At 36.2% G+C, this 72,089-nt stretch overlaps 3 protein-coding genes, 1 long non-coding RNA gene and 1 pseudogene across 16 annotated transcripts; 3 read left to right on the top strand and 2 right to left on the bottom strand.

Annotated features, from left to right (window-relative positions):
• The first annotated feature begins 19,325 nt into the window (after positions 1-19,325).
• LOC110012162 (uncharacterized) lies at positions 19,326-22,075 on the top strand. The gene is made up of 4 exons (XM_088881397.1): positions 19,326-19,364; positions 20,969-21,173; positions 21,293-21,488; positions 21,961-22,075. The coding sequence occupies exons 1-4, from the start codon at positions 19,326-19,328 to the stop codon at positions 22,073-22,075; spliced, it is 555 nt and encodes a 184-aa protein (XP_088737523.1).
• A 2,062-nt stretch (positions 22,076-24,137) lies between these two features.
• On the top strand, positions 24,138-32,300 carry LOC105164473 (uncharacterized). Of its 5 annotated transcripts, XR_016065846.1 has the most exons (7): positions 24,138-24,550; positions 25,526-25,668; positions 25,769-25,971; positions 26,452-26,640; positions 27,830-27,945; positions 30,433-30,516; positions 30,656-32,300. XR_016065846.1 is itself a non-coding variant. In XM_088881307.1 (5 exons), exons 2-5 carry the CDS (start codon positions 25,651-25,653, stop codon positions 27,840-27,842), a joined length of 423 nt encoding a protein of 140 aa, XP_088737433.1. In that variant the 5' UTR covers positions 24,139-24,550; positions 25,526-25,650; the 3' UTR covers positions 27,843-32,300. The 5 variants fall into 5 exon arrangements, 1 of the variants encoding a protein (XP_088737433.1); XR_016065847.1 differs by lacking the exon at positions 30,433-30,516; XR_016065845.1 differs by having other exon boundaries at positions 24,139-24,550; positions 27,830-30,516.
• Positions 32,301-35,340: 3,040 nt separating this feature from the next.
• LOC105164472 (uncharacterized) lies at positions 35,341-44,624 on the bottom strand. Of its 9 annotated transcripts, none has more exons than XR_016065854.1 (6): positions 44,183-44,619; positions 43,070-43,212; positions 42,158-42,375; positions 39,436-42,067; positions 39,115-39,295; positions 35,341-35,568 (listed from the first exon to the last, which is right to left on the bottom strand). It is a non-coding gene; the product is annotated as an uncharacterized LOC105164472 (long non-coding RNA). The 9 variants fall into 9 exon arrangements; XR_002287188.2 differs by lacking the exon at positions 35,341-35,568 and having other exon boundaries at positions 35,706-39,295; positions 39,436-39,519; positions 41,894-42,067; positions 44,183-44,624; XR_848029.3 differs by lacking the exon at positions 35,341-35,568 and having other exon boundaries at positions 35,706-39,295; positions 39,436-39,519; positions 41,952-42,067; positions 44,183-44,620.
• Positions 44,625-46,684: 2,060 nt separating this feature from the next.
• LOC105164485 (major allergen Pru ar 1 pseudogene) lies at positions 46,685-47,150 on the top strand (annotated as a pseudogene).
• A 10,462-nt stretch (positions 47,151-57,612) lies between these two features.
• Positions 57,613-58,133, bottom strand: LOC148787832 (uncharacterized). The gene is made up of 2 exons (XM_088881395.1): positions 57,927-58,133; positions 57,613-57,870 (listed from the first exon to the last, which is right to left on the bottom strand). The coding sequence occupies exons 1-2, from the start codon at positions 58,131-58,133 to the stop codon at positions 57,613-57,615; spliced, it is 465 nt and encodes a 154-aa protein (XP_088737521.1).
• Between the last annotated feature and the right edge of the window lie 13,956 nt (positions 58,134-72,089).

The raw sequence follows: 72,089 nt of genomic DNA, 5'->3' as shown, positions 1-72,089 counted from the left end.
TAATTATTTAAAATTATTCATAATTAACTAAAATATATATTTAAATTAATTTAAATACAATAATTATTATAATTATTTAAAATTATTCTTAATCAACTAAAATATATATTTAATTAATTGAAGTCGGCGAGTTCAGTTGTCGTCAATATACTTTCTTTATCATTTCCCCATTTTGGGGACGACGAGGGCAGGGGGTGGAGGGAGGGGCCAAGCGACGGGGTTGGGCTGGTGGTGGTTGTGGAGGGGGTGGGGGGGGGGGTGGGGTTTTTTTCTTTTACTTTTTTTAATATATAATTATATTTTTAATTATTTGTATAATTTAGATTTTTTATTTTTAAAATCTAACGATTGAAATCAATTGATCAGATCTGCCAATCATTATTTAATAAATTCAACGGTCATTAAGATAAGAAATAATACATAATAAAAAAGCATCGCAGTCATATAAAAAGAAAAAATTAACGTCGTTGAGTCAATTTAACTGAAAAGACCAAGTAAGCTACATTAATAAAATATAAGAAAATTTTTCGCCTATTTTTAAAGCAAAGAAGAGTTTGTAACGGATTTTTAAAACATTAAGAAATTTTATGCATTTAAACCAATAATTCAGCCCTTCTTTAGAAGAAAGTATAGCAAGAATAGATTTTACATAACTTAAAATATCAGCAATCTATTTTTTTAGTGCCTTTTATAGTTTTCCTGAATAAATATATTTATATAAGGAATAATTTTTATTTAATTCTTTAAGTTAAGACATTTAATTCTCATATCTGAACCTCTTTTGGTCTCAAAACATTCTTGAAATCAATCATCTCCATTAGGGAGGGAGGGAAAAAAACATAATTAATCAAATAAAAGTCTAAAATTGACAATTTCGATCGATTTTTTGTTTTTTTGTGTATTTATTTATCACTTTTCTATTTATATCTATTACAAAAAATTTTGAGATTAAATTGATGAGGGTCGAACATGAGACCAAAAGTGCTTAATTTATTAAACCAAAACCAAAACTAAATAATATACTCATTTACTTTTGTATTATACATTTAATTTAAAGAAAAATATATTTCTTGGCATATTTATTTATTTTTTACAATAAAAAACCCGTTTCTATTTAATCATAATTTAAATTCTAATGCAAGAGAAATTGGGCTTGGTCCCCTACCTTTTTATAAAGGAATTATTTCAATTTGGCCAATGTGTCATTTGTTCCCATGTTTGGACCTCACCAATATATTATAAATTTATTTTGTGTTTTTAACTAAAATTTTCATAACTTATTATTTTATAATTTTAGTATTAAGGAAAATATATATATTTTTTGCATATTTATGTATTAATTTTCTATTTGAAATTTTAACAAAAAATCTCATTTCTATTTAATGTTATTTGCATAATTTAATTTATTATTAAGTAAATGCAAAGAATTACGGGATTATTTGCACCTTGCCATCAATATTTTTATAAGGAGATAATTTTAATTTGGCTCGTTAAATCACTATTTACTTTAGAGATAATTTATATTTTGATTTAAGGACTTTTGGTTCTCATGTTTAGACCTTTTATCAATTTTTTATTTATATTTTTAACAAAAAAAAGGTCATTTCTACTTAGCGTTTTTTTCATAATTTAATTTTTTTTATTATTAATTAAATACATCAGATGTATTGGATCGTTTGCATTTTGTCCCCAACCTTTTTAATAAGTTAAGCACTTTTGCAATTTTATAAAGAAATAAATTAATATTAAAAATATTTAATATTTCAGTTAATATTCTATACATATAAAAATAAAAAGATAATTTTAATTTCGATTTAATAAAGTTAGCCTCATCAATTTTCTTCTCCAAATATTATTTGATAATTTAATTAACCTTACGAAACCAAAACATAAATAATCTCTTTATAAAAACATAAAATAAATATGTAACACATGACAATAAAAGTTCTAATGGGCCAAATTGAAAATATTCTATTATAAAAAGCAAATGTCCATACATCTCTTGCATTAATTGATGATAAATTAAAATTTATATAATGAAAATAATATTAAATATAAATAGAACATTGATAAATAAATACACAAAAATATATTTTTTTATGATATAAAAGAATAAATTAAGGTCAACAAAAATAAATAAGTATAGAAATCTCTTAAGTTACACTTTTGGTCCCCATATTCAGCTCTCATCAATTTTAGTCACCAATTTTTTTTTGTACCAAAAGTCCTAACTTATTAAACCAAAACATAAATTATCAATTTATAAAAACATAAAATAAATATATGATACATTGATGAGGCCAAAATAAAAGTGAGTTAGTTTGGAAATAAGTAAATACCGATCTCATAAAATAGAGTTGCTCTTTAGACTAATTCTTAATAAACATAACTTTTAAGGTAAATTACATTTTGCCATTCGAATTATATTGTTTTTACACTTTGCCCGTTGAATTTTTTTTTTTTTTTTTTGTGTATCAACTTATTGTTGGGAATGACTAATCTCTTGCTCTTTTTAGCCAAAATTTGTGCAAATTTTAACAAACATATCCGTTGGCAATTTTTTGTGATTGGTAGAGTCCAACTTTCTCAAGCAACCGAGCTACATATCTATAAATAGCCTCAGCCCTATGCATTTCATACATACCAAAATCGAGAGCCTCTTCTCTTCTAGCTCCTTCCTCTTCTTTCACTTCAGAGTGTTATTTTTTGTTCGTTGTTTCAAACTTTCTTCTATGAGTGCGCGTGTAAGAAAGTAATAGCTGTGTTAACCTTGGGGAGCGATCGATTTATATTATCTGCACTATGGTAGTACCGAAATTTCACTTTCAAAGCAATGGTTTTCCACGGCACAGTCTTTCATTTTCTAACAGTTGAAAGCGAAATTATACTATAATGGCTGTTCCAATTGCTAAAATACTGTATGACCTCTCCAAGCTTGAACCACTTAACGGGACCAACTATAAATGATGGTCACAAAAGTTGCTCATATTTTTTGAACAACTAGACGTGGATTATGTGTTGTTCCAGAATCCACCGGAAACTCCTGCAGAAATTTAGTAGCGATCCCCGTAGAAGGGATGACCACAAAATCTGAGGATGAAGCAAAATCGAAATACGATAGAGACAATAAAACGGTGAGAAGGCACCTGCTTAATCATATGAATAATTCTCTGTTTGATTTATTTGTCAACTATAGGAGTGCCATAGAAGTCTAGTCTACAATGGAGGCAAGATACGGAGGTAATGACACTGGAAGAAAAAGTACGTTATCGGTAAATGGCTTCAATTTTAAATGGTCGATGAGAAGCCTACAATGGACCAAATCCATGAGTACGAGAACCTAGTGATTGAAGTACTGAGCGAGGGCATGAAAATGTGTGAGATTTTACAAGCCAATGTACTATTGAAAAAATTTCCTACTACTTGGAGTGAATATCGAAACCACTTGAAGCACAAGAAAAGGGATCTAACCTTCCAAGATTAATCAGCCATATGAGAACGGAAGAAGCAAATCGCCTAAAAGACAAGAAAACTTCTGTCTCTTCTCTTTTAGTTAAAGCTAACCTTGTTGAGTCTGCTGGATCTAAAACATGTTTCACCAGAATAAAGGAAAACCTTTTCAAAAGAACTATCAAGGCAAGACGTTCAAAGGACCTAATGGCAAGATCCGAAAGAACAAAATATCATGCTATTGTTGTGGAAAATTAGGACACAAAGCGTACCAGTGCTACCAAAGAAAGGATCAGTTGAAGTCAAGCCAAAAACCAACCACAAAATCTACTCCACAAGTCAACCTAGCTAAAAATGACGAGATCATCGCTACGGTAGTTGTAGAAGCCTGCCTGATAGAGAACAAAGAAGACTGGATACTAGACACTGGCGCATCCAGGCATTTTTGCTCCAACAAAGCCCTATTCCATTAACGTAGTGACGCAACAGACGACGAGTATGTCTTCATGGGGAATTCTACAACCGCCGGAGTCTTGGGTAAAGGAAAGGTCTTCCTTAAACTTACTTCTGGCAAAACACTTGCTTTGAATGACGTTTTATATGTGCCTTCTTTACGTAGAAATCTAGTTTCTGGTAGTTTATTGATTAAAGCTGACTGGAAATGGAATCCATTGATATTTGGCATGGTAGATTAGGACATGTGAACTATTCCTCTATTAAAAGTTTCAAAACTATTAATCTCATAAATATTTCTGACACAAATGGATACTCTAAATGTGGAATCTGTGTAGAGGCAAAATACGTAAAGAAACCTTTTAAACCCATCACATCTAGAACTACTGAATTTCTAGAATTAAATTCAGTTGGATCTAGTTGATTTGAAAAACACATTAAGCAAGGGTGGTAAAAAATATTATATTTCCGGGTGGTAAAAAATATTATATCTCCTTCGTTGATGATTTTTCTAGATATGCTAGGATTTATCTATTAAAATCAAAAGCTGGTGGATATGAAAGTATATGATGAGATCTTGGTTGCTTGGGCTAAGTGTATTAGCCAGATCAGATATCCTGGGGCTTTGTGGAAGGTTTCGATACAAGCCTTATCAGCATTACTAAGGATGAGAACTTGACGTACTTGCTAACATGGAAGTCCTCGATGTTTGATGAGTTTTACTCTCCGTTACCTCGTAACTTTCTTGATGCCTTGTATGACGAAGCATGGGAGCGTTTGACTGCTAAAGCGGCTAAGGAAGAAGGGATCAACATTGAAGTTGTTGCTCCTGAAGGTGCACTAATTGTGCCTTATTCTGTGGAGTCTATGATTACCGAGGATTATGACCCAACACTCCCTGCTGAAGTTCCAGTTCTAAATACCTAGGTGAGTGCCGGTCTAAGCCCTGATCCTTCCTATCCAAATGCTGCGACTACTAAACCTGCTTCTGAAGATGCTATGATGCTGAGGAGCCTGCTTGAAACATTTGTGTTGTTTGGTATCGAGCGAATTATGCCCTTAGATGTTTGGATGTTTTGGTTGGTTGTTGGACATTTTCTGGAGGTGCTGGATACTTTCTGAGCTATGTAATGCCCATGTTTGTTAAATGGCTTTGGATGTTATGGATTCCTTTTGCGTATGACGTTTTATATGTAAAAATGCATGTAGTAGATGACTGATTACTCAATATAAGTTGCATAGTAAATGGGGTTACCTTGTTGCTTTGAGCTTCATGATTTACATGTTCCTGGTGTCATTTCAATTGTCTGAATGGTAAAGTCTCCCTAGGGCTTTGCCTGAACATTGTTGTTCAATATAGTCTTAGACTTAGTAAGTAGGGGTCTTTCTGGACTTATGCTTTTCAGCTTTGGAGTTAATATTCCTCTAGGCTTGAGCCTTTTCAAACTTTGAAATAGAAGGTCTATACCCAAGCCTTTTCAGATTTAGTAATAAAGTGTCTATGCAAACCTAAGCTTTCTCAGACTTAGTAATGAAGGTCCTTTTTGGACATAAGCCCTTTCGGACTTAGTAGCAAATTGTCTATTTAGATGTAAGCCCTTTCAAACTTAGAATAAAATTGTCTATACTGACCTAAGACCTTTTCGGACTTAGAAATAAAGGTCCTTTTCGAACATGATTAGCCTTTAAGACTCTAAGGTAGAATTTCATGCAACATGATCAAAGTCTCTTTATTTAGACTAAGCGTGGTCGTGGGACCAGGAAAAGACTACACGTTGAACTTTATGAGATTTTGTGCATTTCATGGTCGTGGGAGATATTTTCCTGACAATTCTTGGAGGCAGTGCGCTCCATTCTTGGCTAATTTTATGATTTTGAAAGGACCTTTCCAGTTCGGGTCCAGTTTTCCAACATGTTTGGAGGTTTTGCGCTTCTTGAAGACCAAGTTCCCCACTTGGTAGGTTCTTGGCTTCATCCTCTTGTTATACATCTTCTCTACTTGCCTTTTGTACTTTTATATCTTCGCATATGCCAACTCTCTTTTCTCTGGTAGGAGTATCAAATCCATCCACGTAGTTCGGCGTTTTTCACCTGATCATTCATCTTTACTCGGCGGATTTTGCTCCAATTTCTACTGGGATCACTGCTTATCAGCCATATACCAAGTAGAAAGGACTTTCTCCTGTGGCGTTTCTAACAATAGTGCGATACCTTATTAGTATCGAAACATATAGAAAACAAAGACCTCCCTAATGGCATATTTACCTAACACCAAGAAGATTAATGTTTCCTATTGATCAATGTTCAAGCTCCTAATTATGACTGGAAAGGTTTGGTATTAAGATTTCTCCAAAGGGAAAGATCCGCAAATGAAGCCCAGAACCGTTGAATGAGAATTCAATCGACTAGATTCATATTGCATGAAAGAGAGCTGTACAAAAGAAAAACACAAGGGTACTGTTGAAATGTGTGGATAAAAAACGAGACTGATTACATACTTAGAGAAGTTACCTTTTAAAGGTATCTGATCATGCTTGTTTCCTTAGTTTCATAAGTCTTCCCAAACTATTGTGCGACTAGCTGATAGTCCGTGTAGACGATTACCTTCATAGCTCCCAGTTGCAATGCCAATTTCATCCCTACTATTAGTGCCTCATACTCGGCCTCGTTATTTGTTACAGCAAAACTTAGCTTTATTGCCACGTCGAACTCAATACCGTCAGGATCTCTGAGGACTATCCCTGTTCCCTTCTGATTTGAGTTTGAGGATCCATCTACCTGAAGTAGCCATTTCCCTTTATCTTTCCCTCCTCCAAGCTATTCATTTCGACTAGGAAGTCTGCTAACACTTGGGCCTTTTATAGTTGTTTGCGAGTGGAACTCAATGTGAAATTCTCCAAATTCAAGTGCCCATTTAACTAATCACACTGAGGCATCAGGTTTTGTTAACACTTGTTTAAGGGGATGATCTATTAACACAATTATAGGATGGGACTGGAAGTAAGTTCTCAATTTTCTGGCAATAACTATTAGTACAATGCATATTTTTCAATCAATAAGTAATTTTTCTCTGCTCTTTAGAGCGTGCAACTCATGTAATAAACTAGTCATTGATCATGATTCAGGAGTTTTATCGAAACAGAGTTTACAGCATGTACAGTCACGTTCAAGTACAAGTATAATGAATCTACTTCTATAGGTTTTGCTAATAGGGAAGGGGAAGACAGATACTCTTTCAAATCATTAAAAGCTTATCACACTGGGGTCCTCTCAAAGTTTTTCACATTTCAAAAAATTTTAAAGAATGGTAAACGTTTGTCTGCAGCTTCCGAAATGAATCTGCAGAGGGATGCCATTCCGCCAGCTAGCTTCTGGATATCTTTCACAAATTTGGGGGTTGGCATCTAGAAAATTATTTTTATATTTTCTAGATTGGCGTCTATTCCTCTCTCTGTGACCATGTATCCTAGAAATTTTCCTCCTCTGACCCCGAAGTTGCACTTTGCTTGATTCAGTTTCATTCCATACTTTCTCATAATTGCAAAGGATTCGTCCAAATGCTTTAAGTGTCTTATTTGTTCCATGCTCTTGACCAACATGTCATCAACATAAGCCTCCATGGTTTTTTGATTTAATTCTTTGAACATCCGATTTACCAACCTTTGATCAGTTGCTCCAGTATTCTTTAGACCGAAGGGCATAACCTTGTAGTATATGCCATTCTCTGTAACGAATGACCTGGTCTTGTTTTGCAAAAAGTATCTGATGGTATTCCTAAAGAGCATCCCTCATGCTTAAGAGTGCATAGCCTGTAGTCGAATCCACTAGTTGGTCAATGCAAGGCAGTGGATAGGGATCCCTTGGGCAAGCTTTGTTAAGGTCTGTAAAATCGATACACATTCTCCATTTTCCCCAGGCTTGGGGACGATCACCACATTTGCCAACCATTCGGTGTATTAAACCTCCTGAATATATCTTGTTGCTAGCAATTTATTTACTTCATTTTTAATAATCAGGTTCCTTTCTAGCCTAAAATTTATTCTTTTGGGCTAAAATCAGGTTCCAAATTCAAACGATGTTCAATGACTTTTGGGCTGATATCTTGAAAGTCGGAAGCTGACCAAGCAAACATGTCTACATCCTTTCTCAAGAACTCAATTAGGAGCAATTCCATGTCGTAAGGAAGTTTGTTTCCTATCTGAGTTGTTCGCTCTTTGTCACCTGGGACTAGATCAATTATCTTGTGCTCAGCAGGTTCAATTCTTTCCACCTTTTTTTTCTTGGTTTCAAGTTCAATGTCAAGGTCCGAGACCTTCTTTTTCTGTTTGGCTCCAAAATTTTTTGGTGGGCTAGAGCTCCCTTTTGTTGCTATGATATAGCATTTTCGTGCTTGTTCTTGGTTCCCCTTCACCAGTCAATTTTCATTGCTCATCAGCAATTTAATCTTTAGGTGGTAAGTTGATACCACCACCTAAAACTGATCCAAGGAAGGTCTTTCCAATATAATATTATATGCAAAAGGTATGTCAACAACTAAATACCTGCCCGTCATGGTCTTTTAACATGGATCTATCCCGAGGGATGTTGGCAAGCTTACGATTTCGGCAGGGACTATGCTCCCTCCTCCGAACCCCATGAGCGGGGTATTAACAGGTTTTAAATCCGTCATTGGTAAGCCTATTCTATCTACCACATTTTTGAAAATGATATCAGTCGAACTGCCACTATCCTTTAATACCTTCTGCACAACAAAGTTGATCATAGTTATGGTGATAACCATAGGATCATTATGCGAGAAGAGTATGTCTGCAAGGTCTCGATTATCAAAGGTTATGCCATTGGCATCTATAGCAATTGATAACACTGAGGGCTTTGAACGCCCTTTTTGACTTTTTCATGATCTCGCATACCTTCTCCTATGGCTCGAGGAGTCTCCACAGGAGGGTCCTCCTGAAATTGTATAGATTACCCCGTTGCGGACTGGTTATCATCACTAAGGTCATCCTTTCTCCTTGAACTATCATGTCTATGTTCACGTCTTCGAGACTACTCCTCCTTTACAGAGGACTACGTTTTTCATGCTTTTTGCCCTCTTGTTTTGCTATGAACTCCTTAAGGTACCTTGCCTAATCAATCTCTCGATTTCGTCTTTCTACTGAAATTAGTCTTCAGTATCATGACACTTGTCTTTGTGAGATTTGCAGTATTGCTTGGAATTCTTTTTGCCTGGATTTGGCCTGGTTTTATGGGGCCATTGCAGTAATTTCCCCTCCAAGGAGATATCTTCAGGAAAACTTTATCACCTGCTTCATACTCCATCTCCCTTCGGTGTTTATCAATGCTTTTCTATCGATCTTGTGCTACCTTCAAACACTTCTTAACCACTTGTATGTTCTCCATTGTTTCCTGCACCAATTCGGGACCTTCCAGTTGTTTAATCCCTTTATATCCCAATAGATTGGACTGCGACACCTTGTTCCGTATAATGTTTCATATGGGACCATATCGATATTAGAGCGAAAACTGTTTTATATGCAAACTCCATTAAAGGTAGATGATCATCCTAGTTGCCCTTAAACTCCATTGTACAAGCTCTCATCATATCTTCTAGGGTTTGAGTCATTCTTTCTTACTGCCCATCTATTTGAGGATGAAATGCGCTGAAATGTATTTTTGTGCCTAAAGCCCTTTGTAAAGTTCCCCAAAAGCGTGAGGTTAGTTGAGGATCTCTATTTGACATAATAAATACAAGCACTCCATGTAATCTCACTATCTTGAAAATGTATAACCCAACTGACTTATCCAAAGAATCACTTATTTGTATCGGCAAGAAATGAGTGCTTTCGTCAGTCTATCTACAATTACCCAAATAGCCTCATGCTTCTTGAATGTACGTGGCAACCCCATGACAAAATTCATAGTGATTTTCTCCCACTTCCATTCTAGTATTGATAGAGGTCAAAGTTTACCTACTGGTGCCTGATGTTCTGCCTTTACTTACTGACATATCAAATTTAGCCACAAATTCAGCCACATCCTTCTTCATTGTCTGCCACCAGTAGTAAGGTCTTAAATTTTGATACATTTTTATAGTAGCAGGGTGCATCACATATGGTGCATTATGAGCTTCTCGCAAAATCTCTTCTCATAACCCACCTATGTCAGGCACACAGCTCGTTCCCCATTCACTATCACTCCATCAACTCTTATCGAGAAATTTTGTTTCTTACCCTGTTTTATCCTTTCCAGCATCCATAATAAGAAAGGATCTCGAGTCTGCGCTTCTTTGATTTGATCCACAAAGTTTGGCTTAAGTTGCAAGGCTGCCAACAAACCTGCTATCCGATCAACCTCTAGTGCCGCATTCATAGTTCACATCTCCAATAGCAATGTCTGATTGTGACTCCCCAAATTGGCTAATGTACTTGAATTGTTTCTACTCAAAGCATCTGCTACCCCATTTGCCTTCCCTGGATGGAAGTCAATAGTGCAATCATAATCCTTCAGCAGTTCTATCCATCTTCTTTGTCCCAAATTCAATTCCTTCTGCCTCAAGATATATTTAAGACTCTTATGGTCAATAAGGATCTGAAATTTTTCTCCGTACAAATAATGTCTCCAAATTTTTAGTACATGTACTATAACTGCTAACTCTAAGTCACGCGTGGGATAATTTAATTCATAGTTCCTCAACTGGTGTGATGCATAAGCAATTACCTTTCCATTTTACATTAACACACATTCCAAACTCTGTTTAGAAGCATCAGTATACATTATATATCCACCGCTACCAGACGGCAAAACCAAAATCGGAGTGTAGGTCAATCTCTTTTTCAACTCATCAAAACTTTGTTGGCACTATTCCGTCCACTGAAATTCTACCCCTTTCTCAGCAACTTGGTCAGAGGACCGACAATTATAGAGAAACCCTCAATAAATCTCCTGTAATATCCAGCCAACCCTAAGAAACTTCGGACTTCATTTGTATTTTTTGGTACTCTCCATTCCATAATAGCTTTCACTTTTGAAGGGTTAGGCATAACCCCATCATCAGATATCACATGCCCAAGGAAAACCACCTGATTTACCCAAAGTTCACATTTGCTAAATTTAGCATACAACTCCTTCTCTTTCAAAATTTGTAACATTATTCTTAGATGTTGCTCATGCTCCTCCCTATTCTTCTAGTACACCAAGATGTCATCTATAAAAACAATAACAAAGTGATCCAGATATTCCTAAAATGTACGATTCATGAATGCCATATACGCCTCTAGTGCATTTGTTAACCCAAATGGCATCACCAAAAACTTATAATAACCATAACGAGTACGGAAAGTTGTTTTTGATATGTCGTTCTCTGTAATCCTCAACTGTCAATACCCTGACCTTAAATTGATCTTTCAAAATATTGTAGCTCTCTTTAACTGGTCTAACAGGTCATCAATCCTCGGCAATGGATATTTATTCTCCATTGTTACCCAATTTAATTGGCGGTAATCGACGCATAACCTCATACTTCCATCTTTCTTCTTCACAAATAGCACTGGTGCTCCCCACGGTGATGTACTCGGCCTAATAAACCCTTTCCCCAATAATTCTTTCATTTGCTTTTTGAGCTTTTGTAATTCCACTAGGGCCATTCTGTACAGCGCAATAGAAATTAGGGCAACTCCTGGAAGAGTTTTGATGGCAAATTCCACTTTTCTATGCAGTGACAAACCTGGTAAGTCATTCGGGATACTTCAGAAAAGTCTCTCACTACCGGAATTTTCTCCAATATGGGATTAACCCTCTCGGTATCTACCATATGGGCTAGATACACCTCACAACCTTCTAACATCAATCGTCTTGCCTCTCTAGCTGATATTACACAAACTGGTACTAATTGACAATCCCCCGCAAATAGTACTTTCAGTTTGCTGGAATATTCGATCATCACTTCCTTTTTATAACAGTCAACTATTGCTTTATGTTGTGCTAACCAATCCATCCCCAAAATCACATCAAACTCCTTAAAATCCAGCATTACAAGGTCCACCGGTAAATTTGCATCTCCAATTCTCACTAAACTCCCTCTCCTAACACTGTTCACTACCACATCCCCTCCCACAGAAAAGTTAACCATCAAATTATATCCCAAAGGGCTATTCTCACCCGGTATTTTAGAAGTAAGTTCTAATAATATATATGAATGCATAGAGCCAGGATCAATTAATATATAAGCCTCAACGTCAAATAACAAAATCGTACCTGATACCACATCATTTGCTGTTGGAGATTCCTCCCTACTCATGTTATATATCTTTGCTTAGGTTTGCCCCTGAGTACCTTGTGCTCCAAGCCCCCTCATACTGCTACCAGTAGCGTGGTCACTATCTCTGTAGCTAGTACCTCTTCCTCTGCCACTGTCTCTCTCAGCTACCTTGCCACTACTTCTAACACTGCTTTGGCTCTGTGTCCCACTAGCGACACTTCCAACCACACATATAGTTTGACTGAGATAATTCCTAGCTATATATCCCCTACCTTCATAGTGATAATAGGTTCTGGCTATATCATTCCGTCTCCAACATAGTCCTAAATGTTCTATTCCACAGGTAGAACAACTCGGAGTGATAGTTTGTCCTCGTCCATAACTCTGTCCAGCTCCCCTACCCGATCCAATAGAAGGCATAGGAAATGAGTTGTGTTTGAACAAACATCTATTAAAGCTTGTGGATCCACCAAACCTCGATCCACTACTTCCTAAAAAATAGGACCTCGACGTGTAAAGTTCCCACTTCCCGCAGAAAATGAACGGTCGGTTCCCCTTTTAGTCAACCTACTCGATTCCCTATTATGTACATTGATTTTCTCTTATCTTCCCCCTTCTTCTTGTCTTCAATTACTGCTTCTTCCATCCAGACTGCTGATTCAACAAGAGTTTTAAAATTCGTAATTCTGACTACAAAGCCTTTTTTTTTTATCTCCGCTCGTAGCCCCTGCTCAAAACGGTAACAACCATCCTCCTGCGTCGCTATTGCTTCAAGTTCATACTTGGCTAGGCGGCAAAACGAAGTTCATATTCTGCCATCGCCTAATCATCCCCTTTGCACTAAATTTAGAAACTCCATCCTCCTCCTATCTCGGTAAATCTTGGGTCCATATTTATCATCAAACTCTTTCTGAAACTTAGCTCAAGTTATTTCTCTTAGCTCATATCTCCTCTTCACAGACCTCCATTAAATTAAGGGATTCCCCACAGAAAGAAAAAGCAATATACTTAAGTCGATTCTCTGGATTGCAATTCACTAAGTTCATCACATCTTCAACTTTTTCCCCACCATCTCTCATCAATCTCCGGGTCTAGGGTACCCTCAATTCTGTAGCTCCCGTTTTCCTGATTCTTTCATAATTATGGTCAATTATAGGAACTACTGGAGCTAGCGCTGGAGTAGGTGTGCGCGCCTGTGCAAGTAACGGTGCTCAATTTTTCTTTACAGGTTTTTTGGCACAGGTTTCTTACACATATTTTTGTGCTCAGTTATTCTTTACAGGTTTTTGCACTCAATTTTTTTCACAGATTTTTTGCAAGGTTTTTTCACTCTATCTTTTGGCACATATTTTTCTATTTTTAGAATTTCTGGACTTGTTTTTTATGTTCATTTTTTGGCAAATCTGTTACATCACAGTTATTATCTTCTTTCTTCCCTGTAGCACACCCTACTCACTACATTTAATTATCACTATTTCAACCCATAAAATGAATTCCATTTTATCAATATAATATATAAATATCATAAAAGATAATAGATATCACCAAAAGTTTATATTTACCTCACCAGATGTCCTCATATACATAACCTCATAACCTTAAAGGGAAATAGCGTAACAACCAACAATACAAAATTTTAAACGCAAACCCAAAAGACTAGAATATTTAACAATCAAACAACCAAAAATTTCATCCTTTTCTTAAGTAGAACTCATTCTATAAGTAATTTGTTTTCAACCCATAAAATGAATTCTATTTTATCAATATAATATGTAAATATCATAAAAGATAATAGATATCACCAAAAGTTTATATTTACCTCACCAGATGTCCTTATACATAACCTCATAACCTTAAAGGGAAATAGCGTAATAACCAACAACACAAAATTTTAAACGCAAACCCATCAAAAGACTAAAATATTTAACAATTAAACAACCAAAAATCCCGACTTCAGATGTCACGACTGATCCACCTATAAGAACAACGGTCCGGCTCAAAGTTTAATGTGGCTAGTCAGTGTGACCTATCTCCTGAAAGTATGTGGCAAGGAATGAACTGTCTACTCAGTAACTATAGCTAACCAGTCTATATATGTGCACATAGGCCGCAAGTCACATACAATGCAATCATATCAACTAACAAATATTTGTTATATGGCAAAACAGATGTAAGGAGTAAAGCATACCCACGACATAATATTTGACGTTATCATTTATTACGTAAGGGTCCTACTTACTCTAATTGGAGTACATTAGTCAACGTCATATCGTATACAACACAAGATACCCATTGTATGTGATATCCCCACACTCTCTATCCCAATGTGTAGCAATATCAGCACAAGACATCACAACAAGCATAGCATCCCCACACCACCCCAGTGTGTAGCTAACAGCACATGATATTCCCACTACTCGGAATGCCCCGGTACCCTACGTGCCATGGTACCCAACTTAATTCATTTATTTTTCATATTACGTCAATCACATTATCGTAAACCATTGACTATGTTCCCAACTAAGTAAGCACAATCTTTAAGTTCGATTCACAATAGCACTACCACTAACTTCATCATTCTTTTCTCTATAATAATTACTTTCTCAATAATAACTTCTCAATTCAATTTCATGCAACAATCAGTTATACGATCATATAATCATACCTCTCACGTCCATACATTACAATTACATATAACATATGGTAACAATTTCATGGATATTAAGATAATCCAACAAATAGTCCACGGCTAAATATATAAACAACTAATATACAAATCCATGTATATAAATATAAATCCAAGTTCACATCAAATCTAACAAACCAACCAATATACAAAATTGTGTAAAGTTGCTTGCAAATATGATGAAGAGACCGGGTGCAATTGGATGCTAATAGGAATATTCAAATCAAACATGGCTTTACTTAAAATTACCAAGTATGTCGGACCACATACATGCCTAATGAATCAGATTTCTGTTGACTATGGTAACATAGGAAAGAGTATGATTGCAACACATTTGCTTGGTATGGTTCATCAAGACCCATCGTATGATATAAAATATGTCCAGCAGATTGTGAAAGATCGATTTGGTTTTGAAATCTCATATCATAAGGCATGGCAGGCTTTGAAAGAAGCTAGGGAACAAGTTTATGGTACTTGGGAGAGTTATCAAAGGGTTCCCAAATATATGGCGGCATTGCAGACCGGGACATTACATGTTGAATTTCATTTTTTGGGCTTTCAAACCATGCATTGAGGGATTTCGCTATTGTCGAGAGTTATAAGTGTAGACATAACCCATTTGTACATGAAATACAAGCACAAACTACCGGCAGCAGTAACTTTAAATACAAATCAACAGGTATTGTCGTTAGCCTTCGCGCTCGTGGATGAAGAATCACTTGCATCACAGTGTTGGTTCTTGAAAATCCTTTCCAAATATCTGCTGCCGGTTGAGGATGACAGAGTTTGTCTAATTTCAGACTGGCAAAGTGGTTAGATCAATGTTATCAATCATGTACCGTCATTCAAATTTCCTCGCGGGGTTCATCGATTTTGTTTACTTCATGTGTATTCGAATTTTTAACAATAAATTTAAGAACATCCAGTTGAAGGATTTGTGTTAGAGAGGTGGGGCAGAAGTCAATTCTCGTAAATTTGATAGAATAATGGAAGAAATCAAAGCTTCGAACGAGGAAGCATATAATTGGCTAGGGAGAATTGACAAGACCTAATGGACGTTGTCGCATGATGGTGATTGGAGAACTAGTATTCTAACTACAAACAGGTTAGAGTCTATAAATGGAGTGTTAAAAGGTGCCAGAAGCTTACCAATAATGGCTATTGTGCAGATAACGTTATCCTGCTCGGTGCAGTATTTCTTGCAGCGCTCAACACGTTGTAACCGTATCATAAATGCAAATCAACAATGGGTTGATTTAGATTTTAGATTATTCGAGGCTGAGGCAGTACATCATATTGTTCAGAAGTTCGACTATAACCAACAATCTGCCTTGATGCTAACACTGAGCTTGACCGGGCAGGGCTCTCGTACTTATGTAGTAAAATTGAAGCAACACATGTGTTCTTGTGGAAAGTGGGGGTACACATGAAATTCCATGTTCACATGCCATTCAGGTATGTCGGCATTTTGGGATTAATGCATCAAATTTTATTTCTCAATATTACAGTATTCGTGCATATAAGAAGACATATCAAGGGAGGTTTGAGCCTGTATATGGTGAAGAATATTGGGATCCCGTTGATTTTGAATTTGTACACAATCCCACACTACGAGCTCGTGAAGGTCCGGGTAGACAAATTTTCACTCGAATACTGAACGAAATGGATAGACCACAAGTACGTGCTCGCCAACAACTAGTGAAGCTCGGGAATAATTTGAAAAATTTGTTTATGTAATAGTGTTTATCAATAAAATAATATTATGTATTACAAACCATGTGCATGAAACGTTTTTACAACAGTATGCAATATTTGTATTACACAACCCTAGTAATGCCCCCCAGTGCCACACGTGGACGTCTTTTGTTTCATCGAGGCGGATTATCCTCTCTTTAGTCACTAGGCACGTTCAACTTGGTGCCTTCGAATGGCACTGGTGATGTCCTAAACTGTTACATCCGGGTTAACATTATGTGTATATTTGTCTCCGACAAATGGAGCATCGGGAGTGTAAAAAGCAGATGGACCTGCTTCCAGGTAAATACTTGATGGACCAGCCTCTATGTAAATATTAGATGGCCCAGCCTCTGCGTAAACACTTGATCGACCAGCCTCTGTGAATGCGCTGACACGAGCTGTGTCAGCCTGTCCAACCCGAACACTCGGATACCATGCACTGGAAAAGTTCATAAGTTCACGTTCAATCATACGGGCTCGCATCCGAGTTTCTCTCAATGACTGCTGATCATCTCCGAAATTATCATAGTCTATCACTAGCTGCTCTATTCTATTATACTGGTAAAAATATTGTATTCGATTAAACATAGCGCTTTTTTAAAATAATTGAACAATAAAAAATACAAAGTGCTTACCACATATTCCCAATCGCGGGTGTCAGTTGGTCAATATCCTGGCGTGTTCGTTGGCACTATATTATGTGAAATTTGGACCCGAGTGATTTGGCGATACCAATTCATATAGTCAGGAACGATATCACGACCTCCTATAATAACGGGTCCCGCCACCACCAATGATCACACATCGTTGTGCAATATAGTCCAAGTGAAATGCTTCCTAGCTTAAGTCTTGAAGTCCTTGCCTGTCTATTATGTGCAGACGGCATTCACTTACCAATGGGTTTGGGGGATGTCCTGCACATAGCCAAATTGACGATAACCTGCTCCGGTTGATGCATCTCCACCAGCGAATAATGAATCAATGGGCAACGTATATTTTATGGTGTGCAAGTTGCATAAAGCGGAAATGAACCCACATCGAGTGCATCACCATCATACCGAAGTCCAAATAAACTACAGTATCACACAACGCAATCAATATTTTTTCAGAAAATCCCATAAAAATACACTATACATAAAAAAACAATCATAGCGGTGTACCTTATTTGATTGCACGACCACCTAGAAGCAAAATTTAGATAAATAATTGAAATCAAAATTCTTGATAACTATATAAATAAATAAAAATGTTCATACCGTGCAGCATATGGAGGGATGGGTAGGATGTTTTCAGGGTCCATTCTTGATGCCACTAGATCTACAGCATCATTCGATGGAATTGGTGCAGGTGTTATGATGCGGGACCATGCCCATATTTGTAATAACTCCATGGCATCGCCAATATTAGTTTTCCCTTACCGTGATGTCGTACACAGCTCCCGATATAGATATGTCAACACTGTTGAGCCCTAATTTGAGATATATTCCTCATGTATATTCTCCATGTGTCGTAGATACAATAGCGACACGGTGTTCCCTGTAGCATTAGGACACAATACCCTACCAATGACGCACATGGCACATATACGTGCCTCCTGTAATACAGTCTCAAACGGGCTATCATCATCACATGTATTTTCAAGAAAATATTCATGTACACTGTCAGTTTTATTCTAGACCATCTAAAAGTATTTTCATTTGGCATAAAACCCAACCATTGCTGGCAATAAATTTGTCACTATTGAGTACTATACCTTGTATATACTCCGATAATAAGATTACCTTCCACTGGGAATGCCCAGATGATAGCGATGTCCTGTAGTGATACAGTTGCCTCACTAACCGAGAAATAAAAAGTATGCGTCACGGGATGCCATGTCTCAACTAGTATGCAGTTATCAGGTGTGTGTCAATCTCAATATGACCACACTGTAAAACACCCAAAAACTATATATTCTAGAGCACTTACAAAACACGAATGTGACGTGGGACTAGTTGAAAGACGTGGAAAAAAGATATATCACCACGTCGTACGTATAAAGTTGTATCCGGAGCTCCAGACACATCTTCAAACCAATGATTTATTGCCCGTACAACATACTTGTATCAATAGGACCAAAGTTCACCATAATCACTCCAAAAATAAAAATTTTGGAAAGCTCCATTTTTTCTTCTTCTCTACAAAATCTCACTGCTCAAAATTCTGCTTCTTCTACAAAATCTGATTGCTCAAATTTTTTCTTCTTCTCTACAAAATCACTCAAATCTCACTTTTTCTTCTCTATAAAATCACTCAACTCTTTGTTGCAATGTGAGAGTTGAGTGAATTACAGCTCACCTAAATAAGGTGTTTGACTCTTAGGCATTGGCTTGGAGGTAAGCTTCAATGGCCTTGAACTACATTGCCTTCTCCTTTCCTTCCTTGATCTCTCTCCATTAATCTGAACATTGCCCTCGGTGTGGTAAATGCTCTTGTTCTTGCAGATGCATCCCTCAATAATGGTGTAGCCGTGGGTCAAATTCTCCGTTCCAAGAGCATCAATATGATGCTACGCTCTTATTCTGGTTGCCCTCCCAAAATGGATAATCGATCTTGACGGCTTTAGCACCACCATCTCCTTCCAAGATTTCGACACTTTTGATAGCCTGAGGCATGATTTTAGGAATAAGGGTATTTGCATCGAGAATAATGGACTTAAACAGGATTGACGAAGGAATCTTAATATCGTAAGTGATGGCACCCATGGCAGTGATTTTGAAGCTTGAAATGATAAGAAGGAAGGTAATTTGTTAATTGCGTTGGCTGAGTTATAGGAAATGCAAGAAGTAGAGCTGCAAGTTATACTACATAATACAAGATTCTTGTGTGGATTTATATCCTACTTTTCATGTAATATGTCTAGATTTTCGATGACTCTAGCCCAATATAGTTGAATAAAAGTCGATTATTATGAACTGATCTAACAATGCAAATGGATGCTTTTCGGTTTGCAAAGATGGCTTGCAGCATAAACTGTGATTAGCACCTCATTGTGGACTAAGTCGTGTTCTCATCTTGGGCGTTAGTTGCAGAGAGTGCTTTCATTAATTATCAGGGTGAATAAAAATTTACCCCTATTATATTGAAAATGAGCAAATTATTCTCCTATAAAAAGAATATAAAAATTTACTTCCCTATACTTTTTAAAATGAAGTAATTTACCTCTCTGGACAATAAATATGTGGAAAAAGCTTTCTAGACTTGTTGAAATATGCCCATGACCCTGGTAGGCCCAAGACCATTAGGTTCTTCTCTCATTGTCACTTGGATGGCTCAGGCCCACTCTTGTCAACAGCCCACTTTGACTGGCTCAGCCCACTCTTGTCAGCCCATTGCCCCAACCCCTTTTGACCCGACTGAAAATGTACTTAATCCCTAAAATCCTAACTCTATTCTCATCTTTTGCCTTCTTGTTTTATCTTCCTCCCTTCTCTTTGATTTATCTCCTTCTTCATTTTGTCTTTGATTCTTATGGCCTTGAAAATAATTTCACCACCTCTTTTCACCATCCTCTTCAATACAGAACCACTATAAATCCCTGTGGGGTTTCTTGTTGTTAAGAAGACTAATAATTGCCATCTCTTCCTTTCTCCTTCTTCTGCTCCGATTAAAAGTTTTTTGTGAACCCTAAGTGTGTGAGAAAATCTTTATGATTTTACAAGAGGGTCTGTGTAGCCGGTTTCACGATTGGGTTTGAGTAACCGTGAGTTTGACGGCCGGTCTTAATGACCGTGGGCTGTCCTCATTAGATCTGGCTCTCTGAGCTTTATTTGTTCTTTCTTACTGTTTATTTAACACTGTTATTGTTAGATATGTACTTTATTCTTTATATTGGTTTAGATCTGTTTGTACTATTGGTCTGCAATTATTTAAGGTAATACATTGGATTTTATACGAAATGTATCCATGTCCTTCTTATCTTTATTTTATATGAATTGTATCATGTCTGGCTTATTTTTTCTTGTTTATCGTCGGTCTACAAGTGTAAAAACAGTCAGCAATACTGGTGGCCCCTCATGCACTCAGGATTCAGTTCAAGGTACTCAACAATCTTCAAAGGTGAATATTATTTATTTTATTTAAGTATAGTTAATAGTTTAGCATTTCTGATACTGCGCTCATGTAGCCAAGCCTCATGCACATAATGCCATGTCAGTAAGTACCAATATCAAATTGGTGCTTCGAATCTTTTTGTGTGTATGCATCTTCGATTTTTCTTTGTCAATTAGGATTTTGTTATTCTGTAAGAATCTAATCTGGCCTTTTTTCAAATATAGCTATATAGCTCTACTGTAAATTTGATAATAGAATCAATGTGTATTGATCTTCTATTTATTCGATGACAGGCATACATTGACTTTGAGATATCTGAGGCTGAATATGAAAGAACTAGAGGACTTTATGAGAGGCTTTTGAACCGCACAAAACATTTGAAGGTGTGGATTAGTTATGCCAAGTTTGAGGCATCTGCTATAGATGAGGGCTTGCAGGAGTCAAACTCGCGAGAAAGTGATTATGAGCAAAAGAGAAAATGCCTTCAGCGAGCTAGAGGTAAGAAATGAAATGCTGCACTTGTTATTTCGTTATTGTAGTCCTTATACCAGTTGTTCTCATTCTTTGTTTACTTCATGGTAGTGAACTAGACCTCACAAATTTTATGTGCTCATGAGCTGTGTTTGAAAGAGCCCTTAGCTACTTCAGAACTTCTGCCCCTGAATCGAAAGAGGAAATGGCAATGCTTTTGGAAGAATGGTTGAACATGGAAAGCAGCTTTGGCGAAGTTGGTGATGTTGATTTGGTCCGTGCTAAGCTGCCAAAGAAACTCAAAAAGAGAAGGCAAATAAAAACTGAGGATGGTCCAACCGGGTATGCATTTGACCTTCATCCCCCCCTCCCCCCGCCAACTTGTTTCAGCCAATATTCTTTTGGCTTTTATCCCTTGTAATTAATAAAAAAAAAATTTGTTCTTATGAACCAAGGCAAATAAAGTTAATGGCCCATGGTTTTCTTTCTTTTTTCTTTTGTTTTTAGGTGTTGTGTTTGTTCTGTGGACTTATACTTAGGCATAGATTCTATACTTGAAGAAATCTCTCTTGGTTGATTTGTGGTGATCCCTCCGCAACTTTTGAATTTGAACTTATTTTGCCATTAGTTGTCAGAGTTCTGCGAAATAGAGTTACTTTCATGAGTTTGCCTGAAGATACACGTTGTGTCTATTTTTCTCCTATTACAGTATATGAGCTATATACATTAGAACTGGGATTGTATATCTATTGAAGCTTATTGAAACTAAACTATTGGCGGCGGCGACCAATTCTGATATTGTAATAACCTGCAGGTATGAGGAGTACATCGACCATCTTTCCCTTGAAGAAACGCGAACAACAAATCTTAAGATTTTGGAAGCAGCATATAAGTGGAAGAAGCAGAAGATTGCTTCTGATGATGATTAGTTGGTTAACATGAGTCGGCGTTGATCGGACTTTGTTGATATTGTTTGGTGATAATGTCATTCTTTCCTTTTTTGAGTTTCACATCCTGTACCCTTCTGGTCTTGTATGTATGTGTCTGTTGCCTTTTGTTATACAAGTTTCTCAAACTGCAAGAGAGCAATTTGGTTGTATTTGAATCACCACACTCAACTTTTCTTTTGTTTTCATTCTTTTCTTTTTTTTCCCAGCAATAGAATTAGCATAATAGAGGTATGGACTCTATAAGTTTTACTTTTACAGTGTACTTTAAGCAGCTTGTAGTGTTTTGTTTGCTTTTTTAGCGCAATCTATTGCATTTGATGGATTCACTTTTACGCTGCTTGTGAGGATGTGACAGGAGTATTGTTATTCATGTGGATTATTTATTGCCATTGTTTCTTTCTTGGTCAAGGGGCTTTAAGGGTTAATGGGTTTTTTTCTAGGTTGGTCATAGCAAATCTGCCAGTGGAACAACCCAATAGTTCGATGTCTGCGACTGTAGAGCAGCAAAGGTTATTCCCTTTTCTTAATTTCTGGAGATGTGTAAGCCGTTAGATGTGTATATGATGGTATCATAGATGAATTGTCAAGGGATTTTTTTTCTTTTCATTATGTTACGCTATAAATTCTTTGTTGGTTTTTGAGTTAATTCATTATTATGTTGCAAAGAATTTTTTATTGGTTTATGGATTATATCCAATGCTGAGCTTAAGAGGCCAAACCCTGTATATAGGAACTAGTATGTATGATTTGGATTGATATGCGATATTCATCCAAATTTAATGTTGGAACTTTGCATTTCTTTCAACTTCTGCATGGGATGATCATATGTGTGCATGTTATCATTTGCTATCGATTGTTGACTGCTGACAACTTGAATTGCCTCAAGTCTTAGTATTTAGGGCTAGTTTATTCATATGTTGTCTCAATTATAAATTACTTTTGTTACCTTAGATTATTCCCACTTTTTAATTGCCTTTTTAATGAATTCTAAAAAACTCGCCTATGACTTTTTTCAGTACATGTAAGTTGCTCATTTCTATTTGTTGCTCTACAAAATCCCCTACGTACTTTGAAATTTGGCGTCATTTTACTTTTTAAAGTATAGAGTCCAAACTTGTTATTATCATTCTTTTAATGTTTTTTTTGGGGTAAAAAATTATAATCCATGGATATAAACATGATACGATACGGACATAGTGACACGTAAAATTTTAAAAAATTAGGACACGACACAGTACTGACACGGTATATATGAATATATTTTTTATTATATGTATTTTTAATTTATCGTAAAATTAAAATATGTAATATGAAAAATACGAAGATAAAACATAACATAAGTATGTTTTACATCTAAGTTCTTAAATAAATGTGATTTAAAAAATATACATAGTTGTTTTGCATTAAAAAGTATGTAATGAAAAACTTTTAATAATCCAAATTAATTAAATCATTATGATCATTTCTTGAATTTTTATTAATTTTATTAAAAAAGATTTAATTTTGAGATGCGTTGAATTATTTCTTTCCTTTTTTATGAAGCTTATGACTCTTTTTTATTTGAAGTAGGATTAAAAACCAAAAAACATGTAGCTTTTATTAAAATGTAAATTTTTTTTTATAGAAATCAATTTTGGTGTTATCGTAGAAACAATCACACCACCAAAAAAGAGATTTAATCTATTTAACCACATAATCAAAACAAACGAGCATTTAATATCAATGTATTTAAAATCGCACTGAAGATTGGACTGAATAATTTAATGGGTTAATTGTATAACTAGTTAGATCCGATTAGAAAAATTAATTGACCCAAACTATATTCTATATATATAACAAGTTAATACATTTTATATATAATTAATTAACTTTGTTAAAAGAAATAATAATTAAAAATTAAAAACCAACTACTAAATTAATAACAAAGATGTGTTGATTCACACGTTTCGAACAAATCCATTTCACATTTCATATTTATATTGAGAGAGAGAGAGAGAGAGCTATTTACAAAGAAAAATAATAATTGAAGAAAATACAAAAATATTTTTACAAATTTATCGGTAAAAACCCCCCAATCACCGGTAAATCGAACAAAAGAAAAAATCCGCACCTCCTGAAAAACAAATCCACCGGTAAAAACCCTGAAAAAATCACCTCCTAATCCCACCATTTTACCGTCTCCTCGCCCCTCCATCCACCCATTCTCAGCCTTTCACTTTCATTTTCGCTCTCAAACCACCACTAGAGAGAGGATAGATAAGCAGAGAGGGTCTTGGAATTTGGGCTTTTTTCTCCGAGTGATTAACGCTTTGGAGGGGGTTTTGCAATTTGGGGTTTTTTCTCTGAGTGATTAACGCTTTGGATGGGGTTTTGCAACTTTCTGTGAGATGCAGCGGCAGAGGTAGCAGGTGGCGGACACAACACAAAGAAATCCAAGAAAGAAAAATCCCACTGGTAAACCAAATTCTTGTCTAAATAGTGCTTATTTCGTGATTCTGTGTTAAAGATGCATATATGGGTTTCTTGTACACAACAATTCAAGCACCTTTTGTATGGTGATTTAATTCTTGACTTCTTATAGTTAAAGACGTATTTATCTTGATTACACAAAGGAAGAAATGGTACAACTCTTAGAGGTCTAAAGGTTATTTCTGTTCTTGTCTAAGATTCTTGAAACATTCTCTCTAATTTTCTGTAAATTGAAAGAGGTAAGAGTTTAGTAAACTTTATTTTCAATGAGTTCTTTTCCTTTCTTAGGTTGATGGTGTTCCTCATATGTTTGGCCATTTTGTCAATGTTATGCACATATCTTTATGTGGTTACTTTATGACACATGTGATTAGTTGTTGCACTAATTAAGTTTCGTTAATGGCAAATGTCTGGTCCATCTTAATCGAATGCCTAAGTATTGTACATGCAGTTGTGAAAATAAATAAATCACATATCAGCTTGGCCAAACATCCTCTATTTAGTGCCTCATCTTCTCAGTAGGACATGAAGAATACATTTAGTGCATTGATTATAATAAGATTAATTAGCCGTTTAACTTTTCTCATGCAATGCTCCCATTATGGTTGTAAGCCTGGATATACTTGTTATCATAAAAGAAATATGGTTAAACTGAAATAGACCATCTTCTGGAATTTGTTGACTTGCAGTCTTTTTCCTGTAATAAATCTGTACCTGAAATTTTCTATGCGGTGCGTCAGATTATCCATGATTGTTTTTAGAAATCAAGTATTGGGATGAATAGAGTAAAAATAATTGCATGCAAATAGTCATAGTTTTTTAATGAGCACCCTTTGTATGCTTTCCATAGCTTACTGTTTCTCTAAGTTACTCTTTTTTTCTTGATTATTGCCATCATGACTTACCTTCTCGTGAAGTGATCTTAACTATGCTTTCTTGACTTACTTTGAACTTTTACAGCTTGTATTTGAAGACGATTGCTTATAACAAATTTTCATTTGCAAAGATTTGGCCGATGGCTGTCCAGTTTAAATACGGCAGTTAAATATTGACCGGCAAGGCGAATTTTGGAGTCGGCAATTGGCATGGCTCCAAAAGATATGGTGTGACATAAGAAGATGTATAGCAACTTTATTCCTCATTTGATATTTTTCTGTTGGTTTTTTCTTGAACTGTGTTCTAAATTTATTATATTACAAACAGATATTTAAGAAGTACGTCGAGATAGAGCTGCAACTTGGTAATATAGAACGATGCAGGAAGCTGTATGAAAAATACTTGGAGTTCTCCCCAGAGAACTGCTACGCATGGAGCAAGTTTGCTATGTGGGAGAGATCCTTTGCGGAAATTGAACGAGCCAGAGCTCTTTTTGAGCTTGCAATTGATCAACCTGCGCTAAACAAAAGGTATTTGATGATTGTGTCGCCCAAACTTGGAGGGTGTTTTCTGCTCTCTCACTCACACTATGTTGACACTTCGGTTCGATGCTAGCTTTCATCAAAATGGATCAGTTGGTGGCAATAATTTATTTTACCGGTTCATTATATATGGGTTTATTCTATGTAACTCAAGCACTTACTTCAAACTTTGTCCCGATATATATTAGAAAAAAACATGGTTCTATTTTCTCTCTGCATCTACTGTGCTCATATAGCCAAGCCTCCTGCATATAATGCCATGTCACTAATTACCAACATTGAACTGGTCCTTCGAATCTTTTTGTGTGTATGCATCTTTGAGTTTTTTCTTTGTCAATTAGGATTTTGTTATTTTGTAAGTATTGAATCTGGCCTCTTTTTAAATTTAGCTATATAGCTCTACAGCCTCTATTGTAGATTTAATGAATCAAATCAATGTGTATTGATTTTCTATTTATTCGGTGATAGGCATATATTGACTTTGAAACATCTAATGCTGAATATGAAAGACGAGAGGCTTTTGAATCGCACAAAACATTTGAAGGTGTGGATTAGTTATGCCAAGTTCAAGGCATCTGCTATGGATGAGGGCTTGCAGGAGTCAGACTTGCGGGGAAGTGATTATGAACAAAAGATAAAATGCCTTCAGCGACAGATGTAAGAATGAAATCCTGTAGATTTGTTATTTTCGTTATTGTAATCCTTGTGCCAGTTGTTCTCATTCTTAGTTTACTTCATGGTAGTGAACTAGGCGGTATATACCTGCTTTTCCTTGAAAGCCAATTGTTGATGTGCTATTGCTCTTCTGAGTAGAAAGTCCCAACTACAGTGAGCAGGTTTGGCTGCTCTATTAATTCAACTAGACTCCTGTAAAAAGGAAAAAAACACAAAACTCCTATTAGGAGATTTGATCTATATGAAGCGCATACCAGAGGGGTCATATTAATAGAGTTCAAAAAAGATGTCAAGATATTGATTCACTGTTCCACATTATTAAAAATACAACAGTTCATGTACTTTAATACTAGGAATTGGGCAATGTTTCTCTGTTACTGGACAAATCGAATTCTTATCTGGAACTCATTGTTTTGTAGATGGAGCCAAAACTTATTTGCTGCCCTTCTTTAGCCAGCATTAGAATGCTTATTCATGTTCATTTTCTTTTGAATCACATTGATATTCTTCTGGCAGCTGTTATATTATTATTGCTGTTTGTCGTAAAATATGGGTTTTGCCAGTACCCTGTAAGCTCTCGTACTTCATTTCAATCTTGGAGATATGGTCTTTATTTGGTCCTTCAGCATGTTGCCTTCATCTTGTGATGACTGCTTGCTAAAGAATATTTTGTATTTCATATCCAGAAAACCTAGCCTTATGTTGTTGTTAGCTTTTATCTTCAAGAATGGGAGGAATAGTAACTTAAGTGCGTACAATCCATGTGAATTATATGGGATGAATGTTGCCAGTTATCAGATCCGCAGTAGAGAAATGCAGTTCCTGCAATGCAGAAATGCTGCTGATGGTTTTTCCATCCTAGAATTTTAGCAGGCAAAGATATGCTCAGCAGCATGAATTGAGAGATTTGATGCACTGACTAGGATTCCGAAAATGCAGAAATAAATACTTTTGCATTAGTATGGGAGAAGTTTATACTGTAAATTTCACAGCATGTCTATACAACAATCATTTATTATACCTTCCGTAGGTAGTCATACTACAACACAACTTTTGAAATGACTAATCAGCTTGTGAAATGGGTAGGTGTACATTTCTGTATGATAATTCAACATATATAAATTTCCAATTTTGTTCGACTCCAACAAAGTAACCCGTCCCATTATTGCAGAGTGCTGTTCTAGGAGCAAAGGATTTGCTTAAGCGATCACATGGCATCGATTATTTGCACAGTTGAAGCAAGAAAGGCAGGATAGAGCAAGGCTTCAAGGCAAAAGTTATGCTGAGGTGATCCCGTTACTTATATGCAGTATGTGTTGTAGTTTTAGTTTGTGATCTTCTAGAAGGTAAGTTTCGCAGTTCTCATATGTACAAAAATTTTCTATGCTTAAATTCATCTATTCTTTTAGTTTCTTTAGCTCATCATTTCTAATTAATACATGCTGATAATAGAATAAGATTAGAAAGAGGTGCAAAGCTGTACAAAAATAGTTACTTGTTTCAGAAAAATAAATGAAGATATGAGTGACTTGTGCTCTGTACAGGTTATGAGATATTACTCCTATTGCATTAGATTGACTTGAATGACAATCTTTCTTGTAATAAATTAACAAGAAATTAGAGCCTATTATTCATTGTGACAATAGAATTAGATCAGTCAGGGAATTGCTCTGTTGGAATGTGGATATGTGGGGATTCAAAATTTCTATTTAGGGGTTGACATTTTTATTGAACACCGATCTTGTGAAGGATGTGTCTTGAGAAAAATATGCGAATTATCTTGTGGTAGCACTTGAATTTTCTGAATGTTGTCTTGTTATATCCTTTAGATTAATAGGATATTTTGGTATAAGTCGTGATAAGTAGGAGAAACAAGCACTAGTGGCATATAAAAAAAAATAAGTTGTGTGAAGTGTGTTCCATTGACTGCATCAAATAAACAGTGTTCAAGAATCAACACAAAAGCCCTTTGTGTGAGCTTTTGTACCTAAGCACTTCCATTTAAATAGTGCTGCTGCATCTCTTTTGATTGAGGGCATCAAACATAGTGTGTCCATTCTAGAACTTGCTTGTGTAATACATTTTGAGTCCACATTCTTGTAAGATTGGTGTATGAAAGTGATAAGGGCACTTAGGAAAACCCCATTAACCTGAAAACAGCCTACCTTGACTTCACGCTTAGAAAAACTCATTTGAGCCTTGGCTTTTCTTTTCTTGGTTAAACCACATGATAAGCCAAATTATCCCCTTCTTTGTTATTTCCTCAAGTGACTTTTGAACCCATTCAAGGGATGTTGTTGGCTTGGTTGCTTGTAAATTGACATGAAAATGAGTGAATGAAATGATTCAAGTAGTATACAAGGGTCGCGTTCCTAGCCCCAAGGAAAAGAAAGAAAGAAATGATCAAACAAAAAAGAAAAGAAAAGAAAAGAAAGAAGAAGAAAAAAGAAAAGAAAAAAAAGAAGAAAAAAGAAAAGAAAAGAAAGAGGAAAAGATTCAGAAAAAGAAAGAAAAGAGAAACATGAAAGAAAGAAATGGAAAGGAGGAAGAAAGAAGGAAGGAAAAGAAGGGAAAAAAAAAGAAAGAGGAAAAGGTTCTGAAAAAGGAAGAGAAACAGAAACAGAAAATAAAAAGTTTGAGTAGTTTGATTGTTCATATCACTTGAATCGATTTGAAGGGAAATGAGCTTGGAAGGATGAGCAACTAGGTCGGCTTCACTCCTTTGAATTAATAAGCCACATTCGACCTTTGTTTTTCCACACCTTGTCCTAAACTCCATTACAACCCATGGAAAGACCCTTTGATTCATGCATTAATTCGAATTGCGTTGGTGGAGGAGATTTGATTCACAAGCAGGCCTATGGTAATGACATGCTATGTATTGATTTGAGTGGAACCCAAATTCTCAAACACTTTTGAGTGATTAGAGTGATACCCTTGTGAGAGTGTTGAGACTTGTTTCATTTGATTTTGATAAAGTCAATGGGATACTTGTGTGTTGAATGTTGTGCTACAAGTGCTTGTTCTCAATATTGCTATCTCTTCTTAAACTATTAAGTCATGTTAGTCTAGGGGATATACTTGACTGACATGAAAGGAAATTTGAGGCTTGCTACTTGGATAATTCGTGAATTTTGATTGAGACATGCTTGAGGGTAAGCATGGTTTCAGTGTGGGAAATCTGATAAAATATATTTCAACGCTCCTATGGGTGCTTATTTCGAGTAATTGGAGGGAATTTTATTGTGTATGTCAAGTGTTGTTCAGTAACCCAATTTCCTAGAAGATGGAAGTGTAAGGTAGGTGATAATGTCTTACACATAACAATTTGAAGTTATAAGAGCCAGATTAAATTTTTGTGTTATTGGGCTAGGTGGATTTTTATCTAAAGTTCAAAGCTAGCTTGTCTCATAATTAATATTGTGTTGTCATTTTCAGCCCCTGTATTTATGTTCCTTATAATTAGTTCACTAATGGGATCAAGAGAAGCATTTACGTAAATACTACTTTCCTATTCCTTTTGCCAATCTAGGAGTCCATTTTTTTTTCACCCTACTGAGGTGGAGTTAATCTTAATTGGTTAAACCGCTGCACAAAGAGAATTGCATGAAATTACAACAAAACGTAGAAACCGTTATTGTCCTCTTGGATGATATGTTTAAATTGATTGTACTATTTCTGATAGTGTATATGCTAAAATGTTTCAATATACAACCTCGAGAGTTCCTGGCCTCTGCCATTTTGGGCGGTCTGAGTTGGTTTCTTCAAAAACAGGCTTCTAGAATTCATAATTGGAATAGCATGTGGTGACGTTTCTGAGAACTTCGCAGTCTTTTTTCCCAAGCATAAAGACAAAAGGTAAATTGTCTTTTTTCCTTCATGTTTATAAAAATAATTTCTCTTTTCTATCTTTTTACATTATGATTTTCCATTATTTCGTTCTATTAGATGCATTATTAATTAAATTACGTGTAAAGTTAGCAATCTTATTTTGTAGATTGAATCTGCTCGTGTGGTAGACACTGTACTCTTCCGTGCTTGGACTCAGGTCGAAGTTTGTCACTTTTACCATCCTCTGACAACAACATTGCAACCACTCGATAGGACTTGGCAGGGAATGAAAACACTTGCTGAACTAAGGATGAAAAAAACTTCCAAACAAGGATTCACTTTACACGGTGAGAACATAACTCCTTTCTATCCTACTCCAACCTTAAGAAAGAAATAAAAATGGATCAATACACAAATTGAGTTGTACTTCTACTACAGGTAGATTGTATTTTTAATTGGTGATTTTAAAAATTTATTCTTCAATATGTTTTGTTATTTATTAATGTTTTAGCTTTAGTATTTTACATTTATGCTCCATTTACAACTTTATAATTAAATGTTATCATATGTAGACTAATAAGATAATTTTTTTTCTTAAATGCTATTTAGTATTATTCACCTCATTAATAAGTTTTAATTGACTTAAAAAATTAGAACTACTAATAGTCGTCTTTTCAGTTAAAAGCTACTAAAATTATATTTAGGTGGTAGTAGTACTATGATTTTATAACTAATTCTCATTTATTAATAAAAATAGTCCTTAAGGGTATAAATATCTTCTCACACTTTTATCTATGTAGTGTAAAGGAATTTATGATTATTAGATAGTTTATTTTTCTATTAAAACTTTGTCTCTTGACAAATTTTTATTTGTTATTAAAAAGAGGATTAAGTTATCATTCATAGTTTTTATGTATAATAGAGACATAGATTACTTGATTTTATTTGATCAAAATATTGTTCATTACTCTGTGTGTTTGATCAAAATATATATAAAAAATAGAGGTAATCCTTTTATCTTTTGATGGCTCCTTTATGCATTTTGTTATTAAGGTCGGTATGTTTCTTCATCGTTCTAAAAACAAACTCTTGATTGCAGTTTCTGATTTATTGTCTTTGCTTTCCGGGTGCTAGCTGATACATAATTGAACATGTGTACAAGTTTCTGAATATTTGTGCCTTCAGCATGTTTATGGAACATGACATTTCCTTTGATGATTTTGCTTGTTTGCAGCTTCTGATTTATTACCTTTGCTTTCCTGGTGTTAACTGATACATAATTGAACATGTGTACATGATTCTGCATTATGGAGTAGGTGGATAATATATTTTTCACAAATGTAATCAATAACTAAACATACTTATATTTCCTTTTGAATATATCAGATGATAGAAAACCATAACAAAGTAACTGTTAGTGATGTTAAGAGACCCTAATTTGAAGGTATGTGGTAGTTTTGATACATTACAGTTGAAAGTTATAGGAGTCAGATTCAACTATTGTGTTATTGTGTTTGGTCAATTTTTTTCCTAGATTGTTATGGTACTCATTTTCACCAGAACTGGGATTGATGTGTTTGAATCCTTGTATGGATGTTAAAAAGATTGTGCTACTTCTGGAGAGTTCGTGGCCTCTACCACTCTGGGCCATGTGAGTCGGCTCCTTCATAAATAGGCTTTTGTAACTCATAATTGGAATGACATGTAGAGAGGTTTTGGATAATTTTGTAGTTTGTTTTACCAGCATAAAGACAAAAGGTAACGTGCCTTGCGGCATTGTATGGTCTATTTATGCATTGTGGTATTTGAAACTGTTTGTGTTCAACACCTTGCTGCCAGACTTTCTGAATTTGTTCAGGTGTTGAAACTCTATTGTTGCTCTCCATTCTTCAGCTTTTTGGTGCTTATGTTACACATTCAACTAAAATATAACCTTGTAAGAGTCCTAGGTTATTCCAAAAAGAGTTCTAGAATGTAAGATGATGATTGCTAGGTTGCTAAAAAAAAAAGACTTACGTTTTCCTCCTTTTCCCCCATACATTGTAAAGCTATTAAAATTATTACTGTATTCTATCTTTTTACATTATGATTTTTCAATATTTTCATTTTGTTAGATGCATTATTAATTAAATTACATGTTACTTGGCAATTTTATTTTATAGAATGAATCTGCTCGTGTGGTAGACACTGTGCTCTTGCGTGCTTGGACTCAGGTCGAGTTTGTTGCTTTTTACCATCCTGTGGAAACAACATTGCAACCACTAGATAGGACTTGGCAGCAATGAAAACAGTTGCTGATATAAGGATGGAAAAAACCTTCCAGTGCCCGTCAATAAGGATTCAGTTTACTTATAACTCCTTTTCTTTCCTACTCCAACCTTAGGAACGAAATGGAAATGGATTAATAAACAAATTGAGGGGTACTTCTAAATTCTAATAAAGAAAGATTGATAACTTTTTATAGGTGATTTTATAATATTTATTCTTTAACATTTTTTGTTATTTGTTGAAGTTTTAGCTTTACTATTTTATGTTTGTGATAAATGTGATAAATGTAGACTAATAGGATAAAAAGATATTTAGTATTAATCACCTCTTTAATAAGTTTTAATCCATCTTTCGTTAAAAACTACTAAAATTATATTTAGTTACTACTATCCTTTTATAATTAATTCTCCTTTATTAATAAAAATAGTCTTTAATGGTATATATCTTCTCACACATTTATCTATATAGTTTAAATCAGGTAGTTTCTTTTCCTTTTTTTTTTTTAAATCAGGTCTTATTTATTATTAAAAAAACTATTAAGTTATCATTAACAACTTTTGTGTATAATATAGACATAGATAACATGATTTTTTTATCAAAATATTGTTCATTACTCTCCTTTTATCTTTTGGTGGCTTTTTTATTCATTTTGTTATTAAGGTGAGTATGTTTCTTCTTCGCTCTACACAAAACTCTTGTTTGCACTTTCTTATTTGTTGTCTTTGCTTTTCGGGTGATAGCTAACATTATTAATTAACATTACATATATATTTTTACCAATCTGATTTTATAGAATAAATCTACTCGTGTGGTAGACATTGTGCTCTTTCGTGCTTATTAATGGTCAAAGTTCCTCATTTTACCACCTTCAGAGAACAGCATTGCAACCCCTCGATAGTGCAGGGACTGAAAACAATTGTTCAAAGGAGGGAACAAAACCTTCCAGTCAACAAAGATCACGTTACACGGTGAGAACATCCTGTTGTCACTCTTTTTATTCCTGCTCCAACCTTAAGAAAGAGACATAATTTGGTTAATATACAAATGGATTGTTTCATTTATTGGAAATAGTCCTTAAGTCTATAAATGAATTTTTAACACTTGTATTTATATCTTTAACAAAAAAACTCTATTTTTTATTCCTTCTCCAACCTTAAGGAATCATTTGCATTTTGTCTCTAAAGGAATAATTTCAATTTGGGACACCAACTCATTTTTGTTCCCATGTTTTGATCTAATTTATGTTTTGATTGAATAACTTGGGGAGTTTTGGTCTTCAATTGTGATCAATTAACTTAGAGGACTCGTTACAAAAAGTTTGGGCGGTGAGGACCGGACATGGGGAAATGCTTAAATTATCTTGTTATGTTACAAAGATCGATCGGAAATATCAAAAAATAAAAGATTTTTAATTTTATAAATTTAATCTTAAGAAAATGTATTTTTTTGTGTATTTATTTATCACTTTTCTATTTATATCTATAACTAGATGAATTACAAAAAATTTGGGGACTAAAGTTGATGAGCGTCGAATTATGAAAAATATATTTTCTTCATATTTATTTATACTCATTTTTATTTAATTTAAATTTTAATGCAAAGTATGGGATCATTTGTAGTATCTTTTTATAAAGGAATAAATTCAATTTAGCCCGCTAGATCATTTATATTTTGATTAAATAAATTAAGGACTTTGATTTAATAATTTTGATTGATTAACTGAGAGGGCTCGTTGCAAAAAATATTTGGAAACTAAAATTGATGAGGGCCGGGGACCAAAAATGCGTAACTTATTATTCAAAATTGAAATTATCTCTTTATCTTTTATGTGATAAGAGACTTTTAATACTTATTTATTTATGCTAATCATAACTTATCTTTTTTATAATTTTAGTCATATATATGTTTTTGCATATTTATGTATCAAAATTTTAATTATAACAAAAAATCTTAAATCTATTTAATGTTATTTGAATAATTTAATTTTTTATTATTAGTTAAATGCAAGGACGTACAAAATCATTTGCACTTGGCCCTCAATCTTTTTGAGAAATAATTTAAATTTGGCCCATCTATCTTGAATATTAACTCATTTCACATGTTTTAGAAAAGTAAACTTGTTTAAAGATATTTTTGTAAGTTAATAAATAACTAGTTAACAAAACAAAACCTGATTAATTTTAAGTTATATTATTCAAGTTTATTTAATTAAATGAAAGAGAAGAAAAATAAATTAACTAATTTTTTATATACTTTGTATATAAAATTTCTGCTTAGCAGAATCAAGATTTTGTAAGGTAAAAGTAGATAAAAACTAAATTGGGTGTTTGGAGCAAATACACTTAATTGGTGAAAGATTGTTGTTTCCAGCGTAAAAAAATATTATTTATTTTACTATTATTTCACCTTGTTTGTCATTAATAGTTATTTTTTTTCAGAATAAATTTTATTTCGATTAGTATTTCATATTTATGTTTTTAAAAAATAAAAATAAATATCTTTTTTAGTTATTTCAGAAGCAAAAGTCGGCACTTGGAGAAGGAATAAAAAATAGAGTTTTTTTGTTAAAGATATAAACACAAGTGCTAAAAATTCATTTATAGACTTAAGGACTATTTCTAATAAATGAAACAATCCATTTGTATATTAACCAAATTATGTCTCTTTCTTAAGGTTGGAGAAGGAATAAAAAGAGTGACAACAGGATGTTCTCACCGTGTAACGTGATCTTTGTTGAGTGGAAGGTTTTGTTCCCTCCTTTGAACAATTGTTTTCAGTCCCTGCACTATCGAGGGATTGCAATGCTGTTGTCTGAAGGTGATAAAATGAGGAACTTTGACCATTAATAAGCACGAAAGAGCACAATGTCTACCACACGAGTAGATTTATTCTATAAAATCAGATTGATAAAAATATATATGTAATGTTAATTAATAATGCATCTATCAGAATGAAAATATTGGAAGATCATATTGTAAAAACATAACACTTTCTGGAACAACCTAGCATTCATCATCTTGCATCCTAGGACTCTTTCTGAAACAACCTAGGATTCTTACAAGGTTATATTTGGTTAAATGTGTAACTCATGCACCAAAAAGCTGAAGAATGGAGAGCAACAATACAGTTTCAATACTTGAACAAATTCAAAAAGTTGGGCAGCAAGGTGTTGAACACAAACAATTCACATGCCACAATGCAGAAATAGACCATCAATGCCACAAGGCAATGCTGGTAAAAGAGGCTACAAAGTTTTCCAAAACCTCTCCACATGCGAATCCAATTACGAATTACAAAAACCTATTCATGAAGGAGCCAACTCAAACTGCTCAGAATGGTAGAGGCCATGAACTCTCTAGGCTACCAATTGAAAGATTTTAGCGTATGCACTCTCAAAAGTTAGCACAATCTATTTTAACATCTATACAAGGATACAAAAATCCCAGTTCTGGCGAAAAAGAGTTACCATAAAGCTTACACAAAAATCCACCAAAAAAACAATTACACATGAGTTGAATCCGACTCCTATAACTTCCAACTGTAATGTGTCAAAAAGTATCACATACCTTAACTTAACATCAAAGGAAATGCCGTGCTTCATAAGCACGCTAAAGGCACAAACATTCAGAAACTTGTACACATGATCAATTATGTTAGCTATTACCCGAAAAGCAAAGACAACATATAAGAAAGTGCAAACAAGAGTTTTGTGTAGAGCGAGAAGAAACATACTCACCTTAATAACAAAATGAATAAAAAAAGTCACCAAAAGATAAAAGGATTACCTCCATTCTGATAATGGATCCAAAGCAGAGTAATGAACAATATTTTGATGAAAAAAATCATGTTATCTATGTCTATATTTTACACAAAAGCTGTTAATGATAACTTAATAGTTTTTTTTACAATAAATAAGACCTGATTTTTTAAAAAAAAAAAAGGAAAAGAAACTACCTGATTTAAACTATATAGATAAAAGTGTGAGAAGATATATACCATTAAGGACTACTTTTATTAATAAATGAGAATTAATTGTAAAAGGATAGTAGTACCTAAATATAATTTTAGTAGTTTTTAACGAAAAGACGGATTAAAACTTATTAAAGAGGTGATTAATACTAAATATCTTTTTATCCTATTAGTCTACATTTATCACATTTATCACAAACATAAAATAGTAAAGCTAAAACTTCAACAAATAACAAAAAATGTTAAAGAATAAATATTATAAAATCACGCATAAAAACTTATCAATCCTCCTTTATTAGAATTTAGAAGTACCCCTCAATTTGTTTATTAATCCATTTCCATTTCTTTCTTAAGGTTGGAGTAGGAAAGGAAAGGAGTTATAAGTAAGTTGAATCCTTATTGGCTGGCATTGGAAAGTTTTTTCCATCCTTGTATCAGCAAGTGTTTTCGTTGCTGCCAAATCGTATCTAGTGGTTGCAATATTGTTTCCACAGGATGGTAAAAAGCAACAAACTCGACCTGAGTCCAAGCACGCAAGAGCACAGTGTCTACCACACGAGCAGATTCATTTTATAAAATAAGATTGCCAAGTAACATGTAATTTAATTAATAATGCATCTAACAGAATGAAAATATTGAAAAATCATACTGTAAAAAGATAGAATAGAGTAATAATTTTAATAGCTTTACAATGTATGGGGGAAAAGGAGGAAAATGTAAGTCTTTTTTTTTTAGCAACCTAGCAATCATCATCTTACATTCTAGGACTCTTTTTGGAATAACCTAGGACTCTTACAAGGTTGTATTTTAGTTCATTGTGTAACGTAAGCACCAAAAAGCTGAAGAATGGAGAGCAACAATAGAGTTTCAGCACCTGAACAAATTCAGAAAGTCTGGCAGCAAGGTGTTGAACACAAACAGTTTCACATACCACAATGCAGAAATAGACCATCAATGCCACAAGGCACATTACCTTTTGTCTTTATGCTGGTAAAACAGACTATAAAATTATCCAAAACCTCTCTACATGTCATTCCAATTATGAGTTACAAAAGCCTGTTTATGAAGGAGCCGACTCACATGGCCCAGAGTGGTAGAGGCCATGAACTCTCCAGAAGTAGCACAATCTTTTTAACATCTATACAAGGATTCAAACACATCAATCCCAATTCTGGTGAAAATGAGTACCATAACAATATAGGCAAAAAATCGACCAAACACAATAACACAATAGTTGAATCTGACTCCTATAACTTCCAACTGTAATGTATCAAAAACTACCACATACCTTCAAATTAGGGTCTCTTAACATCACTAACAGTTACTTTGTTATGGTTTTCTATCATCTGATATATTCAAAAGGAAATATAAGTATGTTTAGTTATTGATTATATTTGTGAAAAATATATTATCCACCTACTCCATAATGCAGAATCATGTACACATGTTCAATTATGTATCAGTTAACACCAAGAAAGCAAAGTCAATAAATCAGAAGCTGCAAGCAAGCAAAATCATCAAAGGAAATGTCATATTTCATAAACATGCTGAAGGCACAAATATTCAGAAACTTGTACACTTGTTCAATTACGTATCAGCTAACACCCGAAAAATAAAGACAATAAATCAGAACTGCAAACAAGAGTTTGTTTATAGAACAATGAAAAAACATACTGACCATAATAACAAAATGCATAAAGGAGCCATCAAAAGATAAAAGGATTACCTCCTTTTTTTTATAATATATTGTGATCAAACACACAGAGTAATGAACAATATTATGATCAAATAACATCAAGTAATCTATGTTTCAATTATACATAAAAACTATGAATGATAACTTAATTCTCTTCTTAATAACAAATAAAAATTTGTCAAGAGACAAAGTTTCAATAGAAAAATAAACTATCTAATAACCATAGATTTCTTTACACTACATAGATAAAAGTGTGAGAAGACATTTATACCCTTAAGGACTATTTTTATTAATAAATGAGAATTAGTTATACAACGATACTACTACTACCACCTAAATATAATTTTAGTAGCTTTTAACTGAAAAGACGTCTATTAGTAGTTCTAATTTTTTAAGTCAAATTAAAACTTATTAACGAGGTGAATAATACTACATAGCATTTAATAAAAAAAATTATCTTATTAGTCTACATATGATAACATTTAATTATAAACTTGTGCATGGAGCATAAATGTAAAATACTAAAGCTAAAACTTTAATAAATAACAGAACATATTAAAGAATAATTTTTCTAAAATCACCAATTTAAAATACAATCTACCTGTAGTAGAAGTACCCCTCAATTTGTGTATTGATCCATTTCTATTTCTTTCTTAAGGTTGGAGTAGGAAAGAAAGGAGTTATGTTCTCACCATGTAAAGTGAATCCTTGTTTGGAAGGTTTTCTTCATCCTTAGTTCAGCAAGTGTTTTCATTCCCTGCCAAGTCCTATCGAGTGGATGCAATGTTGTTGTCAGAGGATGGTAAAAGCGACAAACTTCGACCTGAGTCCAAGCACGGAAGAGCAAGTGTCTACTACACGAGCAGATTCATTCTATAAAATAAGATTGCTAAGTTTACATGTAATTTTAATTAATAATGCATCTAATAGAACGAAATAATGGAAAATTATAATGTAAAAAGATAGAAAAGAGAAATTATTTTTATAAAAATGAAGGAAAAAAGACAATTTACCTTTTGTCTTTATGCTTGAAAAAAGAGACTGCAAAGTTCTCAAAGACGTCACCACATGCCATTCCAATTATGAATTCCAGAAGCCTGTTTTTGAAGAAGTCAACACAGACCGCCCAAAATGGCAAAGGCCATGAACTCTCGAGGTTGTATATTGAAAGATTTTAGCATATGCACTATCAGAAATAGTACAATCAATTTCAATTCTACATTTTGTTGTAATCTCATGCAATTCTCTTTGTGCAGTGGTTTAACCAATTAAAATTAACTCCACCTCAGTGTTTTGGGTGAAAAAAAAATGGACTCCTAGATTGACAAAAGGAATAGGAAAGTAGTATTTACGTAAATGCTTCTCTTGATCCCATTAGTGAACTAATTATAAGGACCACAAATACAGGGGCTAAAAATGACAACACAATATTAATTATAAGACATGCTAGCTTTGAACTTTAGATAAAAATCCACCTAGCCCAATAACACAAAAATTTAATCTGGCTCTTATAACTTCAAATTGTTATGTGTAAAACATTATCACCTACCTTACACTCCCATCTTCTAGGAAATTGAGTTACTCAACAACACTGACATACACAATAAAATCCCCTCAAATTACTCGAAATAAGCACCCATAGGAGCGTTGAAATATATTTTATCAGATTCCCCACACTGAAACCATGCTTACCCTCAAGCATGTCTCAATCAAAATTCACGAATTATCCAAGTAGCAAGTCTCAAATTTCCTTTCATGTCAGTCAAGTATATCCCCTAGACTAACATGACTTAATAGTTTAAGAAGAGATAACAATATTGAGAACAAGCACTTGTGGCACAACATTCAACACACAAGTAACCCATTGACTTTATCAAAATCAAATGAAACAAGTCTCAACACTCTCACAAGGATATCACTCTAATCACTCAAAAGTGTTTGAGAATTTTGGTTCTACTCAAATCAATACATAGCATGTCATTACCATAGGCTTGCTTGTGAATCAAATCTCCTCGACCAATGAAATTCAAATTAATGCATGAATCAAAGGGTCTTTCCATGGGTTGTAATGGGGTTTAGGACAAGGTGTGGAAAAACAAAGGTCGAATGTGGCTTATTAATTCAAAGGAGTGAAGCTGACCTAGTTGCTCATCCTTCCAAGCTCATTTTCCTTCAAATCGATTCAAGTGATATGAACAATCAAACTACTCAAACTTTTCATTTTCTGTTTCTGTTTCTCTTCCTTTTTCAGAACCTTTTCCTCTTTCTTTTTTTTTCCCCTTCTTTTCCTTCCTTCTTTCTCTCTGTGTTTGATCATTTTTTTTCATTTCCTCCTTTCCATTTCTTTCTTTCATGTTTCTCTTTTCTTGTTTTTTCTGAGTCTTTTCCTCTTTCTTTTCTTTTCTTTTTTGTTTCATCATTTCTTTTTCATTTTGTTTTTTTCTTTTCCTTGGGGCTAGGAACGCGACCCTTGTATACTACTTGAATCATTAAACAAGCAACCAAGCCGACAACATCCCTTGAATGGGCTCAAAAATCGCTTCAGGAAATAACAAAGAAGGGGATAATTTGGCTTATTATGTCGTTTAACCAAGAAAAGAAAAGCCAAGGCTCAAATGAGTTTTCTAAGTGTGAAGTCAAGGTAGGCTATTTTCAGGTTAATGGGGTTTTCCTAATTGCCCTTATCACTTTCATACACCAATCTTACAAGAATATGGACTCAAAATGTATTTACACAAGCAAGTTCTAGAATGGACACACTATGTTTGATGCCCTCAATCAAAAGAGATGTAGCAGCACTATTTAAATGGAAGTGCTTAGGTACAAAAGCTCACACAAAGGGCTTTTGTGTTGATACCTGCACATTATTTTTTTGGTGCAGTCAATGGAACACACTTCACACAACTTATTTTTTTTATATGCCACTAGTGCTCGTTTCTCCTACTTATCACGACTTATACCAAAATATCCTATTAATCTAAGGGATATAACAAGACAACATTCAGAAAATTCAAGTGCTACCACAAGATAATTCGCATATTTTTTCTCAAGACACACCAAGTTCCTTCACAAGATTGGTGTTTAATAAAAAAAATGTCAACCCCCAAATAAAATTTTTGAATCCCCACATATCCACATTCCAACAGAGCAATTCCCTGGCTGATCTAATTCTATTGTCACAATGAATAATAGGCTCTAATTTCTTGTTAATTTATTACAAGAAAGATTGTCATTCAAGTCAATCTAATGCAATAGGAATAATATCTCATAACCTGTACAGAGCACAAGTCACTCAAATCTTCATTTATTTTTCTGAAACAAGTAACTATTTTTTGTAGAGCTTTGCACCTCTTTCTAATCTTATTCTATTGTCAGCATGTATTAATTAGAAATGATGAGCTAAAGAAACTAAAAGAATAGATGAATTTAAGCATAGAAAATTTTTCTACATATGAGAACTGCGAAACTTACCTTCAAGAGATCACAAACAAAAACTACAACACATACTGCATATAAGTAACGGGATCACCTCTGCATAACTTTTGCCTTGAAACCTTGCTCTATCCTGCCTTTCTTGCTTCAGCTGTGTAAATAATCGATGCCATGTGATCGCTTAAGCAAATCCTTTGCTCCTAGAACAACACTCTGCAATAATGGGACGGGTTACTTTGCTGGAGTCGAACAAAATTGAAAATTTATATAATGTGAAAATATCATACAGAAATATACACTTACCCATTTCACAAGCTGATTAGTCATTTCAAAAGTTGTGTTGTAGTATGACTACCTACGGAAGGTATAATAAATGATTGTTGTATAGACATGCTATGAAATTTACAGTATAAACTTCTTCCATACTATTGCAAAAGTATTTATTTCTGCATTTCGGAATCCCGGGCAGTGCATCAAATCTTTAATTCATGCTGCTGAGCATATCTCTGCCTGCCAAAATTCTAGGATGGAAAAACCATTAGCAACATTTCTGCATTGCAGGGACTGCATTTCTCAACTGCGGATCTGAAAACTGGCAACATTCATCCCATATAATTCACATGGATTGTACATACTTAAGTTACTATTCCTCCCATTCATAAAGATAAAAGCTATACAACAACATAATGGCTAGGTTTTCTGGATATCAAATACAAAATATTCTTTAGCAAGCAGTCATCACAAGATGAAGGCAACATGCTGAAGGACCAAATAAAGACCATATCTCCAAGATTGAATGAAGTACGAGAGCCTACAGGGTACTGGCAAGACCCATATTTTACGACAAACAACATTATAACAGCTGCCAGAAGAATATCAATGTGATTCAAAAGAAAATGAACATGAATAAGCATTCTAATACTGGCTAAAGAAGGGCAGCAAATAAGTTTCCGATTGGCTCCATCTACAAAACAATGAGTTCCAGATAAGAATTCCAATTGTCTCGTAACAAAGAAACATTGTCCAATTCCTAGTATCATAGTATATTTACTATTATATATTTAATAATGTGGAACAGTGAATCAATATCTTGACATCTTCTTTGAACACTATTAATATGACACCTCTGGTATGTGCTTCATATAGATCAAGAAAAAACCACAAAAAAAATATTAAATGAGGAATAAAGTTACTATATATCATCTTATGTCACACCTTATCTTTGGGAGCCATGCCAATTGCCGACTCCAAAATTCGCCTTGCCCATCAATATTTAACTGCGGTATTTAAACTGGACAGCCATCAGCCAAATCTTTGCAAATGAAGATTTGTTATAAGCAATCGTCTTTAGATACAAGCTGTAAAAGTTCAAAGTAAGTCAAGAAAGCATAATTAAGATCACTTCATGAGAAGGTAAGTCATGATGGTAGCAATCAAGAAAAAAAGAGTAACTTAGAGAAACAGTAAGCTATGGAAAGCATACAAAGGGTGCTCATTAAAAAACTATGATTATTTGCATGCAATTATTTTTACTATATCCATCCCAATACTTGATTTCTAAAAACAAGCATGGATAATCTGACGCAGCATAGAAAATTTCAGGTACAAATTTATTACAGGAAAAAGACTGCAACTCAACAAATTCCAGAAGATAGTCTCTTTCAATTTAACCATATTTTTTTTATGATCAGAAGTATATCCAGGCTTAGAACCATAATGGGAGCATTGCATGAGAAAAGTTAAATGACTAATTATCTTATTATAATAAATGCACAATGTACTCTTCATGTCCTACTCGGAAGATGAGGCACTAAATAGAGGATGTTTGGCTGAGCTGATATGTGATTTACTTATTTTAACAACTGCATGTACAAACTTCGGCATTCGACTAAGATGGACCAGACATTTGCCGCTAACCAAAATTTAATTAGTGCAATAACTGATCACATGTGTCATAAAGTAACCACATAAAGATATGTGCATAACATTAACAAAATGGACAAACATATGAGTAACACCATCAACCTGAGAAAGGAAAAGAACTCATTGAAAATAAAGTTTACTAAACTCTTACCTCTTTAAATTTACAGAAAATTAGAGATAATGTTTCAAGAATCTTAGACAAGAACAGAAATAACCTTTAGACCTCTAAAAGTTGTACCATTTCTTCCTTTGTGTAATCAAGATAAATATGTCTTTAACTATAAGAAGTCAAGAATTAAATAATCATATAAAAGGTGCTCGAATTGTTTTGTACAAGAAACCCATATATGCATCTTTAAGACAGAATCATGAAATCAGCACTATTTAGACAAGAATTTGGTTTACCAGCGGGATTTTTCTTTCTTGGATTTCTCTGTGTTGTGTTCGCCACCTGCTACCTCTGTCGTTGCATCTCACAGAAAGTTGCGAAACCCCCTCTAAAGCGTTAATCACTCAGAGAAAAAACCCCAAATTGCAAAACCCCCTCCAAAGCGTTAATCACTCAGAGAAAAAACCCCAAATTGTAAAACCCCCTCCAAAGCGTTAATCACTCGGAGCAAATTCCCAAATTCCAAGATCCTCTCTGCTAATCTTTCCTCTCTCTAGCGGTGGTTTGAGGGTTTTTCACTCCTCTGTACTTTTGGGTGAGAAGTGAAAATGAGAGTGAAAGGCTGAGAATGGGTGGATGGAGGGGCGAGGAGACGGTAAAATGGTGGGATTAGGAGGTGATTTTTTCAGGATTTTTACCGGTGGATTTGTTTTTCAGGAGGGGTGTATTTTTTCTTTTGTTCGATTTACCGGTGAATTGGAGGGTTTTTACCGGCAAATTTGTAAAAATATTCTTGTATTTTCTTCAATTATTATTTTTTTTTTGTATATAGCTCTCTCTCTCAATATAAATATGAAATTTGAAATGAATTTGTTCAAGATGTGTGAATCAACACATCTTTATTATTAATTTAGTAATTGGTCTTTAATTTTTAATTATTATTTCATTTAACAAAGTTAATTAATTATATATAAAATGCATTAACTTGGTATATATATAGAATATAGTTCGGGTCAATTAATTTTTTTGATCGGATCTAACCAGTTACACAATTAACCCATTAAATTATTCAGTCCAATCTTCAGTGCACTTTTAAATACATTGATTTTAAATGCTCGTTTGTTTTGATTATGTGGTTAAATAGATGAAATCTCTTTTTTTTGGGGAAATGTGATTGTTTCTACAATAACATTGATTCTATTATCAAATTTACTGTAGAGCTATATAGCTATATTTGAAAAGAGGCCAGATTAGATTTTTACACAATAACAAAATCCTTATTGACAAAGAAAAATCGAAGATGCATACACACAAAAAGATTCGAAGCACCAATTCGATGTTGGTACTTAGTGACATGGCATTATGTGCATGAGGTTTGGCTACATGAGCGCAGTATCGAAAATGCTAAACTATTAATTGTACTTAAATAAAATAAATATTGTTCACCTTTGAAGATTGTTGAGTGCCTTGAACTGATTCTTGAGTTCATGAGGGGACACCAGTATTGCTGACTGTTTATATACTTGTAGACCGAGGATAAATAAGAAAAAATAAGTCAGACATGATATAATTCATATAGAAAAAAGATAAGTAAGACATGAATACATTTCGTATAAAATCCAACGTATTACCTTAAATAATTGCAGACCAATAATACAAATAGATCTAAATCAATATAAAGATAAAGTACAGATATAACAATAACAGTGTTAAATAAACAATACGAAAGAACAAATAAAGCTCAGAGAGCCAGATCTAATGAGGACAGCCCACGATCACTAAGACCGGCCGTCAAACTCACGGTTGCTCAAACCCAATCGTGAAACGGTTACACAAACCCTCTTGTAAAATCATAAAGGTTTTCTCACACATTTAGGGTTCACAAAGAACTTTTAATCGAAGCAGAAGAAGGAGAAAGGAAGAGATGGCAATTATTAGTCTTCTTAACAACAAGAAACCACATAGGGATTTATAGTGGTTCTGCATTGAAGAGGATGGTGAAAAGTGGTGGTGGAAAATTATTTTCAAGGTCAGAAGAATCAAAGACAAAATAAAGAAGGAGATAATTCAAAGCGAAGGGAGGAAGATAAAACAAGAAGGCAAATGATAAGAATAGAGTTAGGGTTTTAGGGATTAAGTACATTTTCTGTCGGGTCAAAAGGGGTTGGGGCAATGGGCTGACAAGAGTGGGCTGAGCCAGTCAAAGTGGGCCTTTGACAAGAGTGGGCCTGAGACATCCAAGTGACAATGAGAGAATAACGTAATGGGTTTGGGCCTACCAAGGGTCATGGGCCATATTTCAACAAGTCTAGAACGCTTTTCCCACATATTTACTGTCCAGAGAAGTAAATTACTTCATTTTAAAAAGTATAGGGAAGTAAATTGTTATAATCTTTTTATAGAAAAATAATTTGCTCATTTTCAATATCATAGGCGGTAAATTTCTATTCACCCTGATAATTAATGAAATCACTCTCTGCAACTAACGAGATGAGAAAACGACTTAGTCCACAATGAGGTGCTAATCACAGTTTATGCTGCAAGCATCTTTGCAAACCGAAAAATATCCATCTGCATAGTTAGATCAGTTCATAATAATCGACTTTTGTTCAACTATATTGGGCTAGAGTCGTCGAAAATCTAGACATATTACATGAAAAGTAGGATATAAATCCACACAAGAATCTTGTATTATGTAGTATAACTTGCAGCTCTACTTCTTGCATTTCCTATCACTCAGCCAACACAATTAACAAATTACCTTCCTCCTTATCATTTCAAGCTTCAAAATCACTGCCATGGATGCCATCACTTACGATATTAAGATTTCTTCGTCAATCCCAGCCGCCAAGATGTTTAAGTCCATTGTTCTCGATGCAGACACCCTTATTCCTAAAATCATGCCTCAGGCTATCAAAAGTGTCGAAATCTTGAAAGGAGATGGTGGTGCTAAAACTGTCAAGATCGATCATCCATTTTGGGAGGGCAGCCAGTATAAGAGTGTAGCACCGTGTTGATGCTCTTGGAACGGAGAATTTTACCCAGCTACACCATTGTTGAGGGTGATGCCCTGGCGGGCATTCTTAAATCTATCACTTATCATGTCACGATTGTCCCGACTGAAGAAGGGGGATGCATCTGCAAGAATAGGAGCATTTACCACATCGTGGGCGACGTTGAGATTAATGGAGAGAGATCAAGGAAGGAAAGGAGAAGGCAATGTAGTTCAAGGCCATTGAAGCTTACCTCCAAGCCAATGCCTAAGAGTCAAACACCTTATTTAGGTGAGCTGCAATTCACTCAACTCTCACATTGCAACAGACAGTTGAGTGATTTTGTAGAGAAGAAGATGTGAGAGTTGAGTGATTTCGTAGAGAAGAATAAAAACTTTGAGCAGTGAGATTTTGTAGAGAAGAAGAAGAATTTTGAGTAGTGAGATTTTGTAGAGAAGACGAAAACATTGTAGCTTTCCAAAATTTTTATTTTTTGAGTGATTATGGAGAACTTTGGTCCTATTGATACAAGTATGTTCTACGGGCAATTAAATCATCGGTTTGAAGATGTGTCTGGAGCTTCGGATACAACTTTATACGTACAACGTGGTGATATATCTTTTTTCCACGTCCTTCAACTAGTCCCATGTCACATTCATGTTTTGCAAGTGCTCCAGAATGTATAATTTTTGGGTGTTTTACAGTGTGGTCATTGAGATTGACACACACCTGATAACTGCATTAGTTGAGAAATGGCATCCCGTAACCCATACTTTTTATTTCTCGGTTGGTGAGGCAACTGTATCACTATAGGACATCGCTATCATCTGGGCACTCCCGGTGGAAGGTAATCTTATTATCGGAGTATATACAAGGTATAGTACTCAGTAGTGGCAAAATTATTGCCATTAATGGTTGAGTTTTAAGCCAAATGAAAATACTTTTAGATGGTCTAGAATAAAACTAATAGTGTTACATGAATATTTTTGTGAAAATACATGTGATGATGATAGCCCGTTCGAGACTGTATTACAAGAGGCACGTATATGTGCCATGTGCATCATTGGTAGGGTATTGTGTCTTGATGCTACAGGGAACACCGTGTCACTATTGTATCTACGATATATGGAGAATATACACGAGGAATGTACTTCAAATTAGGGTTCAATAATATTGGCGTATCTATATCGGGAGCTGTGTATGACATCACAGCAAGGGAAACTAATATTGACGATGCCATGCAGTTATTACAAATATGGGCTTGGTCCTGCATCATAACGCTTGCACCAATTCCATCGAATGATACTGCAGATCTAGTGGCAACAATAATGGACTCTGAAAACATCCTACCTATCCCTCCATATGCTACACGGTATGAATATTTTTATTTATTTATATAGTTATAAAGAATTTTGATTTCAATTATTTATCTAAATTTTGCTTCTAGGTGGTCGTGCAATCAAATAAGGTACACCGCTGCGATTGTTTTTTTACGTATAGTGTATTTTTATGGGATTTTCTAAAAAAATATTGATTGCGTTGTATGATACTGTAATTAATTTGGACTCTGGTATGATGGTGATGCACTCAATGTGGGTTCATTGTCGCTTTATGCAATTTGCACACCATGGAATATACGTTGCCCATTGATTCATTATTCGCTGGTGGAGATGCATCACCCGGAGTGGGTTCTCGTCAATTTGGCTATGTGTAGGACATCTCCCCAAACCCATTGGTAAGTGAATGCCATCTGCACATAATAGACAAGCAGGAACTTCAAGACTTAAACTGGGAAGCATTTCACTCGGACGATGTTGCACAACGATGTGTAATCACTGGTGGTGGCGGGACCCGTTATTATAGGCGGTTGCGATATCGTTCCTGACTATATGAATTGGTATCGCCAAATCACTCGGGTCTAAATTTCACTTAATACAGTGCCAACGAACACGCCAGGATATCGACAAACTGACACCCGTGATTGGGAATATGTGGTAAGCACTTTGTATTTTTTATTGTTCAATTATTTTAAAAAAGCGCCACGTTTAATCGAATACAATTTTTTTTTACCAGTATAACAGAATAGAGAAACTAGTGATAGACTATGATAATTTCGGAGATGATCAGCAGTCATTGAGAGAAAATCGGATGCGAGCCCGTACGATTTGACGTGAACTTATGAACTTTTCTAGTGCATGCGTTAGCGCATTCACAGAGGCTGGTCGATCAAGTGTTTACGTAGAGGCTGGGCCATCTAATATTTACACAGAGGCTGGTCCATCAAGTATTTACCCGAAAGCAGGTCCATCTGCTTTTTACACTCCCGATGCTCCATTTGTCGAAGACAAATATACACATAATGTTGACCCGGAAGTACGAAGATAGTATAGGACATCACCAGTGCCATTTGAAGGCACCGAGTTGAACACACCCAGTGACTAAAGAGAGGATAATCCGCCTCGACGAAACAAAAGACGTCCATGTTGTGGCACTGGGGGGCATTACTAGAGTTGTGTAATATATACGGTGATAAAAATATTGCATACTGTTGTAAAAGTGTTTCATGCACATGGTCTGTAATACATAATATTATTTTATTGATAAACACTATTACATAAACAATTTTTTTAAATTATTCCCTAGCTTGACTAGTTGTTGGCGAGCACGTACTTGTGGTCTATCCATTTCGCTCGGTATTCGAGTAGACATTTGTCTACCCGGACCTTGACGAGCTAGTAGTGTGGGATTGTGTACAAGTTCAAAATCAACGGGATCCCAATATTCTTCACCATATACAGGCTCAAACTTCCCTTGATATGTATTCTTATATGCATGAATACTGTAATATTGAGGAATAAAATTTGATACATTAATCCCAAAATGCCGACATACCTGAATGGCATATGAACATGGAATTTCATGTGTACCCCCACTTGCCACAAGAACACATGTGTTACTTCAATTTTACTACATAAGTATGGGAGCGCTGCCCGATCAAGCCTAGTGTTAGCACGAAGGCAGATTGTTGGTTATAGTCGAACTTCTGAATAATATGATGTACTGCCTCAGCCTGTTGAGCCTCGAATAATCTAAAATCAAAATCAACCCATGGTTGATTTTGCATTTATGATACGGTTACAACATGTTGGGCACTGCAAGAAATACTGCACTGAGGGGGATAATGTTATATGCACAATAGCCATTATTGGTAAGCGTGTGGCACCTTTTAACACTCCATTTATAGACTCTGACATGTTTGTAGTTAGAATACTATTTCTCCAATCACCACCATTCGACAACGTCCATTGGGTCTTGTCAATTCTCCCCAGCCAATTATATGCTTCATCATTCAATACTTTGATTTCTTTCATTATTCTATCAAATTTATGAGAATTGACTTCTGCCCCAGTTCTCCAACACAAATCCTTCAACTGGATGTTTTTGAATTTATTGTTAAAATTCGAACACACATGAAGTAAACAAAATCGATGAATCCTGCGAGAAAATTTGAATGCCGGTACTTGATTGATAACATTGATTTAACCACTTTGCCGGTTTGAAATTAGACAAACTCTGTCATTCTCAACCGGCAGCAGATATTTGGAAAGCATTTTCAAGAACCAACACCGTGATGCAAGTGATTTTTCATCCACTAGCGCGAAGGCTAACGACAATACCTATTGATTTGCATTCAAAGTTACTGCTACCACTAGTTTATGCTTGTACTTCATGTACAAATGGGTTCCGTCTACACTTATAACTCTCGACAATAGCGAAATCCCTCAATGCATGGTTTGAAAGCCCAAAAAATGAAATTCAACATGTAATGTCCCGATCTGTCTTTTTCTAGATGAAACCACTCCACAACAGTTCCCGGATTCCATTTCTGCAATGCCGCCATATATTTGAGAACCTTTTGAACAAAACTCTCCCAAGTACCATATATTTGTTCTCTAGCTACTTTCAAAGCCTGCCATGCCTTATGATATGAGATTTCAAACCAAATCGATCTTTCTCAATCTGCTGGACATATTTTATATCATACGATGGGTCTTGACGAACCATACCAAGCAACTGTGTTGCAATCATACTCCTTCCTAAGTTACCATAGTCAACAGAAATCTGATTCATTAGGCATGTATGTGGTCCAACATACTTGGTAATTTTAAATAATGCCATGTTTGATTTGAATATTCCTATTAGCATCCAATTGCACCAGGTCTCTTCATCATATTCGCAAGCAACTTTCCACAATTTTGTATATTGGTTGGTTTCTTAGATTTGATGTGAACTTGAATTTATATTTATATACATGGATTTGTATATTAGTTATTTATATATTTAGCCGTGGACTATTTGTTGGATTATCTTAATATCCATAAAATTGTTACCATGTGTTATATGTAATTGTAATGTATGGACGTGAGAGGTATGATTATATGATCGTATAACTGATTGTTGCATGAAATTGAATTGAGAAGTTATTACTGAGAAAGTAATTATTATAGAGAATAGAATGATGAAGTTAGTGGTAGTGCTGTTGTGAATCGAATTTAAAGATTGTGCTTACTTAGTTGAGAACATAGTCAATGGTTTACGATAATGTGATTGACGTAATTTGAAAAATAAATGAATTAAGTTAGGTACCATGGCACGTAGGGTACTGGGGTATTCGGAGAGTGGGGAATATCCTGTGCTGTTAGCTACACACTGGGGTGGTGTGGGGATGCCATGCTTGTTGTGATGTCTTGTTCTGATATTGCTACACACTGGAATAGAGAGTTTGGGGATATCACATACAATGGGTATCTTGTGCTGTATATGATATGTCGTTGACTAAGATGATGATGGCCGGCAAAATCATTGACTAATGTACTCCAATCAGAGTAAGTAGGACCCTTAGCTAATAAATGATAATGTCAAATATTATGTCGTGGGTATGCTTTACTCCCAACATCTGTTTTGCCATATGACAAATATTTGTTAGTTGATGTGATTGCATTGTACGTGACTTGCGGCCTATGTGTACATATATAGACTGGTTAGCTATAGTTACTGAGTAGATAGCTCATTACTTGCCACATACTTTTCAGGAGATAGGTCACACTGACTAGCCATATTAAACTTTGAGCCTTGCCGTTGTTCTTATAGGTGGGTCAGCCGTGACATCTGAAGTTGGAATTTTTGGTTGTTTGATTGTTAAATATTCTAGTCTTTTGGGTTTGCGTTTAAAATTTTGTATTGTTGGTTGTTACGCTATTTCCCTTTAAGGTTATGAGGTTATGTATATGAGGACATCTGGTGAGGTAAATATAAACTTTTGGTGATATCTATTATCTTTTATGATATTTATATATTATATTGATAAAATGGAATTCATTTTATGGGTTGAAATAGTGATAATTAAATGTAGTGAGTAGGGTGTGCTACAGGGAAGAAAGAAGATAATAACTGTGATGTAACAGATTTGCCAAAAAGGAACATAAAAAACAAGTCCAGAAATTCTGAAAATAGAAAAATATGTGTCAAAAGATAGAGTGAAAAAAACCTTGCAAAAAATCTATGAAAAAAATTGAGTGCAAAAACTTGTAAAGAATAACTGAGCACAAAAATATGTGTAAGAAACCTGTGCCAAAAAAATTGTAAAGCAAAATTGAGCACCGTTACTTGCACATGCGCACGCACTCACTCCAACGCTAGCTCCAGTAGTTCCTACAATTGACCGTAATTATAAAAGAATCAGGAAAATGGGAGTTACAGAATTTGAGGGTACCCTAGACCTAGAGATTGTTGAGAGATGGTGGGAAAAAGTTGAAGATGTGATAAACTTAGTGAATTGCACTCCAGAGAATCGACTTAAGTATGTTGCTTTTTCTTTTTGTGGGGAATCCCTTAATTTAGTGGAGGTCTGTAAAGAGTGGATATGAGCTAAGAAAAATAACTTGAGCTAAGTTTCAGAAAGAGTTTGATGATAAATATGAACCCAAGATTTACCGAGATAAGAGGAGGATGGAGTTTCTAAATTTAGTGAAAAGGGGATAATTAGACGGTGGCACAATATGAACTTCATTTTGCCGCCTAGCCAAGTATGCACTTGAAGCAATAGCGACGCAGGAGGATGGTTGTTACGGTTTTGAGCAGGGGCTACGAGCGGAGATAAAAAAAGGCTTTGTAGTCAGAATTATGAATTTTAAAACTCTTGTTGAATCAGCAGTCTGGATGGAAGAAGCAGTAATTGAAGATAAGAAGAAGGGGGAAAAGAAGAGAAAATCATTGTACACAATAGGGAATCGAGTAGGTTGACTAAGAGGGGAACCGACTGCTCATTTTCTGCGGGAAGTGGGAACTTTACACGTGGAGGTCCTATTTTTGAGGAAGTAGTGGATCGAGGTTTGGTGGATCCATGGGCTTTAATAGACGTTTGTTCGAACACAACTCATTTATTACGCCTTCTATTGGATCGGGTAGGGGAGCTGGACAGAGTTATGGACGAGGACAAATTATCACTCTGAGTTGTTCTACCTGTGGAATAGAACATCTAGGACTATGTTGGAGACAGAATGATATAGCCAGAACCTATTATCAGTGTAAAGGTAGGGGATATATAGCTAGGAATTATCCCAGTCAAACTGTAGGTGTGGTTGGAAGTATCGCTAGTGGGACCCAGAGCCAAAGCAGTATTGGAAGTAGTGGCAAGGTAGCTGAGAGAGACAGAGGCAAAGGTAGAGGTACTGGCTACAGAGATAGTGACCACGTTACTGGTAGCAGTATGAGGGGGCTTGGAGCACAAGGTACTCAAGGGCAGACCTAAGCAAGGATATATAACATGACTAGGGAGGAATCTCCAACATCAAATAACGTGGTATCAAGTACGATTTTGTTATTTGACGTTGAGGCTTATGTATTGATTAATTCTGGCTCTACGCATTCATATATATCATTAGAACTTACTTCTAAAATACCGGGTGAGAATAGCACTTTGGGATATAATTTGATGGTTAAGGTTCCCGTGGGAGGGGGTGTGGTAGTGAACAGTGTTAGGAGAGGGAGTTTAGTGAGAATTAGAGATGTAAATTTACCGGTGGACCTTGTAATGCTGGATTTGAAGGAGTTTGATGTGATTTTGGGGATGGATTGGTTGGTAAAACATAAAGCAATAGTTGACTGCTATAAAAAGAAAGTGAAGATCGAATATTCCAGCGAAACCGAAAATACTATTTGCAGGAGATTGTCAAGTAGTACCAATTTGTGTAATATCAACTATAGAGGCAAGACGATTGATGTTAGAAGGTTGTGAGGCGTATCTAGCCGATGTGGTAGATACCGAGAGGGTTAATCCCACATTGGAGGAAATTCCGGTAGTGAGAGATTTCTCTGAAGTATCCCGAATGATTTACCAGGTTTGTCACTGCATAGAGAAGTGAATTTGCCATAAATACTCTTCTAGGAGTTGCCCCAATTTCTATTGGCTGTACAGAATGGCCCCAGTGGAATTATTGGGGAAAGGGTTTATCAAGCCGAGTACTTCACCGTGGGGAGCACCAGTGCTATTTATGAAGAAGAAAGATGGGAGTATGAGGTTATGCATCGATTATCGCCAATTAAATTGGGTAAAATGAAGAATAAATATCCATTGCCGAGGATTGATGACCTGCGAGACCAGTTAAAGGGAGCTACAATATTTTCAACGATCAATTTAAGGTCAGGGTATTGACACTTGATGATCACAGAGAAAGACATATCAAAAATAGCTTTTCGTACTCGTTATGGTCATTATGAGTTTTTGGTGATGCCATTTGGGTTAACAAATGCATTAGCGGCGTTTATGGCGTTGATGAATCGTACACTTTAGGAAAATCTGGATCACTTTGTTATTCTTTTTATAGATGACATCTTGGTGTACTCGAAAAATAGGGAGGAGCATGAGCAACATCTGGGGATAGTGTTGCAAATTTTGAAAGAAAAGGAGTTGTATGCTAAATTTAACAAATTTGAATTTAGGGTAAATCAGGTGGTTTTCCTTGGGCATGTGATATCTGTTGATGGGGTTATTCCGGACCCTTCAATAGTGAAAGCTATTATGGAATGGAGAGTTTCAAAAAATGCAACTGAAGTCTGAAGTTTCTTAGGGTTGGCTGGATATTACAGGAGATTTGTTGTGGATTTCTCTATAATTGTCGGTCCTCTGACCAAGTTGTTGAGAAAGGGGGTAGCATTTCAGTGGACGGAATAGTGTCAACAAAGTTTTGATGAGTTGAAAAAGAGATTGACCTACACTTCGATTTTAGTTTTGCCGTCTGGTAGCAGTGGATATATAATGTATACTGTTGCTTCTAAACAGAGTTTGGGATGTGTGTTAATGCAAAACGGATAGGTAATTGCTTATGCATCCCGCCAGTTGAGGAACTATGAATTAAATTATCCCACGCCTGACTTAGAGTTAGCCGCGATAGTACATGCACTCAAAATTTGGAGATATTATTTGTATGGAGAAAAATTTCAGATCCTAATTGACCATAAGAGTCCGAAATATATCTTGAAGCAGAAGGAATTGAATTTGGGACGAAAAAGATGGATAGAACTGCTGAAGGATTATGATTGCACTATTTACTTCCATCCAGGGAAGGCAAATGTGGTAGCAGATGCTTTGAATAGAAACAGTTCAAGTACATTAGCCAATTTGGGGAGTCACAATCAGACATTGCTATTATAGATGAGAACTATGAATGCGAGACTAGAGGTTGGTCGGAAGCAGGTTTGTTGGCAGCCTTGCAACTTAGGTCAAACTTTGTGGATCAAATCAAAGAAGCGCAAACTCGAGATCGTTTATTATTATGGATGCTGGAAAGGATAAAACAGGGTAAGAAACAAACTCGATAAGAGTTGATGGAGTAATAGTGAATGGGGAATGATTTTGTGTGCCTAACATAGGTGGGTTATGAGAAGAGATTTTGCGAGAAGCTCATAATGCACCATATGTGATGCAGCCTGGTACTACAAAAATGTATCAAAATTGAAGACCTTACTACTGGTGGCAGACAATGAAGAAGGATGTGGCTGAATTTGTGGCTAAATGTATGATATGTCAGTAAGTAAAGGCAGAACATCAGGCACCAGTAGGTAAACTTCGACCTCTATCAATACCAGAATGGAAGTGGGAGAAAATCACTATGAATTTTGCCATGGGGTTGCCACGTACATTCAAGAAGCATGAGGCTATTTGGGTAATTGTAGATAGACTGATGAAAGCTACACATTTCTTGCCGATACGAATAAGTGATTCTTTGGATAAGTTAGTTAGGTTATACTTTTTTGAGATAGTGAGATTACATGGAGTGCTTGTATTTTTTTTGTCAGATAGAGATCCTCAACTAACCTCACGCTTTTGGGGAACTTTACAAAGGGTGTTAGGCACAAAAATACATTTCAGTACCGTGTTTCATCCTCAAATAGATGGACCGTAAGAAAGAATGATTCAAATAGAAGATATGATGAGAGCTTGTACAATGGAGTTTAAGGGCAACTAGGATGATCATCTACCTTTAATGGAGTTTGCATATAGTAACAGTTTTCACTCTAATATCGATATGGCCCCATATGAAACATTATACGGAACAAGGTGTCGCAGTCCAATTTGTTGGGATAGAGGGATTAAACAACTGGAAGGTCCTGAATTGGTGCAGGAAACAATGGAGAAGATACAAGTGGTTAAGAAGTGTTTGAAGGTAGCACAAGATCGACAAAAAAGTTATGTTGATAAACACCAAAGGGAGATGGAGTATGAAATAGGGTGATAAAGTTTTCCTGAAGGTATCTCCTTGGATGGGAAATTACTGCAATGGCCCCCCAAAACCTTTAAATCTCCTTGCATCAACAAAGTTAGCAAATTGTCCAAGTTGTCTAACTCTAGACTTTTGGATTCCACCAATTTCCACATCCTATCTTTAGAGACATGCCCTAACCTTGCATGCCAAATCCTTGTGTTGTCATGATTATCTATTGTTTGTTTTTGCTGGTTAGTCATAATCCAATTAGATTGTTGAAGAATATAAAGACCGTTAGTCAATGTACGAAGCAGATGAAGGTTGTTATCCATCATCAAATAAAAATCATTTTTTATTGATCGTAAATGCATAACCATCATTGTCTAAAATAGGAATTGAAATAATATTCATGATCATGCTCAGTACATAGTAACAGTTCTTAAATTCTATCCAAATATGTTCACTAATAGTTAAGTCGAGAGATCCTACGGCTTTAATAGCGACGACCTTGTCATCATCGAGCCTTCTGCTTCTTTCTAGCACCTCTGCAAGTCATTGCAGAGGTGAGCTCTACAGCTGGTATCCAATATCCAAGAAGTAGAATTAGTTATCATATTCAATTTAATTACAAATGTACATGGGTTGCAGAGGAGTTGTGCACACTCTCTCTTCCAATGCCCCTTTCCATGGGAATGAATGAAGACATCATTTGTCCTCGACTATTATGAACCACCATTCTTCCCTTTTGCAGTGCCCTTTTGCACCGGGGCAGCAGGAGCGCTTTAAGTATTAGTAGTGGCTGCGACAGTTTTTTCCTTTCCCTATCTTCCTCTTCCAGTTTTCGGCCTCTTGCTTTCGCCTTGGAGGTCAAAGCCTCTCCTACCAATACTGTTGGCGCAAACTTGTGGGTCGTTACCTCGTATTGAGCCAGCATATTAATTAACTCATGAATAGACTTCGCAAGTCCGTTCATGTTATAGTTAATAAAAAGCGAATCGTAGGATGTAGAAAGCGATTCACATCGATGTACGTGTCATTGTGAAGCTCAACTTTGAGATCTTCGAGCTTCTCCACTAGAGATAGCATCTTGACCCCATGACTTTGTATAGCGGATCCTTCAATCATCTTCGTCCCGAAGAATGCTTTTGTGGAGGCATATCGAACATGCCTGTCAGGAATCGCATAAACCACTTTCATGCGAACCATTATCGAGGGAACATCTCCAGCCTATCATATTAATTTTGGATGTCATCGGTTATCGAAAGTAATATGATACTATGGACCTTGTAGTTGTTCTCATCCCACTTTTCGAACATCACACATTCTTTGGGCGAGGATCCCTCCGGCAAGGTCATCGGGAGTAGCTTGTCTAAGACATAGTCCTGGTTCTCGAAATCTATGACAATCCTAAGATTTCTCCGCCAGTCCTTATAGTTTATGCCATTGAATTTGTTAGTCTCCATAATTATTGTTAAAGGGTTCTTAGTCATTGTTTTACATAACGAAAATTAAAAGAAGAAATTAGCCGATGATTGCGACATTATAAACAAATTTAAGACATGGTCTTTAGTCTTTAACTCTCCCACTAGTTATACAAAAGCTCACTACTCTCAAGTGGGGTTTCGGAAAATTATTTCCTAGTGGTCTTGGGGTCCATAAGAGCAACTTACTATGTCCTGCTTTTACGATTCACTTGGAAAGAGCCTTGTGGGAGGTAACCTATACCATTGTTATTCCATGAGATTAGCTAGATGTTTTTGCGTCACCTCTTCACATGATCTCGAGGTCTCCAAACTAATCATGTTACTCAGCGTTAGGCCCGACCCATCAACCAAATCACACTTCACTCGTCGCCTCCCACGACTCATGAGATAAAAAAATGATGAATGCATTTCTATGTTCACAACAATGGTGCAACTTTCCTCTATTTCAAGTGTGCCATGACTCGTGAGACCACATTTCGGTAGTGGTAGCTTTCTCACCACATTATTGTGGATGGAAGGCTTAGACAGATCAAAATAATTTTGATCCAAGTCCACTATTGAACTTGGTCCAACCAAGTGAGAGTTAGGATTGAGTGTTTGACCGATACCTCATCGTATAACAACATTGCATATCAAAACATTAAATAAGAAAAGCATTAAACGAAATCGCATGCAAAAAAGCCTAGCACACCCCTGTAGGATGATCACAAGCTGAATATATGCGACCCATTGAGCCCAGAGTGAGTCTATGGTCAGTCTAAGGTGGCCCTATGCTATTACAAAAGTAATTTACCCAACAACATCTAAGATTTTTTGTGAGGTTTTTATTTTTGTGATAATGCAAGCCCATGGAGGAGTGAAGTCGTGGGGAGTACATAATGAGGGAGATAGCAAGCCTTATTATTTCAAGGCAAAAATCGAGAGGGGGAGAGAGAGAAAAATCACAAGGTCATACGAGACCAACCATAAATGTTAACATACAAGTTGATCAAGGTCTTCATGATCATCCATCCATACATCACATAATGTACATTCCATGTAAAGTCATAGTCCATGATATCCAATATCATAAAATTAATTATACAAAGAAAACACAAGTTTGAAATTTGAAATTAAGAGATGACCAAAAACCATGTGCATCCAATGTACATAATAATCCAATTAATTGTGCAATTTTAATTTTAGAAAAAGTCCAATTCTGTCGGCCGTCGGCCTGCAACACACGCTTCCCCCCCTGCCAGCACGCGTGCACACACTGTATGGCGACAGCGTCAATGTTGCGGCAGTTTTGTTTTGTTTCTTTGTTCATTTATATATTACAAAAATCAAGCATTGATTCAAAAAAATTTCAAATTTTCAAATTAAAATAAAATGAGCAATTTTTCATCATATAATTATCAGAAAGAGAGAAGCAATAAAACATGCTTCAAAAGTCGTAAAGCGCACGTTAACATGCCAATCACATAAACCCAATAGCCACATCTAATTGGGCTCTGATAGCACTCGAAGGATCGCGTGGTACGGCCCGGGAGCGCACTAGCGGGAGCGGCAGCGTAAACTCATACATTAATGAAAAATTAAACCGTAAAAAAAATGAACCAAGGGGTGTACCATATGAGTTCTCGGGCGTTCAATGTAGTATGAAAATAAAAAACCATATGAGACTTCTTGGTGTGAAACGAGAAAATAAAAAAAGTGAAGATGATACCTTTTGTTTTCTCATTAACTTAGCCAAAACGTTCACCGAGGTTCCGATGTAGCAATCCTCTAAGTGCGTCAAGAAATAGGAATTTCTTGGAACTGCTTGCTAGAAGAAAATAAGAGAAAATTCTCCAAGAGAATGAGAGAGAGGGGACGGTCGAGCGGCTCTAGGGAAGGAGGGGATTTTTTTGGTGTTAAGTAATAATATTATTCCCAATAATATTATGTACAACGAAATTTTTGTACCTTGTATAGATGTACATAAATAGATCTAGGTACATTTATTCATCCATAAGATAAGTCTTTTTGATTCCTAATCAAGATGATGATCAAAATTGCACTTTTTTTTTTTTTAAAATATTGCAATTTGCTAGCAATAATTTCCTTCCGTATAATTTTTTACAAGTGCTCAATGGGAAGTGTTGGTCGATTTTATGGGTAAAAATGCAAGGCCCAATGAATTTTTATTTAAATCCACGCAATTGAGCCCAATATGTATTAAATCTAATTTAAATACATAAGCAATATTGTCCTCATTAATTAATAAGGTCCAACTTATTAAATAATGATGGCAAGCCCAACATAAATTAATTCCATTAATTTATCTTTAGGCCATCCATCCAATGGATCTCTCATTTGGAAGCAATCCAATTACTTGTGGAATTAATTTCAAATTAATTCCTTGTTCTTTTTCGGTGATTTGTGTGTGACTCTTTAGGTTCACCTTTCAACTAGACATGGGTTAGTGTCTAACACTATTATTAATTAATTTTAATTAGATTAATAATTTATGATTAACCCTTAACCAAGAAAGCCTGTTACCATATGTAGTCGTCTGGCAATAGTTCATGGCACTAGAGACTAGGTGAATGACCGTGTGAACATTTAGGCTCTCGAGTGAATAGGAGATGCCCCCATCGTATGTTGCTGATAGGGGACGGATCCTCTTCTTGGAACTCACTGTCCTTGTTACATGCTCTAATTGCACTGGACGAGGCTTATGATGATTATTTTTGTGACACAATCGCCTCTCGTACGCATTCAAGATACAACCATCATATACACATGACTATCGTGATTCCTCAAGTCCGAGGACTACTCTAATACTATCGGAGTCGGGGATCTAAGTCTTACCGGCCAAGCTCTCAAAGCATCCATATGACGACCCCCGCGAGTCACTTCAGTCGATTCGACACCTAGCCGATCTACCTACTAAGATCTTCATTATCTTCATATTTACCTTCCACTTGATTGGTCAGTAGTTGGGAATCGGAGTAGGAATTAGACTTTTAGCTCTTGTATTCAAGGCCATCCTGGTACCTCCAATAAGCGCTTAATATTCAGCCTCATTATTTGAAGCGCTAAAGTCGAAACGCAAAGCATATTCCAGTTCGTTCCCTTTTGGGCTGGTGAGCACCACTCCAACTCAGCTGCCAGTAAGACTAGAAGAGCTATCTGCATGTAACAAGCAGTTCGCTTCATGGCCTCATTTACGAATTCAGCTGATGCTTAAAGCTTTTAGGGCTGACCTGGGCTGATGACAGATATCTTATTTATTGAGATAAATAGTCCACTTAATCATTCTCCCCGAGTTTTCAATTTTACCTAATGTTGCTTGCAATGGGGCATTAGTAAGCACATAAATAGGATGTGGTAAAACAAATAAGATCGTGACTTTCGTGCTATTATAATTAAAGTGAAAGCTAATTTCTCTACCTTAGGGTACCATTGTTCAATCCCATGCAACAACTTGCTTACATAATAGATGGGCTTTGGTATCCTTCTTCCACTTTGATGCGGACAGAGCTATGCGCTGACCTACTGCTAAGTGGAGATACAAGGTCTCACAAGGTATCGCTTTGGTTAGCAATCTGCTAAATAGGTTTTCAGATCCTGGAACGCCTGCTAGCACTCATCATCCCAAAAAACATTCTTAGTTTTTCTTAAGGCTTTGAAGAAGGGTAAGTTACGTTCTGCTAACCAGGATATGAACCTAGTAAGAGCCGCTATGCACCTTGCTAGTCTCTGAACTTCATTGAGGTTAGGAAGACACTTCATTTCTTGGATAGCTTGAATTTTTTCTAGGTTGACCTCAATTCCTTTTTCTGTAACCATGTATCCTATGAACTTGCCACTTTGCACTGCAAATGTGCACTTGGTTGGATTTACCTTCATGTAATATTTTCTTAATGTATCGAACATCTCAACTAGATCAGTAAGGTGTTGGTCAATCTGTCTGCTCCTTACCAGCATGCCATCAACGTATAACTCCATGTTACGTTCTAATTATTCTCGAAACATGATGTCCACTAAGCATTGATACGTAGCCCCTACATTTTTTAGTCTAAAAGGCATAACACCATAGAAATAGGTACAGCTATACTGGGATCAATGCCCAGGAGGTCGTTGGTCGTCCAGGTAAAGATGTCAACATTCTAATGTAAAAAGATGGTTAGTTGCCCTGCTAGTGGGGGATTCAACTAGGAACTGATATTTGTAATTTTGTCTGGCTCTCTAGCCACCAGCTGGATTCTTAGTAGCTCTTCCAGCCGGCTAAACACAAGCCGGAATGATACCCTTCTGCTCATCAAGCTGAGTAGATCCCCGGCTGCTTTCCTTGTTAGGAGTCCCACCTCCATCCTTCTGCTACTACTCTTTATTGCTTCCATATAGTATTTTCCCATTGTGTATTGATCACCTTTGACTTATCCCACCTTGTCTCCATCAGGAAATTTCAGCTTCATATGGTACGTATAGATAACTACTTGGAAAATGTTCAGAGTAGATCATCCTAAAATTAGGTTGTATGCTAAAAACATATCCACAACTAGGAAGAATTCATCTTGGTCCTCCTGGTGGGTTTCATGCCCAAAGAAAGGGAAGAGAATTAGTCCTAATGGGTGTACAACCTCTCCTGCAAAGCCATACAACAAAGTGTCTACGGGTTCCAGCGGGATATCCCCTTGCTCCATCTGTTGATATATTTTGTAGAATAAGACATCAGTGGAGCTATCAGGATCCATGAAGATTGTTGAACAATATAATTAGCCACTATGGTAGAAATAACAAGTGCATCATTAGGAGGTAAATGTACTCCCTGAGTGTCAGTAGGGGTAAAATAAATCATTGGTCCCTTGCTGAAGCCTTGTCGTCTATCTCCTTATCGGTTCTGCAAGCCCTTCTGTGGGCGTGACTAGCTAGTCCTATGTCCCGATCCGTGGGTCCTCCTACTATCATATGGACTATTCCTTGGGTGGGGACATTGTCTAGGCTCATTTCTTTAGTTTGGACTCTTTCTTTTTATATTCCCTTTTCCAAGGATCTTCTTCTTGCTGCTCAATCTTGTGGGAGCTGTGGTGACGGGAACTTTCTTCCTTCTATTCACTCCTTTTCTCTTTATCAACTTAGTCCTTTAAATAGCTGGCTAGAACGAGTCTTTCTATCTCATGCCTGAGCTGATGGTAGTGATTGGTATCATGCCCATACTCTCTATGGTACCTGTAGAAATATTTAGATTTTGGAAGTTGAGGACCTTCCTCTACGGATTTAGGCCACTATAAAGCAGGAAGTTGGTTAATTGCCTTAAGCATCTTCGCGGAACTAGTTATGAGAGGTGTGTAATCTCATTTTCCGACGGGGTTGAAATGGCCCTACGGTTCTCCTCTCACTCTGTGAGTATAAGGTAGATCATTCTCCTTTGATGGCCAACTCCGACAGGTTTTTAATTACATATGACACTGAACAATTGGTCTTGTATCCAACTCTATACAAGCCTCGAAATTGAGATCTTGTGCAGGTTTCTAGAACACATCATCAATATCACTCTCATTCTCGAAATCTCTCTTGCTAGCATTACTCTCTCTCGGGTTTTAGGCTATTTTAGGGTTGCAAATTGCATTTCACATGAATATTCACAATTTTCAATCATATTCCAACATTTTCTCACTCTATTTCAAGTTTTTCTTTTATTTTTCCTTAATTTGTTACTAAAACTTAAGCATCCGCTTATTTTTGAAGGTCCTTTGACCCTTGTGGTGTGGTCAAAGTTTTGGTAAGCACCTTAGCGCTGTTTGTGGGAACACTTGAGCTTTGACGTGAGAAATGGCAAATTACAACAGCAGAGGTGATCACGGATCTTACGAGGGTGATTCTTCCCTCCCTACTGCTTCTAGGCCTTTTGTTGTACCTATGGATCCTATTGTGGGAGATGTCAGCATCCCCTGATCGGATCCAGCATCAGAGCTAAACCCCCCACTCTAACTCCAGCTCTAGCTCTCGGCCAAGCAGCTGAACCTACTGTTCTAAACCCGCTCTTCTCCGAGCAACTCCGTCAATTTATCATGGAAACCATTATCTCAACCCTTTGCGGATCTCAAGCCACCGAAGCAGGACCCTACTCGTAGCTGGAGAGAGGAGGAACTCCTTGAAGTCGAGGTATGGATAATAGGATCTCTATTAGGCTACTGCTGACTTTGCAGGCAAAGAGGCAGCACAACAACAACCCTTTGACATCTGGCAACCCCTAAAGAAAGAAATGGTAGAACTTCACCAGCAAGTAGCTAAGGGACTCTACCTGCTGAGTGAGGCATTCCTTTAAGCAAACACATCATGACCAAAGAACTTCCCGCCCATTTCCGAGCACCTTTGCACTTACCTGGTTATGATGGTAGTACAGATATAGCTGAACGCATCCATAAATTTGAGAATGCACCCCTGCTACACAGGTAAACTGATGGCATTAAATGTCGTGTTTTCTTTACTACGCTAACAAATTCTGCCTAGCAAATAATTCGACCAGCTCCGAACTGGATCAGTTAAATCTTTAGCAGAATTCAGTTTCGTCTTCCAACACCAGTTCGCTAGCAACAAGAAATATAGAAAGTTAACTATTAGCCTTTTTGGAGTCAAGTAGGAGAAGAAACAAACCTTGAGGACCTATGTTCAACGTTTCAATACAATTATCTTAGAAGTTCCTACAGTTCACCAGGAGGTGTTGGTTAGTGTACTTACCCAAGCGCTTCGTGGAGGACCTCTGTTCGAATCTTTAGTTAAGAGACCAATGACATATTTCTTAGATGTACAAGCGCGAGCTGAAAAATATATGAATTTGAAAGACGCCTGGCTGTTAAAGAAGAATGGACGAGATAAGAAAAAGGAGGGCAACTCACTTTCCACACACATGGCAAAGTGAGAATCGCGAGACCAGTTTAACCCCCTTGACTCGAAAAATGACCACTACACACCTCCCATAACCAGCCTGGCTAGAATGCTTATGGCAAACGATAGACACCCTGCTTTGCAGTGGCCAAAAGTTTCAGAGGAAGGCCCTTAACTCCCAAAATCTAAATATTTTTGTAGATACCATAAAGAATATGGACATGATGCCAATTGTTGTCGCCAACTAAGACAGGAAATGACAAGATTTATTCAAGTTGGTTACCTCAAGGATTATATAGACAAAGAGAAAAAATGAGAACAAAAGGAAGAGCGTTCCAGTCATCACAACTTACGCAAGGCTGGGGAGCAAGATGAACACTCCCGGAAAAGGGAAAACAAAAAAAATAAAACCTCCGAAGGAGAGGTCCACCTAGAGAACGTTCCGGATAAAGAGATAATTCATATAATAGCAGGAGAACTCACTGGTGGAGATTCAGGACAAGCCAGATGTGCTCATGCACGATCTACTAGAACCATCATGGAGATAGACAACAAGGCGCTAGTAGGAGGACCAATGATCCATTCCGGTCTTGCTGACGCCCAGGGAGTACATTTGCCTCATATGATGAACTTGTTATTTCTTGCACGGTAACTAATTATACTATTCAACCTATTTTTGTAGATTCAGGTAGCTCTGAGAATGTCCTATTCTAAAATGTATATCTACAAATAGAATTAGGGGACATCCCGCTAGAGCTCGTGGTCACTTCTTATTATGGTTTTGCAGGAGAGTTTGAGCAACCGTTAGGGCAGATTTCAATTCCCCTCTCGTTGGGATCTTAACCCGTTAGGAGAACTAGGATGGTCCATTTCCTACTCGTGGACAATCATCCGCATACAACCTGATTTTAGGACGACCTACTCTGAACACCTTCCGAGCTGTTATCTCTACATGTCGTATGAAGTTGAAGTCCCTTGTTGGAGATAGCGTAGGGAAAGTCAAAGGCGACCAGTACACAACATAGAAGTGCTATGTAGAGGTAATAAAAAGTAGCAACAACAAGATAGAGGTGGATACTCACAGCAAAGAAAACAGTAGGAGCTCCGCCCAGCAGGAGGATCAAATAGGTGTGGTCCCCGCTTGTGTCCAGCCAGCAGAGGAGTTATTAAACATCTAGCTGGTGCCAGGAGAGTCGGACAAAATTACCAAAATAGGCCCCCAGCTGAGCCATACACTAGCAAGATATTTAACCACCATTCTTCAAAAGAATGCTGATGTTTTTGCTTGGACATCTAGCGACCTAGTAGGTATTGACCCTAGCATAATTATACATAGTGTGAATACAGATCCAGCCTTCCCCCCGGTAAAGCAGAAGAAGAGGCATTTCGGACCTGAAAAGGATAAAATCATAGAGGATGAGGTAAGTAAAAGTTATCAGCAGAACACATAAAGGAAATCCAGTTTCCAGAGTGGTTGTCCCACATCATGCTAGAGCCTAAACTAGGTAACAAATTGCGTATGTGTAGTGACTTTCGAGACATTAATAAAGCATGCCCTAAAGATTTCTATCCCTTACCTCGTATACACCAGCTAGTGGATTCCACCTCTAATCATGAAATATTGATTCTAACGGATGCTTCGTAGGGTTACCATCAAATAATGCTTAATCTCGATGACCAGAAGCGAGTTAGCTTCATCACATCTGGGGGAACCTATTGTTATGTTCATATGCCTTCTGACTTAAAAATGCAAGTGATTACGTATCAACGCCTTGTGGACTGCATATTCCGAGAACAGCTAGGATGAACACGGAAGTATAGGTTGATGACATGTTGGTAAAAAGAAGGTAGATAGACCAACACCTTTTTGATTTAGCATAGATATTTGACATGCTGAGGAAGTATCACATGAAGCTCAATAAAGCCAAGTGCGCTTTTAGAGTAAGAAGTGGTAAATTTTTAGGATATATGGAGATAGAAAAGGGGGTAGAAGCCAAACCCAAGAAAATTTAAACTATCCAAGAGATGAGATCCCCTACTAACCCTAATGAAGTACAGAGATTAGCAGGACGCATAGAAGCTTTGAGCAGGTTCATTTCCCGATTGGCAGAATGAAGCTTACAATTCTTTAAGGCCCTAAGAAAAACCAACTTCTTCGTCTTGGAAGAGGAATGTCAGCAGACGTTTCAAGATCTGAAAGCATACTTAGCACAACCACCCTTTCCCACCAAACCGACACCTGGCAAGACCTTATACCTCTACTTGGCAACAAGTCAACAAGCAGTTAGCTCCGTGCTCATCAAAAAAGAAGAAGGATGCCAAAAACCTATATATTACGTGAGCAAGGTATTAAATGGGGCCGAACACCAATACCGTAACATAGAAAAATTAGCTTTCGCTTTAATTATAACAGCAAAAACTGTGGCCTTATTTTTTAACACATTCTATTTTTTGCGTACTAATGTCCCATTGCGGGCCACTTTAGGCAAAGTAGAAACCTTAGGAAGAATGATTAAATAGGCTATCGAGCTTAGTGGATATGACATTTCTTACCAACTCAGGTCGGCTATCAAAGCACAATCTTTGGTCGAATACTTGATCGAAGCAACACTTACAGAAGAAGATGAAGGTAACTTGTTACTACATAGAGATGGCTCCTCTACACTTGCTAGTAGCGGAGCTGGAGTGGTGCTCACTAGCCCGGAGGGGGATGAGCTAGATTATGCTCTACGATTTGAATTAAAAACTTCGAACAATGAGGTCGAATATGAAGCCCTCATTGTAGGTATCAGAAGAGCTTTAGATGCAGGAGCTACAAACTTAACCGCCTACTCTGATTCCCATCTAGTACCTAAGCAAGTAGAAGGAGAATACGAGGTCAAAGACGAAAGGATGAAAGAATACCTGCAGGAGATAGGTGAACTCACCGACTGGTTGAAAACCTTCCAGATCCACCAAATTCCTCGAGCAAAAAATGCCCAACCTAACTATCTAGCCTAATTAGCCAGCTCCCTAGTTAATTGTAACACTCGCAGCATCACTGTAAGAATTCGAGTCAAAGCTTCTCTCAAAACTGACATTTCTACATTGCAGGTCGAGATAGATTGGAGGAACACCTCCTGGACTACCTTATAGAAGGTATTTTCCATGCTGATGAAAGGAAAGCAATCTGCTTAAAGATCAGGACAGTCATATTTGCTCTACTTAACGACACCTTATATGAATGATAACTCTGCAATGGTCACAATTTATAACAATTTAATCATCCTTCTTAAGCCAAAACATCCCTAATTATATGATTTTATTGCATATTCAGAAAAAAGGGAAGATATGAGACAAATATGGAAAAAATCAAGCTCAAATCAAAATTGAAGGCACCAAAAAGGAAAAAGGAGATTACAAGGAAATTTCTACAGAATTGACTAAGCGTGCCCACGCTCAGTGGAGTGGTCAACTCAGGTGAAGGAGGAAAACGAGTAATTTCCTCAAAAGAAAAAGGAATGAAGTGTTTAGGTGTAGAAAGGATTCTTTAATACATATCACTTGTGATTTGTTTACCTTTTTGAGTTAATTATGTATTTATCCCCCCCTCTAAGTCTAGATTCGTAGGAGACTTTTATTATAAATAGGGGGGTCTCTTCATTTGAAAGAGCTCGTCATTGGTTGGAACTCTATAGAATTCTTTGTTCATCCTTTCTCTTTTCTTTTTATTTTATAACTAGAATTAATGGAATTCCACTTTTTGGTGTGTTCTTCCATTAATATGTCTGGCTAAATTCCTTATTTTCTGGTTGAGGTATGGTGATTGCTTAATTCGTAATCGTTGTGAGATCTAATCTGCCCTATTCTCTGTGCTTCAATTACAAACATCTGATTTTTGAATGATATGATCAATTGTTCATTATCAAGAAGGTTTCTTAGCTAATTAGACTTTATAACTCCGTGTAATTATTTATTTAGTTCAATTCTTAGTAGCAATGTAGCATGATTAATTATGTCATAGTAATTAGTTATGTTATGGGGAATGTATGATCTAGTTTAAACGATTTGTCCTCGTAGGAGTTTATTGACTAGAATCAGGCCTTTCTAATTCTTAATACTGTTAATAGATTAAATCTTGTGGACGTTCTCAGGGTTATCTAATTAATTATGGATCTAGCCACGGTCGTACCTTGGTTGACGAAAAGATAAGGGAAGGTAAGTGTTAGGTCGTACCAACACTATAACTGTTTTATTTGTTTATATATGTGTTATTCTTGCATCAATGATCAACTCACAAGAATCAAGCATGATCCTAGCCTTAACCGAAAAATCTCCCTGTCGTATCTTCACCAGGTAATTTTAATTGTTTATTTAGTTTTCGATTGCTTCTCTTTATCATCAATCTCCCCCCGATTATTTTCTTTTTCTTAAAGAAATCAACTTAAAACCAATCTCTCTGGATCGACCCTACTCCCACTTTCACAAGTGTAATAGAAATTATTTTTGGTGATTTCGACACCCACCAAATTTTGGCGCCGTTACTGGGGATTGGTGTTTTTAGGTATACTTCTTTATTTTTAGTTACATGATTTTTATTACCATTGATGCCAAGGTCTTCTCGTACAGATAAATTGGTATACGACCCCGGAATCGAGAAGACCGCACGAAGACTTTGTTGGGAGACTAAACAACAATCGGAAGGAACTTCCGCTCCCTACGAAGACGGAAAGGACAAAACTTTGGAGTTTGAGGAATGCCCAATCGAATCCGAAGAAGAGATAATGGCTTTGATTCTTGAAAGATCGATCAAGGACATGACGTCGCCCGATCTGAACCAGCAGCCACTGTGCATTGAGTACCCAAACTTGGAGGTAAACTTTGAACTAAAATCTGGATTAATTCATTTACTTCCCACTTTTCGTGGCCTCGCAGGTGAAGATCCACACAAGCATATGAAGGAATTCCATGTGGTATGCTCTGGAATGCGACCACGAGGCATAAGCGAGGAACAAGTCAAACTGAGAGCATTCCCCTTCTATCTTACCTACCAAGTGAAAGATTGGTTGTATTTTCTACCTTCAGGATCCATTACAAGATGGAATAATCTCAAGAGGCAGTTTCTTGAGAAATATTTCCCTGCCTCAAGAGCCACAACAATCCGGAAGGAGATCAGCGGGATTCGTCAATTCGCAGGAGAAAGTCTTTCCGAATATTGGGGAAGATTCAACCAATTAGTGGAAAGTTGCCCCCATCATGAGATCCCGGACCACTTGTTGATCCAGTATTTCTACGAAGGTCTATCAAGCATGGATAGGAAACTAATAGACGCGGCAAGTGGAGGAGCATTGTTCAATAAAACCCCTACCGAAGCGCGTAGCCTGATTTTGATTATAGCGTCCAACACGCAACAGTTTGGGGTTAGATACGATGATCCACCAAGGAGAAGCAACGAGGTAAGTAATCTTGAAGATCGTTTAAATCAACTCACATCTATTGTTGAAAAAGTTGTTGCAGATAATCATCAGCAAGTCAAAGCGTGTGGTATTTGCACTTTAACGGGGCACGCTACCGACATGTGCCCAACTCTTCAATAGTCAACCACCGAGCATGCTGACGCTGTAGGAGGATTCGCTGGACAGCAACAGAGAAGATATGATCCTTTCTCCAACACATATAACCCTAGATGGAGGGATCATCCGAATCTGAGTTACGGTAACCAATACCAAAACTTTCAAAAACGCCAATACAGATCACCTCCGCAGCCTAATCCCACACCTAGCCCATCTCTCAAAGACATGATGAAAGCACTAGTAACCAACACACAACAATTCAAGCAACAAACCCAGACGAGCATTCAACAGTTCCAACAACATCCCAGACGAGCATTCAAAACCTAGAATCTCAAATCAGTCAACTGGCATCGTCTATTGGTAAGCTAGAGTCTCAAGGTAAGCTACCTTCTCAATCTGTCATTAGCCTTAGACAAAATGCTAGTACTATTGTGCTTCGTAGTGGAAAAGAATTGCAGGAAAATGTGAATGAAGACGACACTAAATGTGGGCACGGTGTGAAGATAGTCGGAAAAGAAAATTGAGGTCCAACAAGAACAATCCGAACCCGAAGAGGACCATTCGAAGCCTTTGGTAACCGGACCACCCTTCCCTGAAAGATTCACGAATGTAAAGAAGGAAGAGGAAGAAAAAGAGATTTTTGAGACGTTCCGCAAAGTAGAGGCAAACATCCCTTTACTCGATGCCATCAAGCAAATACCGCTATGCAAAATTCCTCAAAGAACTGTGCACTAGTAAGGGAAAACTTAAGGGAAATGAATGAGTAAGTATGGGGGAGAACGTCTCTGCAATTCTCCAACGAAAATTACACCCAAAATGTAAGGACACAGGTATGTTATCTATACCTTGTAAAATTGGTATGATAGGAATAAAGAGGGCTATGTGCGATCTTGGAGCATCTATAAATGTTATGCCCCTAACCATTTTTTAGTCCTTAAATGTTGGTCCTTTAAAAGAAATGGGGATAGTGATCCAACTTGCAGATCGCTCTGTAATCTACCCAAAAGGAGTCTTGGAAGATGTTCTCGTACAAGTAAATGAATTGGTGCTTCCTGCTGACTTTTACGTGTTGGATATGAGGGAGGGCAACTCCCCCAATTCCACATCAATCCTGTTAGGCAGACCGTTCCTCAAGAAAACTCTAACAAAAATCGATGTGCACAGTGGAAGCCTCACCACGGAATTCGACGGTGAAATCATAAGATTCAACATAATCCATGAGGTATCCAACTGATTTACCTACCGCCTTCCTTGTAGATACTTTTGACCCTTTTTTGCAGGATTCCGTAGCAACTGATGGCGAAGAGCATGTGAAATACGCAATCAAAAGAGTACCTCACTATGCAAAGTTCCTTAAGGTATTGCGCACCAACAAATTCAAATTGAAAGAGTTTATTGATCTATTGCTGCAGGAAAAAGCTAAATTCGATGGTTATAAAAACTGTAGCTCTGGTCCGAGAACTTATAAGAACAAAGCATTTCACGACAAAATAAATTCGAGGAAGAATTCTCTCACGAACCTCAAAGTTTTCCATAGTCCACACCATCTTTG

This window comes from Sesamum indicum, linkage group LG6, assembly GCF_026168435.1.
Source record: "Sesamum indicum cultivar Baizhima isolate 11 linkage group LG6, ASM2616843v1, whole genome shotgun sequence".
Lineage (NCBI taxonomy): Eukaryota > Viridiplantae > Streptophyta > Magnoliopsida > Lamiales > Pedaliaceae > Sesamum > Sesamum indicum.
This window is presented reverse-complemented; position numbering and strand designations above follow the sequence as displayed.

What these genes read in the sequence shown, in the direction of transcription:
- LOC148787832 (XM_088881395.1), bottom strand. Translation starts at nt 58,133, where the DNA reads ATGACTAAGAACCCTTTAACAATAATTATGGAGACTAACAAATTCAAT. An exon ending in GGGATGAGAACAACTACAAG is followed by an intron (nt 57,871 to 57,926) that starts GTCCATAGTATC and finishes TTAATATGATAG; the next exon opens with GCTGGAGATGTTCCCTCGAT.
- LOC105164473 (XM_088881307.1), top strand. An exon ending in CAACCTGCGCTAAACAAAAG is followed by an intron (nt 25,972 to 26,451) that starts GTATTTGATGAT and finishes ATTCGGTGATAG; the next exon opens with GCATATATTGACTTTGAAAC.
- LOC110012162 (XM_088881397.1), top strand. Translation starts at nt 19,326, where the DNA reads ATGGCAGTGATTTTGAAGCTTGAAATGATAAGAAGGAAG. An exon ending in TTGAAATGATAAGAAGGAAG is followed by an intron (nt 19,365 to 20,968) that starts GTAATTTGTTAA and finishes ATTCGATGACAG; the next exon opens with GCATACATTGACTTTGAGAT. An exon ending in ATGCCTTCAGCGAGCTAGAG is followed by an intron (nt 21,174 to 21,292) that starts GTAAGAAATGAA and finishes TGTGCTCATGAG; the next exon opens with CTGTGTTTGAAAGAGCCCTT.